Source organism: Diplotaxodon limnothrissa, linkage group LG12 (genome assembly GCF_057381915.1).
Source record: "Diplotaxodon limnothrissa isolate DT_005_m linkage group LG12, D_limnothrissa_male_GT1.1, whole genome shotgun sequence".
Classification (NCBI taxonomy): Eukaryota; Metazoa; Chordata; class Actinopteri; order Cichliformes; family Cichlidae; genus Diplotaxodon; species Diplotaxodon limnothrissa.
In genome coordinates, this window is record NC_140607.1 from 12,421,670 (window position 1) to 12,475,070 (window position 53,401).

Consider the following 53,401-nt stretch of genomic DNA (forward strand, 5'->3'; position numbering starts at 1 on the left):
AAGTCAAAAAAGGTAAAGAGGATTTAAATAAAAAATATATACATATGAAAAATATTTTTCATATTATAGTGCCATAAACATATATATATATATATATATATATATATATATATATATATTTATTTATTTATTTATTTATTTTTTTTTTTTTAAACAGAAGAACTGGTAACATTTTATGTTCCAAGAGTCAGGTGTAAGGTGTACAGTAATTAAATGGATTTTCAGTGTATTTTATTTGAAATTATTATTAAATTATTATTATATTTAGATTTAAATACTTCAAGGTCCACTGATGCACCAAAAAGTATCGCGTATTTGCGATATTAGAAGCAGAAATATTGTTTTTAAGCAGAATTAGCAAAAAATACATTAAAAAAATACATAAAATTACTATTTTCTAAAATTATAGTGTTTCTGAAGAAGAATTGTATTGTGTCATTTTTAGTTGCCAATTTGTAACAATCTTCCAAATCCCTACACGACAATACTTACTGTACATAATACCATTAACTATCCCAAATTTATGCATATTGTTGTCATTGAACTGTGGCTGTAAATTTTCTCCTTAGCCAAACTTGACTAAAAGAGAAATTGTCCATTTGACATCAAATACAAAGGGCTTTTTTTTCCTGGTACTGTTTGCTTGGATTTGGGTCATAAGATGAAAATAAATTAATAAATCGAGGTGCTGTTGCATCAAACATTACAAGCAAACTTAGCAGAAAACAAATTCAGTGAGTTGAAAGCTTTTATTTATATTTTAGATAATAAAACAAGAGCAACATTCACAAAAAAATGTTTTATGCTTATATAAAAAATGAAATGTAGAATCAAAGAAATCTTTCATTTCTTGAATGTCCGGTGTCCATTTTCCCTTTCGGCCACACTCGCCTGAAAGGAAAGGAGAAAATTATTTTGAAAATGAGGTCAGGTCTTTGCCTGCCTTTTGACAGCAATGACAGATGCATCAGTGAATCTAAACATTGAATTATTCAGGAGAAAAACTTACAAGAAGTCCTTTCACTCTGTACATTTTGGCAAAAGGTGATTCCTCTGCACAACCGAAAACACTGCAAGGTGCTTCGACGCGTGGGAACTCTTCAACCATCTTTTGTTGAGGAAAAATGAAGAAACATTGCAGTGAAAAGCAACAGCTGCTAATGTACAGATAAAGAGTTGCTGTTAGACTAATGCTTACATTGCCCAGTGTGTCTGAGAAGTTGTCCAGATCCCTCTTCCCTCCTGGGCTCAGTCCGTATGACCAGTGCTGACAGCAGCCCTGTGGAAACACCGTCCCTGCGAGCAGCAGCCACAGTGCCAAGATTTTTGCAGCCATTCTGAGGATAAAGCTTCACATTTTGCACGTAAGCATGTTAATGATAGAATTTTTCCCCCATTTAACTCCAGATATTGTTTCAGTCCTTATCACATTTCAGATAAGACCTTACCTTCTGTGCATTAGACAAGAACTTCTGATCTCTTCTGCTGTCCTTTGTGAAGTCTGCTGCACATGATTTTCCAAGATTTATATAACTGTGCTTTGTTTCCTCCAACACTTCACTACAGGGGGTCACAAAGTGGGATTAAGCAACACTTGGCAACTCTGGCAACCCACAGAGCTGTTTGAACAATTGCACCTGATGTGTGATTTTTGCAGTTTCTGATCATTTTATGATGTACTTTGAACTGACTTCACAAGATATATGACAGTTATTCCAGAACTGCTTTGGTATGTTTTTCACCTCATGTGTACCCTGATGTACACAAACATCTTTTTTACAGAGCTGCACGTCTCTGGGCAAAGATGCTATGTTGATGTGAGAGAATGGGCAGGCTGCTTTGAACGGATAGTAAGGCAACAGTAACCGAAATAACCAATTATAACAACCAGGGTATGCAGAAGAACATCTGCAGCAGCTGAAGAACACACCAGGTGCCACTACTGTCAGCTAAGAGGAGGAAACTGAGGCTACAGTTTAAACTGGCTCACCAAAATTGGTCAGCATAAAATTTGCAAAACATTCTGATTCACCAGTCTCAATTTCTGTTGCAACATTTGGATGGTAGGGTCAGAATTTGGTGTAAATAATGAAAGCATGAATGCATCATGCCTTGTATCATGTCCATTGACCGTGTTCATCCCTTTTGACCATAATGTACCAGCAGGATTATGCGCTAAAATCTCCTGAAAGTGGTTTCTTTAAGATGAAAGTGAGCCACTGGGGTTAAATGGTCTCCACAGTTCTTTGTTTTGTCCCTAGCTGGCGGTCAGCAGGGGAGGTCGAAGTAAATACGTCGCTGTGGGTGCCGTAGGGTTTCCATCTTGGTCAACAATGCACTTCCAGTCATTTCGATCTGTGTCCTTGACCTTTGCTTGCTTGATGGTTGTTTAAGATAGTCTTCAATTTGCTTGATCCAAGTCGTCTTGGGTGCATCACACTCGATTCTCCAGTGGGCGGTGCACTGCTGCAGCAGAAGGCGATATGGTAGGTGATGGTTGCTCATGCAGCAGACATGGCCAAACCATTGCAGTCGTCACTTCAGGGTCAGCTCTTCCATTTAGGGCTGCTGGTGACATTGACTACGTGTCACGCTGTTGCTGAGGCGGTCATGGAGGGACACTCGGAGAATCTGACGCAAACGGCCCATTTGGGAGACCTCGAGCTTGTTGAGGTTGTGTTTGAGGGTGACCCAGGGCTCGGATCAGTAGAGAAGAATGGGCAATACCAGTGAGCAGTACAGGCGGATTTTGGTGATGAGGGTGACGTTTGTCTTTTTCCAGATACACCATCGTAAGGAGGGGAATGCCGCCGCCGCTTGACCGATTCTTGAGTACATTTCCGCTGTAGATGCCACTTTTCTTGCATCAGAGAGCCGAGGTCTTTGAATTCCCGCAGTTGTTCGATTTGCACGGTGGCTGCATAAGGTCTTCTCAGTTACCAGCTTTCAATCTAACAGAGCATCTTTGGGATGTAGCAGAATGGGAGATTAACATCATAAATGTGTAGCCGACAAATCTGCAACAGTGCGACACTACCACCCTGGTGCTAATAAGGTGTAACTAATAAAGTGTCCAGCGAGTGTATGTTTTCCTAATACTCACAACATAGACCTTTAGTCTTTCCAGCTGTTGGTTGTCAGATGTTGTATTTCAAAACATATTCCAAGTGTGTAGAACTATTCGGCCGATAGGAACATTATCCATTTTGCTCATAAAGACAAGTGCAACTAATGACAGCTCAAGCTGTAGACAGCTGTGCTGAGTCATAGGCCAAAATGTCTAAAAACATTTGCAAATTTTAACAAAGAATGACAAATGCTCATTCAAATGAGCACAAGCAGCAGTTCTGAAGGATGTGACATGTTGTTTAGATGACTGTCATTCGAGAACTGAGCCAAAGCAACCGAGAAAGAAAAACAGATGACAAAGACTTTTTCTTCATAGCAGTTTATTTATAACAGTCATTTATGGAAACATATTTCCATGGTCGAGTGCAATATTCATAGACAGGGATAACTACACAACTCCCTGCCTCAAACAAATCAACCCCAGCCCCATATTGCATTCAGTGAGATGTATTAAAATAAATAACCATAGCTCTTCCATTGGTTTTCACACTCAGGGTGAAATACACATTATGATTGCCTTCATCATTCATTCTCACAGGCCGGGTACCTTCCACTTCATTGAGTGAATAATATTGCATCATTGGTGCAGCTTCGAGCTACAGCTAGAGAAACTTCACTGGTCAAAGACACAGCTTTCCCCCTCCCCCCTCACATGCAAACGGACACTGTGGAACAAGAACTGAAGTTAGATCCTTCAGAAAACAGCTGACAACACCTCTGTCTACTCTAAGAATTACTTTTTGGGGAAGTTTTGGAAGCACTGGATTTGCTTTACACAACATTACATAAGAAAAGCACCAAACCTTTTTGGTGAAAGGATATACCACGTTACACGTTAACATATACATGTGCAAACAAGTTTAAAGCATGATTAAGTGACATACATAAATACACGAAGCACGTTTCCAGGCAAACCCCACTTTAACAACATGAAAATGGACTCTCCTGCCGTACTGGGGATCGGATAAATAACGGATGATGTGCATGAACATTACGATAAGCTTTGCCACATCCGAATGCATGCAGTTGTGGATCACTCACACCTCGGGTTAATAAGAGGTAGATTCACAGAGCACAAAACCAGGGAAAGCTTTTTTTGTTTTGTTTTTTAGGAGACAGAAAAACATCAAACTAGAAAAACAAACCTCACAGCTATACATCTTGTATTGCATACTCGAGCTGTGTTTAAAACGAGCCTGTAGCATAGTTTTATGTTGCTCTAACAGCACTTTTAGCCTGTTAGACTGTGCTAGTGTATGGCTTTGGCTTGCATTATTTCTTTTATAATAATATGTTGTATATCCAGCAATATTAAGTTACATACTTAAAGAAGAATATATATATTGACACAGTTATTGGTAATTAACCCTCTTCCATTTCTGCTACAGCAGCATGCAGTGAAGCTCAATGCTCTGAGCTTTACTGCTCAAAGGTAAGCTGACTTTGATTCCTATTAACATGTCAAGTAATATGAAATAAAAGTATGAAACTAAATGAGTATAGTCACTTGATTACATCCAGACACATCTACACAAACTAGGAACCTTTTACTTTTTTGGTGATAAACGCAGCTGAACATTCTCAAAACACCCTACTATACAAACATACATAAGACAACCCTGGATAAATTCTAGTGCAATATATTTAAAGCTAACATAATATTGGTGGAATGCCAGGGGTGTGCATACATATACCTGTACTGCACTGATAGGTATAGAGAGATTGAAAAGGAGCGACTTGGGGAAAGCTGTGGCCCGCATTGGACTTGCAGGTGTGGTGTTGAGTTATCTAACACTCTGTGACATGTGCAGAGGGGTCAGCATCTCTTCAAAAATGGCTCCCTTGACATTGGACCCTCTCAGGTTAGCTTCTTGTAGATCGCAGCCAGATAGATCACAGTTCTGGACAGGAGAAAAAAAACAAAACAAAAAAAAACCCAATGAAAATTCCTAAGTAATGAGGCGAGCCTTGCCGTCTTTGGCCTGTGCTGTTAACACTGTGTGGATTGTGACAGATCGACCGGCTTCTTGTAAGTTTAGTGAAGCTTTTAATCATTTACAAATGTGCTTCAGGTCAGTGTCTATTTGCTCCACAATCATTCGAAAAGCACAAAGTTTGAGATCTTCAAGTTAAAATGAACATAAAATGGAGAAAGAGCGATAAATTAAACCTGTTTTTGCATGTCATCTAGTTTTAAGATTTCAGGAAACATAAAAAACAAACAAACAAACAAACAAACAAACAAACAAAAACGTGGGACTTTGCTTTTCGCGAGCTGCATCACATATTGGGAATTTTATTCAGATTCGCAGTGTCATTATTTCTGCTCCTGATTTTGATGTCATAAACAAAACCTGCCACCTGAGCCCACTTTATTCTGTGCTTTTAAAGATAATCCTTGACTCACCTCGAGATCTGTCCCTGCTAAAGTAGCTCCCCGCAGATTACAGTTCTTCAGCTTTGCATTTTTGAGAGTGGCCACACGCAAGTTGATACCGGTCATTTGGCTTCCTTCCATGTCGACTCCTTTCAGGTTAGCGCCTGATTTAAAGAAAAAAATAAAAATGATAATAATAAAAATCGTACAGTTAAAACAAAAACAAAAAATAAAAACGAAATTAAAGCTGCCTCCTTTTTCATCAGAAAAGCTTTTAAAGATTACCTTCCAGGTTGGCCTTCAGTCCAGATGGATCTTCAAAATTGCATCCTTTGAGAGAAGCTCCCTCAGCATTGGAACACAGCATCTTCACCCCTTGTAAGTTAGCACCCTGCAACCAGCAGAGCAAAGAGCAAAAGTTTTTATGATAGTCTGACCTAACCTCTACAAATTATTAATGAAAAGATTATGGAGAAAAAAAGTGCCGTTTTTTTTTTTTAAATAAGCTGAATGTGAGAGGAAGATTTGTAGCAGTATCTTTAAGATATTAAAGAACAGAGTAGTCCTTTTTTCTACACAAGTGAGGGGGCAGCAGATAGAGACCAAAAATCCTAAGACAAGTACATTTTTGCATCACCACAAGGCCAACATTTAAAAAAAACATAACAAACAAAAAAATAGCACATTAAGATACACGGAAGGAGGAAGCATTTACAGACGTGAATGGATATGTATAAGATTTAGCCTGAACAACACCAGAGCCGCCACGCTTACATCCAGGTTGGCTCCAGAGAGATCAGCCCGCTCCAGATTGGAGCAGCACAGGTTGGCATGTGTCAGATTGCAGCGGCTGAGGTTAGCCATCTTGAAATTGATGTAGCGCAGGTCAAGTCGGGACAGATCGGCGCCACTGAAATTGAGTCCCTAGAAACATTAAGAGCAATAGGGTCAAGTATAAATTTGATCAGATGATATGAGAGTGAATTAAAACGGTTTCATCTAACCGTACCTGACAGCGGAGCTCTGACTTGGTCGGTGTTGCCAAAAGAAAACGGACAAACTCTTTGCGGGAAATAGGAGAGTGGTCCTCGGGTGGCTGCGAGTTCTGTTTAAAAAGAAAGCATGCAAGGGAGAGATCACATTTTTAACAACCATGTTTCCAAAGAAGCAGAGGTGATATGTAAAAATCAAAATTCTCAGTTAAATTTGGGCTTTCAGTGAGTTCCAAATGACTCCATACTTTCTGCATTTACAAAGACAGGTTATAATTCTGATAATAAAATATTAATGTTAAAACAAATTTTTTTTTATAAATAATTGAAAAATATATTCCGATATTTAATTTCCCAAAAAACTGTGGGGGGGGAAAAAGCAATCACGTGGCAGATCATAATATCAAAAAAAGTTAATTGACAACAGCTCATTAGCATAAATGGGTATTTATCCATTCCACTGCACACAATGGACAAGACCAAAAACTTGTATTGTTGTGTTTTAGTAACACAGACATGGACTCAGGAACACGTCTGAAAACAAATGACGGTAAACTGTTTCCAGGTGCACCCATAAATGGAGCGTCAATACGGAGAGAAATAATAGGATTAGCCGGCTTATTAAGAGCACAGCTCAAAGTCAGCATGTGTGGTGGAGGTGCATTAATGCACATGGCATGGGTAACTAGCACATTTGTGAACGCACCATTTAAGATGAATGGTATACACAATTTGACGTGACATATTCTACTTCCCAGTTGATTTGTTTCCTTTTCAAGGAAAGCCTCTACACCATTCATGTAAGACAATGCCAACCACATTCTATGGCAGCTGTGACTCAGGAGGTAGAGCAGGTCGTATATCAGTCGGAGCAGTGGTCCCAAACCTTTTTTGCACCACGGACCAGTTTAATGTCAGACAATATTTTCACAGACCGGCCTTTAAGGTGTCGCAGATAAATACAACAAAATAAAATGATACAGACAAAAACTGTGGCATTATGTAAATATAATAGTAAATTCAGCTGTGTAATTGTGTAACTTTATTAGCAGCATCCTCCTGAAATGCGCCAACAACATTGAGAGTAACATCCTCCTCTCTGCTTCTTGATGCTCTCTGGTTGCTATAGTAACACGTAAATATTTCCTTCAAAATAAGACACACGACTACAACACGGGAAAAGACCCAGGGAAACCGACTTAACGATAAAAACCATACATTTCACACCCGAGCCTCAACTCTCGCGGCACGGTACCAAACGACTCACGGACCGCTACTGGGCCACGGACCGCTACCGGTCCGTGGCCCGGGTGTTGGGGACGGCTGAGTCAGAGGATTGATTCCCCAGCCGGGGGTAGTTGGGCAAGATACTCAACCTCGATTTGCTCCTAATGCAACCATTGGTGTGAGTATAAATGCTAGACAAAACGCTTGGGTGTAAGAAGAAAAAAAAGAAGTGGTTTTATAGATATATGTGTAACGGGTGAATGTGGCTTGTAGTTATAAGCACTCTGCATGCTCAGTTACAGTTTACCAGCTTCACATATCAACATGGCTGCATAATAAAAAGCATCTGAATGTGAAGCAGGCATGGACTGAAAGACTAAAAACAAAAACATGCACAAAAAGTACAACAATTGCTTTCCCAGAGTGTTGTTTCTTTAAAAAAAAGAAAAAAATAACATTACAGTCATCAAATTCAAAATGAGTATGCAATTTTAATACTTCTTGTTTTTTTTTCTTCTTTGTACTGTTCTCTATCAAATATCGGGTTTAACTGGTTTACAAATTACTTCAGTTTGTTTTTATTAACATTTTTAACAGCATAAAACGTGATTTTATTGTAAACTAGCTTTTTGACTTCCGCATTAAAAACTACCTTGATCGCTACTTCAAGCTGTTCAGCAAGCTGCTCAATTCCAAAGAAGCGAGCCTCCTCGAGGACACCTGGAAAACATTCAGGAGATTGCTACATATCCCTCCATTTTTTTTAACATTTTAGACATTAGATCACTTGCATGCAGGTAGACCTCATCATTTAGGAATAACATTTTTAAAAGAAGGAAAAAAAAGAAAAAGAAGAAAGGTTACCTCGTATATTTATGCCTTCATTGATAATGAGCTGACCGTGTCTCAAGTAGTTGAGAATAGGCTCAAAGTACTCAGGGCTGCGGTCAATGAGGTAAGCCCCATGCTCGTCCTGTTTGTTTCCCCACACATCTGAAAACAGACACAACACAGAGCTTGACGAAACTTACTCAATAACATGGCTGAATAAGAACTGAAATGCTCATTGATCAGCTGGTCTCAGTACCCTTCTCTCGAAACATGTGAGCGAGCATACTCTCCGGCTCCTTGCTGACCAAGGTGCTCCTGATTATAAAAGAAGATGCATTCAGCAACCAGAGAACAGAGAAACAACGAATGAGATATGGCATGAAAGCTGAATTTAAAGCGCAAATACCTGGTGGTGGTGAAAAGACGGCCACCAATGTTAAGGGTTAGCCAGTCAGTGTGAGCTGCCAGCGGATCTGATGTAATCTTGGCTTCATTTTGAGGGTCTGTGATAATAAAGTGAAGGAAGACAACAGAGACATTGAAACCTTTGGACACTCTGACAGTGGATGAGACTCCAGCAGCAGACATGCCAGCACTCACCAATAAATGGATCTCCTTCTGACACATACAGCACGTCGTCATCTCTGGGAGAGGCACAGACGCACATGTCAGAAACATAATGTAGAGAGGAGACCTTCAAATTTGTTGTCACAGCTGAGCTTACCTTATAAGGGCAATGTCATCAATGAGACCACCCTTTCCATTGTACAAACAGGAGGCTTTGATTCCTAACTTATTGCTTGCTACAGATAGTAAGTCAGACAAGGTTCCGTATACTGCTACAACCTAAAGAGAGGGGGGAAAAACGATGGATTAAGGACTGAAAGCAAAAGGGTCACTCCAGCCTAACATACACATGACATAAATGACTCACGGTGGAAATGGTGATTGACCTTAAAGTTCAACGGTAGTTTATTTGTGGAAAAAAAATGTAATAAAGTCAGAGATTAACCCTGTCATCATATGAGTACATGATGTGGCGTTTGAGTATCAGCAGTTAGCAGTGCATCCTGAAACACCTTAGGTACGTACAGTGGAAAAAGCCAGTCATTCTGCGGCCCAAGCTCTCACACTATTACCCACCTTGCCATTTTTACATGTCCCGTTAACAAATAACGTGACTCTTCTCATTCTTCACGCGCTATGGCTGAAGGTCTAGTAAGGCTAAAATAATAGGACAATGACGTATCCTTTCCCAGCTACTCTCCTTTTCGTGTGCCGAAACAAATGAAGCTGACTAGCTTGCTGCATCAGACAACAACACGAGACAAAAGATGCCTTCACAGCTGTCGGGAAAACTAGATATTTTTTGCAAGTGTAACTTGGAGGAATACTTATAGGCACAGCTGAACTTGGGAGTGTTATTATTATATTTAAAAAGCTCAATGTGTTTTCTATTGAGTCAACTGTATTAATTTATTGGATCTGTGCTGTTGTCAAGCATTAAATAGAGCTGATGGTGTGATATGTATAAGTTTCAAACAGCATACGTAATTTTTGATGCTTATAAAATGATAGTGCAAGCGTGAGCAGTTGCAGTCGCTGTAGAAGTGCATCACTGATAATAATTATGTCACCGCAGGTCAAAGTTAACCGCGGCCGCTAATTTGCCTAAACAAATCCATTAATGTAACGCTACCAAATCTGAGAGCATCTGAAGGGGCCTGTAAACAGCTCTGTAATTGGCTGAGAGGCTTCTACGTAAGCACGTTTCGTGCGTAAGTTATTTGTAGCGCTAGCGTTTAGCCATCCTGAAGGTTTTCGTTTCGTGTGAAGAAAAGCGCCACTCATTCGCATCGCATCAGCCTTTATCTTATTTCAAATGTAACATCTCAACTTGTCATCGGGCCAAACATTCATTGGTTCACTAACAGCATTTTTGCGGCTTGTTTGTTGCGACGTAGTCCTGTTGGTGGTGGTAATGCGCCACAGAGCAGCCCAACAATAGCAGTAGAAGAAGAACAGTGTTACTGTCAACAGAGTAATCTTTGACAGCATTTCTGTAACTATAAACTTGCGTTCACCTTCAGGTTTGAATGTTTTCATTTATCGCGTTTTTAAGAAATGTCTGACAGACAGCATTGTTTGTGCTGCTCTCATCCCGTCTCCTCTGCTGGTGTTTACCAGACGCTGTACGAAATGGATTTTGAACGAGGTTTGCATTCACCTTTCAGGCATGTGGTGACTGAGTTAAACCGCACTGCTATCAAATATGTAGACTAGGCCAAGCAATACTATTTTGTTCTGATTTGAAAGATGTGTCAGTGAAGTAGGGTGCTGTGCGTCCTGTGCAGGTATCTGGTCTGCTGCAATGAATGGAGACTTGGAGCGGGTAAAGTACTTAGTGCAGAAGGGGACAGACCCTAATTTGAGAGACTCAGCTGGATACACCGCTCTGGTCAGTTTACAGAAGACACGTTTGGCTGCACAGCATGAGCTCATGTACCTAATGTACCCATGTACCTAAACTTGTAATTTACTAATGCTGTTTTCCTTTTTAGCACTATGGAAGCCGCAGTGGTCATCTCTGTGTGTGCAAGTTTCTTCTTGAGAACGGTGCCTGTGCGTCTCCGCAGACGCCAGGCGGGGCCACGCCGCTCCATCGATCATCTTACTGCGGTCATCTGAATGTGGTAAGACTCCTTCTGCAACACAGAGCAGATCCAGCACTCTGTGATGATGATGGCATGTCCCCTTTACACAAGGTACAGAATTTCCAGCAATAACACAGCCATTCTGCTGAGATATAATCATTTAACTTGTGTCTGCATCTTTTACTCTCTTACATGGTTGAGCAGGCTGCAGAAGGGGGCCACGAAGAGGTCTGTCAGCTCCTTGTTGAGCACTGCCCAGCACTCCGCAGCCAGATGAACAAGAGGCTCCAGCTACCCTACCAGCTGGCACAGCAGGGACACCTGCAGGAGCTCTTAAAACCCCCCTGTTGATGGCAGATGCACTGAACCTGAGGCATGCTGTGTTACTAAGATCACACGAATGATCGCCCACATTTTCCTTAGCAAGCATCAGCATTCATGTTTGGAAGAGAAAGTTACAGCTGTTGATGAGAACTGAGACATGGTGAGGAAATGGATTCGGAAGTGGGAAGAATCAATCGAACACGCCCACCTTTTGAGCTGAAGTGCTCTTGGTGGCTTAATGTTAAGATAACTGGTGGTGCATTATAAGCTTTGATGTGTATTTGTGGAATTAAGTTTGTATCCAGACTCCTACGTTTGGTACAAGACCCAAAACAGTCACACAACTTAGCAACAGCAAGACAAGGACAACATGCCAGTGCAGAGTACAGAGATCATTTGAAAGGTGCAATGATGTCACAGAACTTGAACACGGAGTGCAGCTTTTAAAAGCTCACAGAGGAAACCCCTTGTGAGTGTTACACAATAGTACGAGTCACCTGTTACAGTCACAATATCAGTTTTTATAATTGGCTCTGTTGAGCATATGGCATGTGTTTCTATTAAAACTGTACGCCAACTTCTCGTCTGTTTTTGGGTCGCTTTTATCTAAAAGTGATCCTTGTTGAACTTTTAAACTCTTAACAGTAGGGGGAGCTGTTGTCCTAAAAGGGCTGGACACTTTCCCTGGGACACCATCTGAATTAGATGGCAACAAGCACAAAGTGACCTCATTCAATCCTCCCAGCACATTGCTGGAGAACTAAACAGCGTAACTGTGAGAAAGAGGGAAATCTGTTACAGCTGATAGCAAGACATCACAGAAGGACTCTAGTGTCCAGGCAGTTTATGTTTATGCAGCTGTACTGCTGATATATTAGTGAACTAATTCCAACAGGTTTTTTTCTGGTTTCTGGTCATTTAAAAAACAAAACATGGGCCAGCTTAAAAAGGGTAAATGGACTGGTACGTATGTCACACTTTTTTACCCAAACTGTGCCTTCAGAGTGTTGTTCACAACAAGCCACATTCACCCATTCCTACAGCACTTTATTCTGTGTATTTAAGTGCTTTCTAACTATAAGGCTCACAATGGATGGCAATTTGGGTTTCGGTATGTTTCCAGGGATAATTTAACACATGAGCTGGAGGTGCTGGGACTCGAACCACAGAACCAATTGGCCGACTTGACCTCCTGAGCCACAGTGGGATGTTCGTTGTTTCTACTTTACTAGTTTTACGACTGTATTTGAGGAAGCTTGTGGAACCTTCTGCTTCTGGTGCAAAGCATTAACACTTTTCTGCACCGAGATGTTGTTAGTTGTGAGTCTCAGGATTTCAGAATTAAGTTAAACCATATGAGTGTCTCACATTCTTAACGGTCTGCTGATTTTTAGCATGTAACTTTTAACAAAAAAATAGCAATTATTAGCTGTTTTTGTTTGTTTTGTACTGAGATTACTTGTTCATTTTTAAGTAATCAGACACAGGTCACATGACTGAAGGAGGCCCGGAGGTGAAAAACCTATGGAAGTATTTCCTTATACTGAAACAGATGGAAATACTTGTGTGACCATTATCTCACATACTTACTTATTCAAAGCATGTACAATAAGTAACACATGCACATAGGAGAGATACATTTTCCTCTCAGCCTCCTACAGATGTGTGGGTATTAGTGCGGTCTGCACAGATACAAACCCATGACAGAAACCTCTCTCTGCAGTCTGAGGAACTTTCATTGGGTCCGCTGGTGGGTGGTGTTTCCAAACTACCTTCAAACCACATCCATGCCGTGACTGGAGGGGTGCCAGGCCACATCTGGAGCTGATTGCAGCTGACGCCACACAGCACAGGGAGATAGGGTGTTGAGGGGTAGATGGGGTAGGATTGGGGGTATTTTAACTCCGAGAGCTAAGCCAAGAGAGCTGTTTATGCTCAGTGACAAGTTCCTCCTTGCACACAGCTGAGGAACTGTATCTGGGATAACCCGCTTTGATTGCCACATGTCTATAATAGCAGGGTGGTTGGCTCGCCTTTTTTCCCCCCTTTTTTCTTTCTTGTCTGAATGGCATTATGGAGGGGGAAAAAGCACATTCTGCTCTTTGAGTTGAACCAGTAATTTTGACTGGCACACAGACTGTCGGACCCACCCACAGCACCCTGTGATTGCTCCCCTGCCAGGCTGTATGGAACACAATCAGAGTTGATGGTGATGCAGATTTGGTAGCAGTGAGTGAGCTAATGAAAACCCTCTGTGTCACTTGATAAAACTGGAGGAAACCTTAAGGGCCTTGGTCTTTAATTTTTCATGACCTGGTTTGAGTTTGAGAGTTGTTTATGTGAGAAAAAATCTGGCCTGCATGAGTGAAAATCAAATGCTTGGTCAAGAAAGACCCATTTTTTGCCACACACTTTAAAAATCTCTTTGAAGCATCTGTGCTGCTTCATTTTTCTCAGATTTTTTATGTTAAAGCAAAGGAAGAATGCAGCATGATTTTAACGGCTGTTTTCTGAGAGGCTTCGCATAGTGTGAGGACTTGGGAAGGACTCCACAAGATGAGGAATTTGGACTGCAGCTCTGTTTAGCGAGATTTATTTGGAAAGCAATGAAACTTCCTGGCCCTGGAACCCACTTCCACCATAATGAGCCCAAGTTAAACCAGGACTGGATGTTATTTTCCTCAGAAATAGAAGGTGGTCTGTGTGAAGGATTTAAAGTTGGTGTTGGGAACTTTTTAGTCTAAGTATTGAGAGCAAATACTCCTCTGTGTATTTTTCTACAGATTGAGAATAATGTTAAAGCTGTAAAAAGTAGTGGTTTCAGTGGTTATATAAATATTATTTTTAATGTTTTTATTTAGATTTCTGTTTTCACAGATAAAAAAGGTCATCTAGTCCTTATCTTTCCTGTGTTCAGCTGAACAAAAATAATGCTATTCTCTTGCCTCGCAGCTGCCCTGGCAGAGCCGGACCTGTCTGAGCTATCCCAAAGTAATCAGGTAAATGGCTGGCAGATGGGCACACATTAGGAGGTGCAGTACCAGAGTCTGGCATGGAAGACAGCTCCATGTTATCTGTTGTGTGTCGCGGAGGTAGGCGTGTGGATGTTGGTTCAGGGGGCGTGTGTAATCAAATATATGGGAGCTGTTCCTCTGAGATGCTGCATAATCCAATTTAGGTCCACTCCCACTTCAAAGAAGCATGTTGTCTGCTGGTTGATGTGATGTTGCAGATCCTACGCTTTCACTTTCCAGGTCAGCGGGTGATCAGATCCATGAGTCCAGAGGCTGCAGCTTAGCTCTTCCAGGCAGTCAGCTCAGTGACCATGGGAAATGTCAGGGTTATCAGGTGATCACCATGTGACACATGCTTGCTAGCTTTTTATTTCTATCTGCAGGCCAGGTTTTTTCAACCACATCATAGATCAGATAGTCATTTTAACATAGGACATGTTAGCAGTGTTTTGGACTAAAATGGAGCTCTCACATCTGGACAATGTCAAAACTTCCTTGAGTAATTGTGTGCAGTGAACTGTGATTTTTGTGTTATTGTCTGATTTTTTTTCTTCTTTTTTATTCCCGGATGTTTTTTCTTTTGACTCTGGGATGGATGGTTAAATTTCTTTTTATTGATTATGGAGATGTAATCTTCTCAAAAGCATGGCCAGTGAAACAACCCTTAAGCTGTTTCCATATGAGTCAGAGGACAATTAATGAAGCTTGTTGGATCATATATCAAGGTTCTATCATAGCAGACTGTTTTGGGAAACCATATTGTAGTATATCACCTGCCAAATCTACAAATGAGCTCTGTGAATATGCGGTATATGATTTTTTTTCCCTTTCCAGCATGTTCTTCATTTGCACATGTTGGCTTGCTGTTGGCTCAGTGGAGGTCTATTTTCCATTATTTTTTTTCAGTTATGTTCAGTTTTATTTTTATAGTGCCAAATCACAACGACAGTCACTTCAAGGTGCTTTATATTGTAAAGCTTTGAGTAAGCATTTGGCAACAGTGGGAAGGAAAAACTCCCTTTTAACAGGAAGAGACTTCTGGCAGAACCAGACTTATGGTGTAAGTCATCTGCTGAGACCAGTTGGAGGTGAGGTGAGGGAGACGGGACAGAAGGAACACTGTCAAAAAAGAGACAGAGTTTCAAAGCTCATTAAACTATTTAAGTTTTAAGCCTAATCTTAAAAATAGAGGGTGTCTGTCTCCCAAATCCAAACTGGGCACAGAAGAGGGGCCTGAAAGTTGAAGGCTGCCTCCCATTCTACTTTTAAATATCTTAGGAAGAACGAGTAAGCATGCAGTCATAGAGCAAAGTGCTCTTATGGGGTGATATGGTACGATGAGGTCTTTAACATAAGACAAGGCCTGATTATTCAAGACCTTGAATGTGAAAAGAAAGATTTTAAAATTGATTATGGATTTACCAGGGAGCCAATGAAGAGAAGCAAATACAGGAGAAAAATGCTCTCTGTGTCAAGTCCCTGTCAGTACTCTCGTTGCAGCATTTTGGGTCAACTGAAGGCTTTTCAGGGAGTTTTTAAGACATCCTGGTAATAACGAATTGTAGTAGTCCAGCCTAGAAGTAATAAATGCATAATGTAGTTTTTCAATATCACTTTGAGACAGAATGTTTCTTATTTTAGAGATACTGAGTCAATGCAATAAGACATAGTTGTATAATATGTACACTGTAAAATAAATCCTGATCCAAAATGACTCCAATATTCCTCACGGTGTTACAGGAGGCCAAGGTAATGCCCTCCACTGGTTAGAAACCATGTTTCTAAGGTTTTTAGGGGCAAGTACAACAACCTCAATTTTACCTGAATTTAGAAGCAGGAAACTAGTGGTTATCTATGTGTTTTAAGACATTGCTGTAGTTGAAATAATTGGTTTGTGTCACAGTGGAATGGCATATGGCATGGCCTTCTGATGCTGTTGATTATCTCCTTCTTGGTTCATTGTGTTGCTCAGAGATGCTCTTCTGCATACCTTGGTTGCAATGAGTGGTTGATTGATTTACTGTTGTTTTCCTATCAGCTCAAAGCACTCTGCTCCTTTGACTTCTGGCATCAGCAAGGCAGTTTCATCTTGGGAACTGCCACTCACGGGATATTTTCTGTTTTGGACCATTCTATGTAAACCCTAGAGATAGTTGAGTGTAAAAATCCTGGTAAATCAGCAGTTTCTGAAATACTTAGCCCAACCTGTCTGGCACCAGCAGCCATAGCACACTCAAAATCACTTAAAAAAATTATTATAATTTCTTTAAGTAAATTTCCATGGAAATTATGTTTACTATCCTTTCAAATGAGGAACTTTATTCATAATTAAGCAGCATTGCTAATTATAGAAGCCCTTAGAGGACTTAATTAAAATTATAATGAGATCTGAAAAAAATGACAAGGTTAACTCTACAATAGAGCTACAGTTTCCCACATATGTTGTGGATTAACCTTTCAGTTTTCAAGTTTACATTATTATTTTAATTAAGTTCCTTGTAAACCCTATTTTTATGTAAATCAGTTCAGAACAGAAGAGCAGAGGCAAATGGCTGTGTTTAGTGGGGATCATCAGTCACAGCTAAAGCAATGGAACTGGCACATCATTTATTAAGCACCTCTCTACAATACCAAACAGCAAAAAAAGGAGTCCCAGTGGTGGTGACAACACTTCCTTTCAGTGTGAATGACCAGGGAACGCAACACCGAGCTGCACGTGTAATTGAACAAGATGGTTACGCTGATGAACTAAGACTCACAGAGGCACGCCGTTCCTCTGTCAGCAGGTGCCCTCCACACACTAACCCATTCATATGTGCATTCCTGTCTCTCTGCTCGCAGCCCAGCAGGTTCCTCCTGGCCACTCAGGACAGGGGCTGACACACACAAAGGGTCTTCAATCTGCCTCAGACAACAGCCAACATAAAGGCCCGGAAAGCCACAACAGCATTATGTCAAAGAGCTGGCTGGGGGTGGTGAGTATGAGCTTGGGGGGCCCTGTGTAGAACAGGGGCAATGCTGACGGATGGATGAGGGCTGGACACAAGGCGCTGTAGTGGAAGGCCCGGCTGAGGTTTTTGTGCATAAAGGAGGATATTTGTACTCGCCCGGTAACAATGGAATGCAAACACAAAAAGCGAGGACAATAAAGCCCCACTTTGGGGGCGATGAAGAAGCTGCTAGGCAAATCATCATGCAAAGCACTGATATTATTCACTCGGAGGATTGCATGACTCTGTGTTTGTCCACATGCTGATGTGCGGCTTAGCCTGCCTTCAGTTTGCTTTTGCATAGGGTATTCCCGGCTTTAACAGTGTCCAGAACATTTCCTTACGCTGAAAAGAATTGAGGAGTGATCAGAAATGCCCCACCTCATCTCGGAACAAACTGTGTTTGGTCTGAGCTTTTGTCAGCTGCATCTAGGATCAACTGACTTCAAAACACACACAGTCCTGGCCCTACCTCAGATAATAACTAATTTACATTATCTCCTCCTTTGTGAACAGCTTGTGAGAATTTCCTCATAGATTAAAAAAAACTGAGATGTGTAAATCTTAATAAAAAAATAAAAAACCCATCATAAAGGATATGTCGTCATTTTATGGCATGTGTGTGTTTAATCTGGATGGTGAGCTCGCCTATATTTATTGGGCTACTGTGGCATGTACACAACACTGAGACTCGTTAATGATTAACGAGGCTTCTTTCAAATCAGCCCCACGTAAGAGTTCTGCTTTCATTCTTTTATGTGGTGCAGGGAGGTATATAGACAGAAAGCCTCTCCTACAGTGCTGTAAACAATCAAACACCATCTTTTATTAGTTTCTAGTTCTATTTCCATTTTTGTCTCCTCCAAACCACCTCAGCTCACCCTGGGCTCGGCGTTTTCAACTCCTCTCCTCTAGTGAGTGGAAAAGAATAAAAGCAACCAAATGCATAAATGCTCACCATATGCTATGAATTCTGCCGAGGCCGTCCTGTCCCGTGTTAAACTTATTTTTCTTTAAATCACTCACAGCCTTGTGTACATCTCAGGGGAATTCTTTATCAGCGACACAAAAACCAATGCCTATAAACTATCTGCTTCCAGACTGCTGTTGCATCAAAGATCTTCTGGCTCGTGTTTTGATGCTGAAATCCTAAGATGTGGTCTGATGGCAGCACGTGCATGTCTAACTCTCACTATTAGTTACTCTCATAAACATGCTCGGTGTTTCTCTGGTATGTAATGCAGTCGTCAGACTTACGCTCCATCTGTTTTATAGTTAGCAGATCTCTTTGAAGTCGGAAGCTAATTTGAGCTCAAAGTGCATTTGTCAAAAGAATTTTAAAAAAGTTTAGAAATAATAAAAGTAAGAGTGTCTGCTGGTAATATGAAGCTGCTGTGTCTCTTTTGATATTAAAGTCAGTCACTGTTACTTAAAGGAACAGTTGCTTTCATGAGAAGATGGAAACAACTCTGATGCCCGTATAGCTACAACCTAGCAGGTACACTCCTAAAGATCTCGTTTTTCCTTTGTATAAATTACCAAGGTGTGAAAATATTTGATTACTGATTGTTTTGATTATTCCAAACACATTAAGTCTGCTAAATGGCCTCCAGTCCCCTGATTGATGCCACTTATCAAACTCAACCCAGTTTGTTATGGAGACAGGCTGCATTCAAATGTTGCACATGTGGATTAAAGCTCCTGCGATCCTCCACACAGACTGTGATGTGTGACATCAAAAGACAGTTCATGAAAACGGAACATTTCAAACTAATCTTTTCACAAGTGACAAACATTGGGTTAACACCAACAATGAGGTGTACTGTCTGGATATTGGATTGAGATCTGGTGACTGTGGAGGCCATTTGAGTACACTGAACTCATTTTCATGTTTAAGACACAGGTTTGAGATAATCAAAGTTTTGTGACATAGTGTTGCTGGAAGCAGAAGATGGGTACACATCTTATTTGCACGTAATTCTGACCCTACCATCCAAATGTTGCAGCAGAAATAGAGATTCATCAGACCTGGAAATGTTTTCCAATCTTTTGTTGCCTCATTGTGGTGAGCCTGTATGAACTGTAGCCTCAGTTTCCACCTGGTGCGCTATTTTGCTGCTGTAGTCTATCTGATTCACTTTACATGTCTGTAGTTGTGATCTCTTCTTGCACCTTCTGTCCTTCACCTAAAATTTGAACTGTAATAACAGACTCAAGAAAGAAAGCCTACATCCTTTAAAACCATGCCAAGATCCTCCTCAGTGTTACAATCAGTCCAACGGCTATAAGATAATGTTTGCTTTAACTCCAGAGCATAGGTAGTAAAATAGCAGAGAAGCAGAAGTACAGAGCCTTTGTATGAGGTGGGTTTTTTTTGTTTGTTTTTTAGCACTGAAATTGAAAAACAGATCTTAGGTCTCAAAGAAAAGATTAATTATAAAGTCATTAATTTCTTTTTAAAATGCCCTTAAACTGAAACAAGAATAACATTGCATGTAAGAGGCTAGCACATGTTGAAACACAAATCTGTTTCTTTGTCATCCCATTCTTTAATCTAGCTACGAAGCTGGGCTTCATGTGTCTCAGCAGCTTTAGTCGTCAATCATTTGTCAATTGTGATGTGAAATCAAAGACCACATGAGCTCTTTGGATATGAACTATGTGTTTGATCGGGGAGAACAAACTTTGCGTTTGTGCTGAGTTAGCAGACACATTTGAAATTCTGATGCTCTTTGAAATTCTGCCAAAGCATATGATCCCAGCACAATAAAGCTATTTTATAGTTTCCCCGAACAGGAAGTTGATGAAAGTGCTTGTTTTCTCTTGCTGAATTAGTATTCATGCTTGTTGTGTGAAATCCTGCAAGTTCTCTGTTCAAGAGCTCATGCTAAAGCCCACATTCAGCCAGCGAAAAACTGAGTAACCTTTCCCATTCCACCTCTACAATACAACTTGTGCTGGTGTGGTGTCACCACAGATTTTGTTATGCTTTTCAAGTACATTTAATTTTAAGGTGTACACCAAGTGCTCAGCCTTTTACACTGTTAATGTCACATGGGAAGCGTAGTGCTAAAGTACAGTCAGTGTACAATCAATGCAAAGTCTCTCGTGGCTGTCAACCGGGCGTTTTTCATACATATTTCTAATAATATTTAATGTTTGTCATGTATTATTATATTGTTGGAATTAACTCTTTATTTTATTTAATCAATTGAGGTACTTAAACTGCAACACAGAAGTACTGTAGACGGTGTATCGCTTGTGTCTTGTCTCCAGCTGTGCAATGCAAAGAGCGCAGTATGAGAGTTGGTGCTGCTGTGGAAGGCAGCGAGAGCCGGGAATCGACCAGACCTAATTGTCCTGCATCAAGATGAAAAGTAACTACCGGAATTCCGTCTATTTGACTTTCAAAATTAAAGTTGAATGACGTTTTTGGGAGGCTTTTTAATGCGCAGAAACCTAGCATAAACGTTGAACGAAGATATGTAGAGAATATAAGCTGAACATGTCATGTGAAAAAAGTGAATGACTCAATAAAATCCACAATTTTTCCAGGTGAAGACAAGGTGCCCCCCCACACACACACACACACAAATGCATTGAAGCTCAGCTAAAAGTCTAGGTATAAGCGTAGTCAAAGCTATGCATAGTACCTGCCCTGAACATAACAACGTGACGTTTGCTCCCCGCTGTTGCTGCACTAGCACCCCGCTCCCAACTCCTCTTTTTATCATTTCTAAGAGGTCTCAAAGGGGGTCTTAGTCGACCTTCCTGGGTAATAACCAGCAGTAATAACGATCCCTGTTTAGTGTAGTCCAGTAAATGTACCCAGCACATCTTTTTGATACCAGTACCAAGCAACCGCATCTACTTTATGTGAAACGTTGCCGCTTTGGGCTTTTAGTTTCTCAACAGCAGACCGGAAGTTCTTAGTGTACTGTGTGCAGTTTTGACAATGTTCCGGAGGATACGCATATTCTCTGATTTAAGGGGGGAGGTGTGGAACTGCTCGGACTCTCGTTGTTTAGCCGTACCTCTCCGCCGGGAACGGTCGAAATACTTTCTAGGATTGATTTAAGCGCCGTTCTTTTGTATAAAAATAAATATATGTATAAGAATGGAGGATATTTCGTGTTCGGATATTGTGTTAGAGCGAGTTGAACAACTTTAGGACAGTTTTCTGAAGTGGGGAGACTGAATTTCATCGCAAGCGAAGCCTTTTGGGATAAAGGGACTGCTGGAAACTGCTGCATAGCCTGCGCTCTCGTAGTTTCTTCGGACGTGTTTACCCAGGTAAGAAAGGGAGAAAAGACGTTAGAAGTTAAAACTTCACAATTTAACACCATTTAAGAAGTTTTTCCGCTCAATTGATTATCTTTCTCTCTCTCTTTCTTCTTTTTTTTAGTTGAACTTTTTTCCCCTTCTTCTGTCGGAAAGTTTGTTTAAAAGAAGAAGAAGGGCGCAAAATATGCGCAAACCTGTTAGCTAAACGTCGAGCTTCGTTAGTGGGATAAGTCTGGATAAACAGTTTTCGGGGAGGTTTTCCTCCATCCAATCTCAGCTCATGAGTCTTCCTTATCTCACCGAGGCTGGCTGTTTCACGGCTCCCCGCCAGTAAGGTGAGCTGGTCGTTTTATTCCTTCACTCCTTGATTTAGCTTCATTTTACTACTTGTTTACGTGCTAAAAGGGGGCTTAGCTGTTGTTTGCTATTGCGCTGTTTTAACGTTATTGGAGGACCCTGAGTGGAAGTTAATTAAAGAACTGGGCAAGCAGACATTTAACCACATGTTACACTTGAGTAAATGGTCTTTGGGCAATAATTTAGTGTTTTGTGTTTTGTTTTTTGTAGGCATGTTTCTCTTTGGTTTTCATGGGGTGCGACACCCACAATCTCCAACCATGCTTTAAAATATGAGAGTACAAGCGTTAAAAGAGCCAAAACGTTGCCTAGAGGCCTGCTAAAACTGGTTTGGGTTTCTGTCTACAGCCACAGCAGGCGCCTTTAATCACATTAGATAAGTTTCTTGGATAAATTCTAACTACATCAAGGAGAACCCTTAAAAAAACAACAACAGCAAATGCTCAAACTACATGTGATGCTATTATTCCTATTTAACGCGTCGAGTTTGGTTTAGCGGATACATCATAACACTTCAGTGTAATCTCCAACATTTGTTTGTTTCTTTCCTTTATTGAAAAAAGGTGACTTATTTAGAAATGTTGTTTGATTACTTTTTATTGTTTTATTTCATTTTTTTTTTAATTTTAAGGTTTTGCCCGTCATTACTTTTTCTGTCATGAAGGCTGGATCTGAAGGGGCCAATTAGATGCAGCGTGGTGCTCGAAATGTTATAAAAGCAGAGGGAGAAGATGGATGGTTTAGTCCACAGGGACTTCACCAGGGTGGAAAAGTTTTTTTTGTTTTTTTTTTCCAGAGCCCTTTAATTTACTAGGCTGCTGCTCTCCCTGGCAGAATTATTGTCACCTGAGCTGTATGTTTGTATTTGCCATAAATAAATTTGGTTGAGGGATTGCAGTGTTTACCTTGAAACATTTTTTTTAAACAGTGACTTGCTCAACATCTTGTGTGGAATCTGTTGTACTCATGCTGCCATGGTTAGGAGTTTTGTTTCTTAAAATGTGTGTATGTGGAGGGGGTGGCAGAGAAGATAAACAGTCACACATACTGAGCAGCCCTGAGAAGCAGTTTGGGTTAAAGTGTTAACCAAATGGCAGTGTCAGATTCAAATGGTCTTTACTTTTGACTGTAATCTCGTGACACCTGATCTCTCGCCATGGTGGAGAACCTGTGAGTCAGATTGCATGGCTGCACAGAAAATGACGACGACGACAACAACAACAACAACAACAACAACAACAACAACAACAACAACAACAGCAGCAAAAAAAAGGCAGTCTGTGTTTTTGTGAAAACGGTAGCTTTAGGGTAATGGTCTGATGCTCGTCTTCCCCTGAATTTGCGACCATGTGCAGACTGGCCTGCTGCTGACTGGAAGTGCACACTAAACTGGAAGGGGGGCTACAGAATTTGGGAGCTGAGGAATTTTCTGCATGGATGGACAGTGAAATGTAATTATGGTGTGGGTCATGTTTTTAGGTTTGCCTGAAACCTTTGTCTTAATATAATGAGAAAAGCTGTCTCGTGTGTGTTTTTAATTTGTTTAGTGTAAGTTCTCTCTGCGCTGCCAGTGTTCAGGGAAATGCTTTTATCTTTTAAGAGTGGATAAATCAGTTGGTGAACAAACATTTGGATATGTGCCTTTTCTGTAATGCCAGTTCTCTGGCTGTATTTATTTCCCAAGCAGTCCTTGTTTACAAGCTAAATGTCTTTCTGCACTCCTTTTGAATTTTGGCCTCAAAAGGTATAAAAACTGGTTATTGAATTAAAAGGACCTATGTAAAACCAAATTATTAGACAAGTACTGGTCTTTGCGTGTCAGTTAAATGCTGCTACTACCAAAGAGTGGAGATTTGCATTTCAATCTTGATGTAAGATTTTAAAAAGATGTTTTATACACTTTCATCCACCCCAACTATTAGGCGAGTTTTAGTTGCAACAGTACAGGACTTTAGTGTTTGAGAGTTAGTTATTTGATAGGTGTTTTCTTCATTTAGCCCATTGTGCCATCATTAAGACAGAGTTCTTCATTTTTATTTATTAAATGGGGGAATAATTGACATGAATACACTCAATGTGTTCAAATCAACTTTATTTTTACCTGGAAATGATAATTTCTTCATTTTCAAATGTAAATGACATGGGCTGCTTTTTTCTTTTTTTTTTCTTTGTAGACAAATGTCATGTTTTTCATTCTAGTGTGCACTCTAATATGTAACTAGCTCTTTTAAAATATTCACATACCAGATACAAAGTTTATTATTTGTGCTATTTATAAAATATAGTACCAGATGAATTGAAAAAGCACAAAATTGATGGATGAAATTTTTCAAAGGAGGAAAAAAAAATGAGGTGGCATATTTTCCTATTGAGTAATAAACTGAAAATGGTGACTTTGAGTCATTATTGTCAGGCTGCCAGTGTGTGGTTCAGTCTCAAATCGCAAGTTCAAGACCAGCATGCCTTCGGTGTGCGTCGTAAGACAGTGCATGTCTGACTAGTGCTCCCAAGGGCGCGGACTATGACAAAGTGTCCTGTCACACTTTAAAAAAGCGATTTCCTCCTCCTTCCAAATATTGTCGTAGTGACGAGGGGGCTGGGGAACATGGTCGGCTGCTTGTTGCGGTTCCTTCTGTCCGGCAGCAGAAGCATTTTCTTGGAGGCATCCCAAACACTGACTCACAGCTTGGAGTAGAGATGACCAAGCTTCTTTATCCCTCTTGGACCCCCCCTGACCCAGCTCAGCTGCTGGAACACTAGGCCATTCTTGGAAAGTGAAATTGAATTGGTTTTAGGAGAACACAATGACTGCTTCAGTCAGGGAACACTCATACAAGTGATTACCCCTTAAAGAAAATCACAGCTGCTTCTGTGCTGGACTTTGTGAAAATATTAACCAAGCTTCTTTTTCTCTTTTTTCATCTCTTTGTGTTTTTACAGAACGATTGGTTTTTAAAGTTGGCAAAGTCTGTCATCCAAGTCTTGTCTTTGACACTTATTAGCAGGTTATGCGAGCAAATTGCTGTAGCGGGTGTCATTCCGGGTTTGGGAAATAAAACCAACTGTTGGGTGATAGATCTTCTGTTTCCCTCTCTGGAAATGATGGCCTGACAGTCTTTCTCAATAAGGGTGTCACATAACAGGCTGTAGTATGTTGGATCTTTTTTTTTTCTTCTCCCTTTTGTCTTTAACAAATTCTGTGAAGCAGATTATGAGCAAGTGTTAATCTGTGTGGCCAGATGCTGCAGAGGCAATGATTTAAGCAGATGTGCATAAAGGGGGTACAATACAAGCACCTAAAATGACAAACCTTGCTATGGTGTTGTCGGGGTGCAATGACAATCTTTAAGATTTCAAGACTTAAATTGCTACTTCGAATTGAAAACATCAAAGGCATTACATTCCTGTGAACTGAGCATGACACATCCAACATTTAAGTTATCAGTGGGAGTCTGGAGCACTGCAGTTTCTTATCATGGTTTTCTGCAAGCAGGCCTAAATACTGAATTATCTACCTCAAACCTCTTAAACATACAGAATATTCTCTACTTTTTTTTTTTTTTTTTTCTTTGTGGTCATGGAAATTCCTTGTCAACAAACATTTAATGTGTTAGTTTATTTTGCTGTTCTCACATCAGGTTTTGCTAGTTCAGTTTAGCTTCCTGAATTGTTTTACACTGAAATATCTTGGACAATGAACTGATTTTGATACATTTAAAATAAATAAATATTATTACTGAGAACAAACTTGTGAAGAGTTAAAGCTTGATAATGTCATAAATTTATATATGTATTTAATTATTATTAATTTTATTTTTTTAAGCTGTGGACTGTGGATGCACTGCTGCTGATGTCCCAAACACCTGAATGGAGTTCCAGTCGCACAAAAGCCAACAGTCGTAGCTCCCTCAGCAGGATGCTGATGAGGCCAAGTATACTTCTGTTTCTGGCTTTATTTGCTCAAGTTTTAAGGACCCAGTGCCGGCCTGCCAGCACTGATGAAGGTAAGATGCCTTACTAAATTAAAGCTAGTTAGTCTTGGGTTTTCTGAAGTTCTGGGTGTAGTATTATTAAAGATTGTGTAACTGTTTGAACTTTATAAACTTATTAAGTGTGACTTTTCCTGACTCTTGGCTTGAGAAGCAGTTCATTGATAAGCCAAAGCTTTGTTCTTTGTACAGGAATGTAATCCTAACACACTCCAGACTTTTGTGAAGCCTGTCCTTTACAGCGTCAGTGCTCCCTCACCACCCCCGTTTGCCTGAGTTTGAGTTGTTTAATCGCTCTCTACTGCGTCATGTGTAATACAACTGTTTCTTACTAATTTATTACTAATGCCTTTTTCTGCCTATTCAAACCAGTTCCTTCAATGTTTTTAGAAGTGGATTCACAAAAAAAAATCTTACACACCACACTTAAAATGGCACACACAAAAACAATCTAAACTGGAAACTATTACCATGAGACTTTCTGTGAAGAATTTAGCCCAGTCTTGCGGTTACACAAGCTCTGTTCTGAAAAGGGGAAAGAGGCACTGAAATCAAATCCTTAAAAATGTGTTTCTTGGACACAGTCCAGCGGTGTAATAGCTGCCTCGACTTGTGGGTAAATGGGTTTGGATGTTTACACTCTGAAGTCGGAAGTAGAGAGCAGCAAAAGAATATGATAAAGCCTAGCATTATAATGGAAGTAATTACGCACAAGGGTCTCTTTGGGGTTTTAAGCCCTAAAATAAACCTGGTGTTTCTATGTTTAAGCTAGCAATGGGACAGTGAGGACTAAATGACTTCCATCTGTATTCCAAGGGCAGCTCTACTACCTAGCAGTCCTCCTTTGTAATGAAAAGGTATTTGTTGTCACTGAAAGAGGAGTTAACTGCCAGGGAACTATAAATTAGCCTGTTTTTGAAAAAAGATGCTATGCTACATGAAACCCTTAAGGATGGGCTTTTGGGGAGCATGTTTTTCTTCCAAGGTGAGCCATAAATTTCCACCAGGGTGTGGAGGGTTTGTCTTTCATTTACACTCCACCCATTCTTGATCACCAAATGGGCAGGTACTATCTATGCACCGCATTGCTTCTCCTCTTGCTCACCCACTGACTTTTGCTTGGGTTTGCCCCCCCCCCCCCCCCCGTTTCCCTGCTGGGTTAGGGATGGCTTCAGCTGTCGACGAACAATCACAGCAGAGGCATTTGGTTGCATTCCTTTTGTCTGGGGTGGAGAAACAAAATAGTTATATGGAAATGTTCTGTTTTTTTTTTTTTTTATTTGTTTTGTTTTTTTTAAATGTATGCTCCATTGTTTGTCTTATTGTGTTTTGCTGGGTGTTGTTCACATAAGAATAGAGTATTCCCTGAACAAACTAAGTTCCTTGAATTTCTCAGGAGGTCATGTGAAGGACTTAAACTTTCCTTCATTTTGAGCACTTGAAGCAACTTTTACTGTTTTGTTTATGTTTTTACACCATCTTTAAAATCATTTGGATCTTATGTTTGTTTAATTGCTCTCTTTCTGACAGTTCACTGTCTGGAAGTTATGTCTTTCTCTGTGGATTTGTTTGACTCCATCTTGTGCTGTCTGTCAGAGTAGAAAAGCACTGACTCTTTAGCTTTTATAAACCAGAGCTGCCACAGTCTTGAGTAAGACTCTTTTCAGACAGAAATGAAAGCCCAGAGGAGCAAAGCTCTGCTGACGCTAAAGTAAGACTAAAGACCAGTTTTCGTGTGAAGTCGCTTTGCATTCATATCAGACTTTTTAGGTATTCTGTTGAGACTGCTGTTCACACAGGAAGTTTAAGGCTACTTCCACACTTGGCACCATTTTCAGTTGAATGTGTATATTTTGTTTGTTAAATAAAGAGCACTTGTACTGTTTCAGAAATGATCTGGCTCCATACTAAGAAGCCTCAAAAAGATCACGTGGTTGTTCATGTACATGCCTCTTGCTCATATAGACAATAGTAGCATGGTCAAATGCTGGATTTAAACAGCACAACAGCCACTAGCATACACTAATCCTGCCAGGCTTTGCCATCCATGTGTCATTAACCAATTTAGGTTGGTTTAGAAACTTGCCAATTACAACTAACATCAATAAAGCTGTGTTGGAAAAAATTAAACCTGTACTAACATTTACAAAATGTTCTGACTAAAAGTATACCTTCATTCAGCTTTCTTCCATAGAGCACTGCTGTGTGTAATGCAGATAAATTTAGGATGGTGTGATTTACCGGGGAAAATAACTATGTAGGGCTGCTCAATTAATCGAATTTTAATCACGATTACGATCTGGGCTTTCAACGATCATTAGAAATGACTGAGCCGATTATTAGCCCCTCCCTCATTTATCCGCGACACCTTAAAGGCCGGTCCGTGAAAATATTGTCGGGCATAAACCGGTCCGTGGCGCAAAAAAGGTTGGAGACCGCTGATTAAGAGGACCCGAGGGAAGCTCGGAAAGCTAAGCAGAAGTTATTTGGAGAGGAGAGTGACTGCCGTTGGCTGAAAAGAGAGGTAAAAAAAAACTTCAGTGGTGTTGCACACTATTTTATATAATTTTTTAAAGTCATTGTTAACCCTTTAAAGCCGGTCAGAGCAGCACGCTCCGTTTTGTGTAACTATTTTTAAATCCCTGTAGAACCTGAACCGTGTAAGCTAGCGCAATAATTTGTTTTGCATATGAAACCGGAGGAGTTGTACTTACATCTTATGCCATCAGCTTGTCCTCGGCCACGGTTTCCTTCCACATAAAGCTTTGCAAATATTGCATAAAAAGTGCTTGCAGGAACAAAAACATAATATTCCAGAAACACGCTTTGCCGATCCGATCAGCTGTTTGTAGCACTTCCCACAGTGAAACAGACGTCAGCACGAACTATCACATGTCTGCAATTTGCTGGCCGAAACCGGAAGTGACTCATTTTCACGGAAATGTAGTTTTTTACTTGTAGGCCTTAAAAACCTATACTGGTCATGTTTGACTTTTCTGAATAGTTGCTGGGATGCTTAGAACTCGAATTGCACTGCTGGAAATAGTTTATTTTGATGCACCTGCTGTTTTCTTTGCAAATTTGCATCATATGATTTTTTTTTTTTTTTTTTTTTTTTCCTGCAGTGTATATAAAAATTGGTGTATCTCCTCCAAAATAAAACTATGAAGACACTCAAAATAAATTTCCTGTTGTTGTAAACTATTTTTTGCAACTTTTTTGTATTTAAAGTTTTGAGGGATAAACCTCTTAAATTTCTCCAAGTAGAAATATATGTTAAAAAAACAAAAACGATTTTAAATTGTTTTGTAGTTTATTGCACTTTTTTGCAATTAATGTAGTTACTATGGACTTAATGCATACATATTATTAAAATATGGGCTATAACAGTTGTATAGCAACTTGAAATGCTCCCACAAATGGCACTACAACATGTAAAAAAAAAATATAAGCTCTGGCGGACTTGGTTCTATGGTACGTCTTAAAGGGTTAAATAAATATCGTCAAACAATCGAGATCTCAATTTCAGTGAAAATAATCGTGATTATCATTTTTGCCATAATCGAGCAGCCCTATAACTATGTAACTAAATAACTGGACTTAAAATTGGCACCACTCAGTTTGTTTTATACAGTTGGATTTGGTAACTGGAATTTCAATGTAAAATGAGAAAAATGGATAAAAGCATGATCTTATTTCTATGTAAAGATGGTAACTGTTAAATAGCCCAGTCCAACTTACCCTAATAAACCTCACATAAGAAATGTTTGTGGCCTTCAATACTTGACTGAAGTGTAATAAATAATTTTTCTATTCAGTATTGTATCTTGATCTGCTTGTTTGGGTTTTGTTTTTCTCTCTCCCAGTTGGGATTTAAAAAACTTGAGCTTTCTTATTACATGAAGTTGGGGAAAATGCCAGGGCAGTTAAGTTCACATGCAGCATCTACTGGAAACCCTAAAAGTTGATTCTTTTCATCTGGACGTAGCATTTTCAGTGGATGAGTGACGAAACGTTTCTCCCACTGAAAATGCTACGTCCAGACAGTAATTTTGGGAATACTTACCTGGATTAAGCATGCATCAAGACATCTACTGGAAATACTAGAATTATAGTTTAGGAGAGGGTACTGACTGTGTAGCACGCGCAGTGGCTGTCCACTCACTAGCAGTGAATTTTTCAGATTGTCAGCTGTGCTATAGATGGACATCACACACACTGGGGAGCTGACAGGTTAAACAATGTCTGAGCTTAATGTCAGACATTACCTCTGTAGGGTAATGTCTGAGGAAAGCAGTGATTCTGTGAGATTGCTTTTGACCTGTGTAAATTCATAGTGTTTTTTGTTTGGTTTTGTTTTTCCTACCAAGAGGAATTTTTGCTTCCCCCAAAAAGGCTTCAGCCACCCCCATTTTCTGACACAAATTATTCGTTGAGAATATAAAATAAGCCAGTCATATCCTCTCCAGCAGTTTATCAAGCAAGTACTGAGCATATAAAACACTGACACAAATAAAAAAATTTTGACTTCTAGCAGTAAGTTCCCCCTCTCATCCACAGCTACTATATTTTAGCCACAAGATATGATATACTTGATAAGCTGCATTATTTTCTCAAGGCCTGAACTGTGAAGTTGGCGCCTGTGGAGTCTTTTATAATCCAACGTGAGGCAGTGCTGGAATTTCCCTGCGGTTTCAAAGGCAATCTCTTAATTGTAGTTTTCTTTCTGAGCTAAAACATTTGACTTCTTTGCTGATGTTTGGTGATAATGGTTTTGGATTAGATGCTAAAACAACAATGTCAGTCTTTTAGTCTCTTTTGCCTGCATGTACCCCCAATCCTGTTTTATCATGTAGAACTTGTGTAGTCTAGTTAATCAGTCAAGCATGAAAGGAAAATGAATAGATCTCTCCAATGGGGGGGGGAGAGAAAAGTTATGAAACCAGGGCTGAGTTGTTTTCTTTTTTTCTTTTTTCTTTTTCTTTTTTTAAAGGAAAATGGTTAAATCCAAACCACTGATAAAAGACAGAACTGTGATATAGGAGAAAAGTAATACTCCTACAAATGGGGGAACACAGCCTCCTTGCGTTTACTGTACATGGACTAATCATGCTCACTTGTTTTGCATGGTCACCCCCCAAAAGGCCCCTTTTAGAGCTATGGAAAGCCCCGCAAAATCTTTCAACACCAATAGTAAAACACAGAACATAGCTAGGTTCTTTTGAGATCTTGGGTTTTTGTGTTTTTCTCCTTTAAAGACGATATGAGGCTAAATGTAGCTGAACTAATTTGAATGACACTGCACCAACTTTGCTTTGCACACAGTAACCCTTGTAGCCCCCCACCGTCAATCCATGCTGATTGCCAATGGTTCATTTAAGAATGAAGAGGTCCTCCACTGGAGTGCTTTAAGGAAGGACACTCACTCTTTGGGAGCTTGCTAATGGGCATTGTCCTATTCTTTTGCTTCCTGCCAGAGCTACTATTGTCTCTTATCAGTTCCCTCTCTACATCACCCACCCTTTCGCTCTGGTGTGGTCAAATCAGCAAAGGAAACTTACATAGCCATTTCTGTCTGCCACTGCAGAACCTCAACTAGTCTGACTTTCCTGCATTCAACCATCACTTCAGTGAGAGCAGGAAATCCCAGAAGTCATTCACGCGGCATATTGCTTCCTATGTTGTAGTCAGAGAAAGTTCCACAGACTGGCGCCAACTCGCCCCTTTTAGTTAGTTTTGCATGTTCGGGCTAGTGAGCTTTCCGCCCCTTGTTTAAACGCCTCTCACTATGTTCTTCTTGACCAGAATTCCTTTCATAATTTGTGTAATTAGGCTGATTTTAAATGATGTCAGTCAATTTTTCCAGTTGGGTAAAAGAACCCATGGATGTCTTTTCCAGGTGGGTTGCTTTCTGAAACTATGGCGCTTGATCCTTTTTAATCCAATCATAGTTGCAGGCAGATTAACTGAGATGAAACATCTGCAAATCCAGAGGTACTTACCTCTGCATGAAGAATTGAAACAATATTTTGTGATAGAAGTTCAGCTATGTGGCAGCAAGGCATTTACACAGGAAAATAATGTTGGCTCTGACTTTATTTTTAGAAAACGATTGGGTTCGTTTGCTAAAAACGCGTTTACATGATTAGTTTTGAGATGGTTGGCAAAGAAGCACACACTGTCCTGACCGTGCCCTACAATAAAACGAGTAAATTTTACAGCTTTATGGGTGTTTTACGATGTCTGCAGTCACATTAACAACTGGGATGTTGACAGTCTTATCAGTGGCATCTCCGTTTGGAGGGCAGGGACAGAAACGTCACTGTGCAGAAACATTATGTCCATGTGCAAAGCTATAGCTGGTCACTATCACTGTGTCCATATCAAACAGTTTCCTCAGCTTTAATCTTTTATGCAACCTAAACATCAAAATCTGTCTGTTTACAACACTGAATATTTTTCAAACATCAAAGACAACTTTCTGCCTGTTTCTTGGTGCACGAGCATACACATAACGTTCATTTAAACTGACTGGGACACGGCATCTAGAGATGCTTTTCTTTTTCTCTCGCCATTTTAGATTTATAGAAGGTAAACAGCTGGTGCCAATAACCTGGATTATAAAATCTGTATTGCATCAGTACTGTAGTGTCCTAACATGTCATGTTTCTGGTCTGTAATCTGGCTTTATACTTTTTCAGAAAAATGTGATCAAATTTGTTTGTAAAACCCAGGACTGTGGTTGAAAAGCAGAGGAGCACACTTAACATAGGTGCAGTGGACTCTTGGCAGAGTAATGCACTGTGTGATGTTGGGTCTCAGACAGGCATTAGATAATGACAGTGGTAAAGCGTAGCTGCACACATATTTGTGTTGGTTTTTATCAGGCAACCTCCCAATTATGAAATGATTATGTTAGCTGTGCCCTAATACATACTTGCTATGATGCAGTTTAAGATAAGGAGTGCTATTTGTCCATGTTCAGTTTTGTCACTATAGAGAGGAGTCTCTACAGATCAACCTCAAATCACTTAAGGCAGGGCTCCAGCACATGAAAACGTGCATAAACGTGCTTCTTTCCAATGTTGCAGTTGCTGAGTTTTCAGTAAGTTAGACATGTGACTTTCTTGTGTATAGATGGCTGAAAACAAGATGGTTTATAACCAGATGTTGTTTAGCTAATATTATGCAACACTTGCCAGCGGAAAAGTTCTGGAAATCCTCAAGTCTCCTTAGTGTTTCTGTCATTTTTGAGTGAGCTTTATTTCATTGATTTGTCTCCTTTCACAAAGTTTTACAGTCTCCTTCAGAATAAGTAGTTGTGGACGCCTGACATCTTCCGGCGCCCCCCATGTGCGGCAGCCTGTTACAGCAGCTCTGCTCAATCTGAGTTTCTTTCTTTCTTATCTTTTCTTCTTGTAATTTTTTATAACTAACGTATCAGTAATTAGACTCTGCAACCATGTTCTACCGTTTTGTGCTAGTTCTGGTCGTTTTTCTTAGTTTATTTCTACTTTTTTCACGCGTGTCTGGGGACCCAGAGCAGGGATCCTTTGTTTACAGTAAGGATTAGCTGTTAGCGCTGCGTCCCGCAGCGGTACTGCCGGCGGACAGACCCGACATTCCCAGCGAGCTGAGGAGGAAAAGACGGGGGTGTCGTGCTGGGAAGGAGCGCCGTCGCCCGAGAAGGAGACGTTATCGACCATCTCTTCCTTCTGTAATCATTGGAAACGTAAGATCTTTGCCCAATAAGATGGATGAGCTCACGTCGCTAACCTGGTCACAGAGGGAGTACCGGCAATGTAGCATCATGATGCTAACGGAGTCGTGGCTAACACCGCTAACTCCGGACACAAGCGTGACACTACCGGGATTTCAGATGCTGCGAGCGGACAGGACGAGAGAGAGCGGTAAGAGGAAAGGAGGGGGACTGGCAGTTTTTGTGAACGACAGATGGTGTAACCCTGGGCACATCACTGTGAAAGAACAACTCTGCAGCAGAGACATTGAGCTGTTAGCCGTTAGCATGCGTCCGTACTATCTGCCCCGGGAATTCTCGCATGTTATCGCAATAACAGCGTATGTCCCCCCCTCGGCCAACGCGGATGCAGCCTGTGACACTCTCCACTCAGTGGTCAGCAGACTGCAAACACAATCTCCGAGAGCCCTTCTCATAATATCAGGGGACTTCAATCATGCCTCTTTGGACTCCACACTGCCCACCTTCACCCAGTATGTGACCTGCTCAACCAGAGACAATAAAACACTGGACTTACTGTATGCCAATGCTGAAGAGGCATACAGTTCATCACCTCTCCCTCCACTGGGCAAATCTGACCACAACCTGGTGCACCTTGTCCCTGTGTATGAGCCCTTAGTGCGCAGGGTGCCACCAGCCACCCGCACAGTGCAGAGATGGTCAGAGGAGAGCGAGGAGGCTCTTAAGGACTGTTTTGAGTCGACTGTGTGGGAGGTGATCTGTGACGACCATGGAGAGGACATCGACAGCCTTACTACATGCATTACTGACTATATTAATTTCTGTGTGGATAACACCGTACCTACCAGGACTGTACGGTGTTTCTCCAACAACAAACCTTGGATTACCCCAGAAATTAAAGCTGTCCTCAAGCAGAAGAGGAGGGCCTTCAAATCCAAAGACAAAGAGGAGTTGAAAAGGGTGCAGAGAGAGTTGAGGGGACTGATAAGGAATGGGAAGGACAGCTACAGGCAGAAGATGGAGAACCAGCTTCAGCAAAACAACGTTGGTGAAGTCTGGAGAGGCCTCAGAACCATCTCAGGCCACAAACAGCAGAACTCTCTGCCTGGGAGGGATGTGAGGTGGGCAAATGAACTGAATCATTTCTTCAACAGATTTGATTCAACCATGAGACAGTCTACAACATCGGCTGCAGACTCACCCACCCCCACTGCTGCTGTTCCACCTCTGACACCTCAGACACTTCACACCTCCTCTATTCACCCTGCTCACTCCCCCCCACCCCCAACAACAGCATCCAATACACACTCAACACAAGGCTCCAGCCTGTCTCTCTCAACCACCCAGGTTAGGAGGGAACTGAGGAGGATTAATGGCAAGAAGGCAGCGGGCCCAGATGGCATCAGCTCGAGGGTCGTCAGGTCCTGCGCGGACCAACTGTGTGGGGTGATGGAGCACCTCTTCAACCTGAGCCTGAGGTTGGGAAGAGTCCCACAGCTCTGGAAAACCTCCTGTGTTGTACCAGTGCCAAAGACTTCACGCCCCAAGGACCTCAACAGCTACAGGCCGGTGGCTCTGACATCCCACCTGATGAAGACCCTGGAGCGGTTGGTCCTGGCTCAGCTTCGGCGCCTAACAAGCTCATCACTGGACCCACTTCAGTTTGCCTACCAGCCTGGCATTGGCGCGGATGATGCCGTCATTCACCTCCTACATCGTTCCCTCGCTCACCTGGAGACCGCTGGAATCATGTTCTTTGATTTCTCCAGTGCCTTCAACACTATTCTTCCCTCGGTTCTGAAGGACAAGCTGGAGAACTCTGGAGTGGACCATCACCTCACTACCTGGATTTTGGACTACCTCACCGACCGACCACAGTATGTGAGGACTCAGGGCTGTGTGTCGGACAGGGTCGTCTGCAGTACGGGGGCCCCACAGGGAACGGTTCTGGCTCCGTTCCTCTTCACCATCTACACTGCAGACTTCTCCCACAATTCCACCCAGTGCTTCCTGCAGAAGTTCTCTGATGACTCTGCAATAGTCGGCCTCATCACTGATGGGGACGACAAGGAGTACAGAGGACTGACTCAAGACTTTGTGGACTGGTGCCAGCTGAACTACCTCCAGATCAACGCCAGTAAAACCAAGGAGCTGGTGGTAGACTTCCGCAGGCACAAGCATTCTCCACTGCAACCACTGAACATCCAGGGTATGGACATTGAGGCTGTGGACAGCTACAGGTACCTTGGTGTTCATCTGAACAACAGACTGGACTGGACTCATAACTCAGACGCCCTCTACAGGAAAGGGCAGAGCAGGCTGTACCTGCTGCGGAGACTCAGGTCGTTTGGGGTGGAGGGCCCACTCCTGAAGACCTTCTATGACTCTGTGGTGGCTTCTGCTATCTTTTATGGTGTGGTCTGCTGGGGCGGCAGCATCTCTGCTGGGGACAGGAAGAGACTGAACAGGGTGATCCGAAGGGCCAGCTCTGTTCTAGGATGCCCTCTGAACCCAGTGGAGGTGGTGAGTGACAGGAGAATGGCGGCTAAGCTGTCATCCCTGTTGGACAACGTCTCCCACCCCATGCAGCAGACTGTGACAGCACTGAGCAGCTCCTTCAGTGGGAGACTGCGGCACCCACGGTGTGGGACGGAGAGATTTCGCAGGTCTTTCCTCCCCACTGCTGTCAGACTCCACAACAAAGACTTTAACTGAACAAACACACACATCCACACATGTGCAATAACACTAAGTGCAATAATCTTTTCTGGCATCGTTGTATTTTTACTCAGTTGTATATAGCATTCGTATTCTATTTTTATCTTATTGTATATTTTTATTCTATTTTATTCTACTGTATATAGTATATTATTTTATTCTATTCTGTACAGCTGTGTACTGTATTTATTCTTATTGTATTCTAATTTTTGCGTCATAACTTTTGCACTGTCCACTTCCTGCTGTGACAAAACAAATTTCCCACGTGTGGGACTAATAAAGGTTATCTTATCTTATCTTACACCCAGCATTATGAGCTAAATGGTGATCTGACAGCCTATCCTCAATAGATGAATGCTGGTTAACATATTTTTATTCCTGATTTATTGCTAAATGTCTTTGTTAAAATATACTGTGTACACAAACTAGTTATGGTGTAAAGAGGGTTAAAGGTCATTTTCTAAACTAGGCAGTTTATGAAGAAGAAAAAGTTAGCTACTTTGGGGTCGTTCACATGACTCGTTGAGTGCGTGCCACCATTGACTAGCCAGTTGGTGGCATAAAGTCTGGCGTTAAATTTTCAGATGATCTCAGCTAGCTTGGAACCTCGGCCGAGCAGGTACTTGATAAGTAACTGATACCAGGAACTACCCCTAATAGAAAATGCTAAAAGTTGAGTCAAGCTGAACCGAGTAGGTACCAGTGGAAAAGAGGCATAATTCCTCTAAATCAGGGACAAGCAGTACATTAAAAAAAAGATCAAATATTCATCTCACTGCTACTTTCATAAATGACATCACAGTAATTTGCCACATATGACCAAATAAGCAGAAACTATCTTTGTTCTCTCTACTAGCGTTTTGCTCTCTGAGATCTACACTTACATTAACTTGCATCGTTTTTTGTTTGCTCAATCGGATTATGGTCAAAGCTGCACTTATGTCACTGTGAGAGTCTAGATCCCACAATGCAGTGGAAACTGGCTGAAGCAGCTACATCGTTACTGTAGGGGAAATGCGACTAATGTGAAAGCTAATAGTTCTCACATGAAAACAGCATTTTCAGATTTAGCACGAGCTTAATGTGGACGTAATCTAAATTTCTCCTCTGCTTTCCCCACTTCAGTTTTGTTTTTGAGGAGAAAGTTGATCCTACCCCCTGGCCCCTTTTCCTGCTGGGATTAAGAGCCTGTCAGACATATGTGATCCAGGAAATACCTTAACTAGGCCCAAGTGGGGTCACCATAGCAACTGGCACTAGAACCTGCCATTGCAGGCCCTCTCTTGCTCGCTCCTGTGCACATGCTCACTAGCCTGCTCTCTCTGCTCCCTCTTCCCCTTTATTGTTTGGAGTCTTTTGTTATGCTGGGAGGGATTAGTCAGGTTAGCTGATGTTGTCCTGAGGTTATTTTGTGTAGATGTGCTTCCTGTTTTGATCAGTAGGTAGTGTTTATAAAACAGTGTGCATTGAGAGGTGTAGAATAATCACGTCTTGAGGCGGGGGTCTTTCACCACTCTGGGATAATTCAGTTTCTGTCATAATGCAGAAGGGACTATGTAGAAAATGGAGAAGCAGGACAAGCATGATTACTGTTGTTTAAGCTTTTATTCTTCCTTAGATGGAAGGAGATGCTAATTAGAGATGCAGTGATTGGTCAGTTGTTCGATTAGTCAATTTACATGAATTTAAAAGTATTTAAATAACTTAATGATTTTAATTTGTTTCACATAAAGAAAGATGGTAAGATATCATTTTAGGCTTTGAAAAACTGGTATTTACTGACACTGACTCTGTGGATGTGAGAGGCTCAAATAATAAAGTTAACCATTTCACTTAGATAATTTTGCTAGTGTACCTTTTGGCCAGGAAGTGTGATTCTAAAGTACGTTGGTCAGTGACGAGCTTTACCGCTATAACTAGACGGACAACACCACATGATGGACAACATGTCAGCATAATTGGGTTACCTCCCTCCTCCTTGTGTACTATGTAGTCATTTAGAACAGGGGGGCTCAGGTGCCTTGCTTCATGACACCTCCCCTCCCTTCATTCCTCTAATTGAATTTCACCTTCCTCTTCCCAAGTAGCTCCTTGCCTGCCTCAAGATAGGGCCTTGACTGGGATGCAATTTAATTTGGGAGAGCAGTTGCGGAGATGCTATGATGGAAGAAAATCAACTGGTTGTATTTCTGAAGTTTACAGTACAGAGATGGTCCTTTTTTTTTTTTTTTTTTCTTTCTTTTTTTTTTTCTCCCCAATCGAAATAAACCATTGTTTTTGATTGGTTTTAGGGGTTTCAGGTGACAGTTTTATTTGTTTTTCCCTCTTTTCCCCTCTGTTCATGAATCTGTATGATTGAATGACTGAAAGCATAAAGTCACAGTGTTGTATAGCTGCTAAGTAGAACTTCCTTCATTCCTCTGTAGTATCTGTGGAAACGCAAGCCGAGCTGTACACCCTTTCCATTGGGGATCGTCTCGATCTCAGTTGCTCTGCCAAGGACTACCTCCATGCTGTCAACTGGACCAAAGACCATGTGGCTGTAGTGGATGGAGAACATACACGTATCCGCAATGGCCAGCTGGAGATCGAGTCTGTGGAGCTTACTGACTCCGGCCTGTACATATGCACCACCTTTGGCAACCACAGCATCTACTTCAACGTGACAGGTAAGGTTACCATTGTTCTGTGCAGAACGATGGAATAAATGCCCCCTTGGTATGATAGTACTTTGGTGGCTATGTCACAACAGCTAAATGACCAGCAGCAAGCAATTAATCTGTTTTTGCAATATTTTGTTTCAAGAGTTTTGTGCTGTTACATTTTACTACAGTGTAACATGTAGTGTTGAGTCACAGAGCAACAAAGCCAGGTTTCATTTGCTATGACTAGCAGATGTGTGACTTATGTCTTCATTAGGAACCCCTGGTGTTTATTCGGCATATGGCACTTTCACATGCTTTTACAATGTATGATATTAATACTATATATTAAAATTACAATCAAATCACAAGAAAGAACTGATTTTATAACAAAGTGAAGTGTTGTACCACTTACTGATGCTACTTGGCATATGCTTTGTTTAGTGTAAACTGTACCCATCATTCCCTCGGTCTGTTAATTCATAAATGTGACATTTTTGAAAAATGTTTTAAATGTTTAATTGCTGCTGAAGTGTTGTGATTAAGAATAAATTGAGTTGTTCTTAAATTACTTCCTGTTTAATAGTTCATATCTCGGCTTCATCTGAGGACGATGACGATGGTGAAGAGTCCTCATCGGAGGAAAACAAACTGCTGGGCAGTCAAAAGCTGATGCGTAAGTGTGCTGAGCTCTTTAGGTGAATCAGCAGTGACCATTTGTTGCAGCAGCATTAGCTACATAAAGTCACAAGCGTATGAGTAATCACCTGAAATGGTCAGTGATTTGAGAGCTTTAAAATTCAATTATCGTACCGCCATGTGTGTGGGTCACATCTGGGCAAATGATTTCACTCTGAATCAGAGGGTTTTTACTACCTCAGTGACAGCTTTTACACAAAAAATAGTCTCTGGTGACTAATCTTGGTTAACCTCAGATGTCCTCCAATTTGTCTATAGAGTAATTAAGACACTCTGGCTTCATTTTTTTGCTGCTGCTGCTTGCTCTGCCCACAAAGAATGCAGCAGCCTCGAAGCGTGACAAGCATGCTGACCTTATTTTGTACTCTTGTCTCCAAGAGCTTTATCTCCCAATGCAATTTGCACATTGTGGTGTAACAGAGGCAAGAAAAATCATTTAGGATTAAGAGTATCAAGACTATTTTTAGATAATTTTTCAAATAATACAATTCCTGCTAACTTTTTTCTCCTCCTTTTTTGTCTTAGCAATGGCTCCACAATGGGCTCATCCAGAAAAAATGGAAAAGAAGCTTCATGCTGTTCCAGCCAGCAAAACTGTAAAGTTTAAATGCCAGGCCAGTGGCAACCCAACTCCAACTTTGAAATGGTACAAGAATGGGAAGGAGTTCAAAAGGGACCATCGTATTGGAGGGTTCAAGGTTAGTAATTAAAGAATTTGGTGAATAGCTATTTCATGTCGATACTGCTCTACACAGTCCTTAATATTTCTTAATTTCTGCATACTCACTCAATACAAATGGAGGTTTCTTTAATTTTTTTTTTTCCAGTGATATCATCTTCACATTAGATCACCACCCTGTCCCTTGTACTTAAGCTTTTTCTGCTAGTAAAAAGGAGAGACAGGTTTTCATATCTTGACCCGAGAAACAATACAGGATGAAACCTTATGCTACAATAGGAACTTTTTGTCATAGCAATACTTGGTGGGGAATCCTAGACACCCGTTAGGATATAGGAAAACATTGCCTGTCCTAATTCTGGGTATCATGATCTCAGACTGGCAAAAAAAAAAGTTCTTCTTATAAAACATCACTGAAAATAGTTTTAATTACAAACTATGGTATTATTTAATTACATGTCTTGCCTGATATGATTTCATTTTAAATATTTTCATGGTAAATTGTAATTTTATGGGATTACAGTTCCTTTTTAGATTACAGTGTTGGATTCTCTGTGAATAACTGCATTCAGTGGCAGTTTCCCTCACAGGTGTGGAATGTGTGCATGTTCAGACACTAAGAAACAGCCCTCCTCCTGTCCTACATCTGCTCTTCCCATCAAGGTGTGGGCTAGTCCAGCCTTGTCTTGTGCTTCCCTTGCACATCTCCCTCTCCAGCTGGGGCACATTTAGGAGTTTCCTCTCAGCTGCCTGCTGCCATGGTCAGCCCCACCCCAAGTCCCCCACCTAGCCAAGCAGCACATTTAACCATAGGACTGCCATGCTGGGTTTTTTTTGTGTGTTTTGGGTTTTTTTTGTTTCCCCCCCCCCCCCTCCTTTCTTCCTTTTCAGTCAAGGTGCAAAGGTCTGCATCTGCGATTGGGGACGTCTACCATATCTCCCACACTTCTTAATTTTATGGTCGGGCTTCTATTGTTCATATCGTCTGCATGGCGACGTGCAGGAGGGAGGAAATAATGTAGACCACATGTGTATGAACCCAAGCACAACACATCTGGCAGCAGGCAGCTGGACTCCCTCACCACTTTTTTTTTTTTTTTTTTTGCTAAATAGGGGAAACCGTCTGTATACATGCATGTTTGATGTTGCCATTGCCTTAGAGGTTTGTTGGCTAATCACACACTGCCGGTCTTGGCAGATTTATGTAGGGAAAAATTATAACACGTCTAAGGAAAAAAAGGAGCCAGACATCATTTGGCGCTAATAAGACATGTTGGGGCAAAAATATACACACAACCATTTCCAATGGCAGCTGTTGGGTAGGACAAAGATCTGCTGCATTAAAACTTTGTCACAGGAAGAGGGTGTAGTGTTATCTTATTATCATCACATCACACCTCATTATTAGCTATTGCTTTAAAATGAAAAAAAAAAAAAGTGATTTATGATCATTCATATTGGGAGAGAACAGATGGGGATTCAGATGAATGTTTTCCTGATCAACATCTCTGTTGCCTCATTTGTAATAACATTTTATTGAATATTTGAGTTTTGAAGTCACATCTTAGAAATTGTGGGATATCACATTATTTTAAGGTATTTTATGGTGGGCTGAAACTAAATCAAGCATTTACTGCAAATTAGAGAATCGCCACCCAGATCTAATGTTTCAGTTACTGACTCATAAAGTTACTACTTCCTTCAGATTTACATTTTAGCCATCAAGTGCTATTTTATAGACATTAAACTAACTTCTTTTTTTCTCTAAATCACTTTTAGGTCCGTGACCATATGTGGACCATCATCATGGAATCTGTAGTGCCCTCTGACAAGGGAAACTATACCTGTGTGGTGGAAAACAAGTATGGCAGCATTAATCACACCTATCAGCTAGATGTAGTCGGTAAGATTCGTAGAAATTGTTAATTGTATGTAACTTTCCAGTAAAACTGCAATTGTTGTTTTAGTCACCTGTTGAACATTTGTGAATCTCAAGTTGGTGAGCACTTAGTTTTCTAACTACTTATCTGGACCGTATTCCACTTGACATTGGGTGTTCCCTGGACTCGTTGCCCAGTCCGTCAAACCACCAGGCACAAGGAGATCATGCAAACTTAACAATTGTTGTCTCAATATAAAAAAAAAAAAAAAAAATCATAGGACTCATGAATGGCAGCAGGGTCTACAAATATTCCCTGCAGAAGTCTAAAACAGGCATTACTTGTGGCAGAAGTGATGGGTACAAGTAGAAGAGAGAAGTGATTACTCCTCTAGGGCCTACTCTTTGACTCGCTCTTGCACCATTGGGCTTTATAAATCATGGTTCCACTTCCTCCACCACTGGTGTCCCCTGGGCTTTTCCTAGCCTCAGGCATCTGAGCCTGATGAACATTAAGATTGTTCTACAGTGTGGAGAAAGCACTGTCACAAGTGCTTTCAAAGTCCCCCATGGATGTCTCGGTAAGGAAATCCTCCACAGCTGATATCCTGCCAGGTTCTTGGCCTGCAAGTTTACTTTGGAGAGTTATTAGTCATCAAAATGGGTCTGCAAGAACATTTCACTTCACCGTAACTGCACCAGAGGAGGCATTTAACTTGCTTTCCTGCCTGATAACTCTTAATAATTACACAACCAGCATATAGCTGAGGATGCACTCACATTAAATCTCCATTATGGTGTGTAATTTAGAAAGTGTAGCCTGAAAATACAGCGTCAAACCAAATGAGTGAGCCTTCAGTCCCAGTCATTTTCCAGTAATAAAGCAGGTGACAGTAGTTATCAGCTTTTGTTTGAAAATCAGTCACATTTTTGTACACACAGCTTTTTTATATTATGCGCTTGCTTTACTGATGACCAAATGTCAAAGTAACATTTGTCTGTTTTTTCCGGTTTTGTTGCAGAGCGCTCTCCACACAGGCCCATCCTGCAGGCTGGCCTGCCAGCTAATCGCACTGCAGTAGTAGGAAGTGATGTGGAGTTTGAGTGCAAGGTGTTCAGCGACCCTCAGCCCCACATTCAGTGGTTAAAACACATCGAGGTCAATGGGAGCCGTACTGGTCCAGATGGGTTACCTTACGTCCGCGTCCTCAAGGTAGGAGATTAGTCTGTCATCCTGAAGCAACAGGCCAAATTCATCACTTAAAAAATAAAAAGTGAAGTTCCTTAGCGTGGAGTAATTTGTATGTTACTTTCTGTAATACTTTTTTATTTCCTCCAGTCGTTTTCTATAACTGTTAAGAACTGTCTGTGAAGTTTTATTGTTTGCCATTTTAACTGTGAAATAACCCACACAAACCCCTCAGATATCCTGTGTCGACCTCCTTTTATTCTGTGTTGCACATAACTTGTTTTTGTTTCCAGCATTCTGGGGTCAATAGCTCGGACGCTCAGGTGCTGACCCTCTACAATGTGACAGAGGAGGAGAGCGGAGAGTATATATGTAAAGTGTCCAATTATATAGGAGGGGTCAGTCAGTCGGCCTGGCTGACTGTCATCAGATATGAACCCACAGGTAACCACCACGCTGTAGCACAGGACGACACAGTGGAGACGCTTCTAGGACCACCTGGAAAAACTAGACCCGCATAACTTGAGACAACCTCAGCTGTTTCTCTCCTCCCTCCCTTCCTCTATCCTTGGTGCTCCTGACTGTAAATGACGCTATGGAAAATTCCCAGCAGAACAGTTGAAAGTGTTTAGTCTCAGGTTTATGTTGGACCAATTCTCATTCCTGCCCCAATCCTGTGCTATGCCCTCCTAATAAGGGCCTCTCTTGCCATCTTCCATTACTCTCGCTCCCTTGCCCTTCAAAGTCCTCCGTACATGGTTCACCCCCTCCCCACCCCACCCCCAAATGTTTATAGTTTGTGTGACTGTGAATTTGTAGCTTGATTTATAGTCCTCTTTTAAATCTACGCTGTCTCTGCAGTGTAGTAGAAAACCATATTGTTATCCTGCAGGCACTGCCACATAATGTAACTACATGTTGGGGTAATGTAGTTCATAATATCTGTGATTGGTATGCTTGGCAGCAATGCACTTTGTAAACACAGCGTATTGATCTGCAACAAGATACTGCTGTGAAGCAGACTATATGTAATGGGCTGTAGCTATATCTGGCAATCAGTTCTGATGACTTTTCCGTACTGCAGTAATTTCAGTTAAAGTACCATTGTTATTTTTATTAGTGCCAAATTGAGCACTAGTTTTGGCAGTTGTAGAGTAAAGCAGTCACACCAGTCAGCAGGTGTATATATTCCCACAATGTTGCTGCAGCGAAGTAAACTATAACATAACATGGATTCAACACAGGGCTATAAATACATTGTAAGTGTGGTCTGTTCTGCTGTGGAGTTTCCATGCCCATCTCTTGCATGTAGAGATGAGACTAAGGTATTTGATGTGGTGATGGTGTGGCCCTGTGTGGGGTTCCACAGTACAAACTTAACATAACTGTCTTTCCACTAACCGATACAGGAGGGCTCTCTCTGAGCAGTCCTCTGCAGGGGCTTTAGGTGTTACCTTTTTGGGCAGATGGTGTTGGATCAAGGAGGAGAACGCTCCTCCATCCACTTTCGCTTTCAGAATCCTTTACTCGTGGTCCCTTTTTCCTTCTTGGGCCTCTTATTGGGTGTGCTTCCTTTGTTATTTTCTAGACCGCTGGCGTTAACACCACGGACAAGGAAATGGAAGTCCTTCAACTGAGAAATGTGTCTTTTGATGACGCTGGGGAGTATACCTGCTTGGCAGGCAATTCTATCGGGTTCTCTCATCACTCTGCATGGTTGACCGTTTTTGAAGGTACCAGTGGTTCTGTCTCTCCTCTATATTCCCATTCCTTCCCTTTTTCAACGCAAGCCTGGCTGTCCACCTTCACATTTTTACCAGTTCTGGTAAAAGTGTAAGGGGAAGCCAGGGCACATTACAAATACTAAAAAAAAAAAAAAACTTTGCTCTCTCTCTGTGCTCAGCATGGTTCCTGCTCCATCTAAATTCTTTAGATGGGCGAATATGAATCATGCTCTGTTTCTTAAATGATATCAGAACATGCCAAACAATCAAAGCACTGTCCAGGGCCAAAGGTTTTTTGTTTTTTCGTCTTCCAGGCAGGAATACATTTAATGATCACTTTTTTTTTTTTTTTTTTTTTAAGAAGGGTTGTTTGGCAGCTCTGATGAGATTTCACTTCAAACTGTCTCTTCCGTTCTTCCCTTTAATTGGTGTTTGCATTTGGTTTGCTGTTAAGCTGATTTTCTTTGACAAGCTCTACAAATGACATGTTTTGCTGATGTCATTTCCTGCTGTGAGCGCAGCAGCTGGTTTTGATAATTGGCTGTAGTGGATGGTCTCATTCCTAAGGACTGGAATGGACATTTGTCCAATTATCAAGCTGCTTGTCAGTCAACTTCTTCACACAAGTGTAGCTCTCTTGTGTTGCTGGTGTTGGCTAGGGATGTAACTGTACACTTCAGTCGGTATGGCATCTTTGGTTTGAGATGTACGGTTTAACATATGGCGCAGATTATTTGGAGTGGGGTTTTTTTGTTTTGTTTTCCCCTCCTCCTAGCTAGGCAGGAGGAGACATTTTTCATAGGTAATTCTTAACTTATCCGAATATAAATATTCATCTAAAATACAAAATTAAGCAATTTGGGTAGACGATGGGAAACTAGAGTAAGTCTTTCATGAATTTATATCCACTATGAGCAAGCTCTTATTTTGAAAAAATAAAATCTGACATTAAATTGGCCCTTATTTTTATATTTATATTTCTGTTCTTTTATTCTACTAGAGCAACTTTTCGTGCTGTAGCCCCTGAGTTCATCCTCTGCCTTAATCAAGCTATTTTAGCTTTCCCTTTAAAGGCCACCACTATTTTAAGCCAGCTGTATTTTGATTGGCTGTCCTCTGCAAATATCAGCCAACGCTGCATGCCTGAGGTGACCATAGTAAGGATATCCCTCAAATATAAAGAGCCAAAGCAGTTTGAAGCGCAGGTTTTGGCTCCTAGAATTTTCTCCTATAAGAAAAACAAACTCTGAACAAATATCCCTAATGTCCAGCTCCTAACTATAAAGCTACATTCCAAACCAATGTATGATCAAACCGTTTTTTTCTCCTACTAAAACTGGAATCCATTACACCCCTATTTACTGGTATGACTAAAAGTTGGTGTTTTCACAGTTTGGGAGGAAAAAAACAAGATCTGAACCATAAAATTTGTTTAGGTTTTGCCTTTTATCTATTTATTTGCAATGTTTTTCTTTTCTTTTTTTCTGTAAAAAAGTTGTCACAAATACATTTTGTATCGATCAAGTGAAGCAGTTAAATTACCGCACTGAGCTCATGCTTTGTGGTTTGCTGCTTTAAGCCTACAAATAGAAACAGACTTTTTGATGTCGAAATGATGGGCAGTTCTGAAACATTATGTGTGAAGTGCTCTACTCTGTGTGAAAGTCCGAGTCTTTGTCACCGTTACTCTTACATAGTCATTAATACAAAATGGTTCCCAGCTAAATTTCTGCACTGCAATTTATGGTATATCCTCAATACACAAAGTATTTAAAGTAACACCCTGAGTTTGGGGGCGTTCAATTCCCATATGCCTTGGTGTGTAAGGCTCTGACTTTTAGACATAGACGTGTGGGTGGGTGGGTGCGTGTTTGAGTAGACTGTTTTTAATTTGTGATAAATGGGTGTGTTTGAGTATGCAGTCAGTTTATTGATGACAGCTGACCTTTTCCCTCCCTGCTCCTTGTCACCCTGCCCCCTTAAACCTAGCGCCCCCACATTACTCTCCAGCCAGCCACACCTACCTGGAGGTGGTCATCTACTGTGTGGGCTTCTTTTTCATAGCCGTTATGATTGCAATTGCAATTATTGTCAAGATTCGCACCACCTCCTCAAAGAAGAGTGACTTCAACAGTCAGCTAGCCGTCCACAAGCTGGCCAAAAGCATCCCTCTGCGCAGACAGGTAACAGAAAGTAGATAGGGGGTTTGGAATATTTATACTTAGCCACTGTGTGTGTGTGTGTGTGTGTGTGTGTGTGTGTGTATATATATATATCTCAGTACCAGCCTAACACTTAATGTATTTATGGAGCTTTCAGGCTCATTGTAGATCCTTGACTTCCTGTACATCAGGTAAGTTTATTTATTTAAGGAGTGCTTAGACTCTGGACCTGGCATGGTACACAATGCCTGGACCACAAGGGTGGTTTTTACATGGTACCTTTTATTGTTTGTTTGTGTTTTTTATCCTGTTCTCTGCTATACAAACTCCTAAAAGTGTTGGTTCCACTGTGAGAGGAGTAATGTCTCTGTTTCTTACCTCAGGTGTCTGTGGACTCAAGTTCTTCCATCCACTCTGGAGTGATGCTAGTCCGTCCCTCCCGCCTCTCTTCCAGTGGCTCTCCGATGTTGTCTGGAGTGTCCGAGTGTGAGCTGCCGCAAGATCCTCGCTGGGAGCTTCCTCGGGACAGGTACGTCTAGGGCTAAACATTCAAAGATCAGGAACATGGAGTAAAGTTGCAGCATTCACATGGATAGGGATGGGTACCGGTGTTCTGACATAAACGGTAGTAACCAGACCGAAAAGCAGCGCACATTTCGGTGCTTTATTTCGGTGCTTTTTTTTCCTGAGCTGTGATAGACTTCTAGCCAATCATTTTACGTTTCCCAGGATAGTAGGCGGGGCCAGGTACGTACGTTCAGTTAGAGCAGAGCTACAGATTAAAAATGCCCAAGGCGAAGCGGTCAAAAGTCTGGTTGTACTTCACAGCAAAATATGCAAACTCAGCAGCCTGCAACAAGTGCTTTAAGCTGATACTGTGATACTGTCAAAGGAGGTAACACCTCGAAACTGATGAAACACCTGGCGACGCATAGCGTTTTTTTTAAAAGCCGAGAAATGCGTTGTATTTGATAGCTTGCTGCGAGACCTCACACTGTGCACGTTGGGTGGGTTGCCAGTTATCGGACCCGGAGCAACATCCCCCAAAAACCCGAAGAATAGAGTCCTGGCCCCTAGCCCTGCCAGTGTAGCAGAAATGATGAGGATGATGATGCAGCAGCAGCCGTTCTTCTCTGCGTGAGTCGCTTAATGTTGTTCGAGTGTAATTTACGTTGAGTAGGCTAAACACGTTATTACATTAATGCATGTAAGGTGAACTAGCAAACATCATCATAGCTACATGCGGCTATCTTCTTGTTTGATGGCAGATACTCCCTTCACCCTGGCCAAAAAGGCTAAAATGACCAAAGAAAAAGTGGGAAACAGCTGAACATGAGAGGTTTTTGGACAAAGTTTGTGGGTTTTTTTTTGGTTTTTTTTCCATTGTTTAAGCACTGCTTCCAGCCAAGAGTGATACCATATATGCCCCATAGCTGCAGAAAAGGCTAACATTGTTATCTTTTTACAAAAACAAAACAAAAACAGCTGAACATGAGAGGTTTTTGGACAAAGTTTGTGTTCTCCATTCTTTAAGCACCGGTTCGAGCACCGGCACCGTTTCAAAAGTACCGATTTGGCACCGGTATCGGATAAAACCTAAACGATACCCATCCCTACACATGGACAAAAAAAAGTTGCTGTCAAGGTAATCTTATGCAACACACTTAAACTGCAGGCCTCAGTTGAGGCAAGAGTTTATCTCACACACAGTCGATTTGGAGGCAAACTGCACTGTGTGTGAAAAACTGTCTGGTGCCTCTTCTCCCCGTAGACTTGTTCTTGGGAAGCCACTGGGAGAAGGATGCTTTGGCCAGGTGGTAATGGGGGAAGCGGTTGGTCTGGACAAAGAAAAGCCAAACCGTGTTACCAAGGTTGCAGTCAAAATGTTGAAAGGTAAGTAAATTGTTCTTCAGTGGGTACACAGTAGCTTGAGGAGAGTGATTTGCTCAACTGGAATAAGTTCTTCACTGTAGAGTTATCAATTTAACTCAAGTCCAGGCAACAGGAATGAGAAGGCTTGAACAAAGTGATTAACAGATTCTGCCACTGGATTCCAGCCATTGTACAAATTGGAAAGTGAAGTAAAAAATTTATTAGGACCCTTGACATCCTATATAAAATAGTGTGAAGATTCAGAGAAAGTATTGTTTATTCTCTCGCACTTTAAGTGCTTTTCCCCAGGGAGTGTTTCACAGGCGGCAGCCAACTCCTTACGAGCTCCAGTGTTGGTGTATATACTTTGCAAGGTGATTATTGTGAGGCCTTTTTGGCCTTTTCGCAAACAGAACATGGACTAATCATTGAAATTTATTTCCCTCATCTTACAGCTGATGCAACAGAGAAAGATTTGTCAGACCTTATTTCAGAGATGGAGATGATGAAGATCATTGGGAAGCACAAGAACATCATTAATCTGCTGGGAGCCTGCACACAGGATGGTAGGTCCAGTTAGGGGGCTGCAGCCAACCTGCCCTGTTCTGCTCACACTCACCCCTCAGATAACAATGTTGCTGTGAACCTTACTCTGAGGGATGTGTAGAAAAGCATGCATAAATGATTCTGACACCAGCTTCCGAGCTCACAGTTTGAATCGACCGCAGCTGCTGTCATTTCTGTCCAATCATCCCTGACGAAAAACTAAAGGAAACTAGTCTCTAATGACCATGCTGTGCACATCGCTCTGTTGCCTTCACACTGCTACACAAAGCTCTTTGTTCATTTTACTCAACTTATCTCATGCTATAAATACACACTCTTGCGCATGTAGTTTATATTGTCCTTACTGCCCTTGCTGTCGTTAGTGTCGCTATAATTTCTGTTGTGAAATCTTCATCTATAATTGAATAATGCATGGCATCGTTTTATGAATTTAATGATTATGTTTCCTTGTACAGGGAAGCTGTATGAACTGACCCTGCATAAAATCTGACTTGCGCTTGGATTTCTTCCAATCATTTTAGGTCCTCTATATGTGATAGTTGAATATGCATCCAAGGGCAACTTGCGTGAGTATCTACGAGCTCGCCGCCCGCCGGGTATGGAGTACTGCTACAACCCTGACCAAGTTCCTGTGGAGAATGTGTCTATCAAAGATCTGGTGTCCTTTGCTTACCAAGTGGCCCGGGGCATGGAGTATTTGGCTTCCAAAAAGGTAACCACAACTATTAATGCTCACCTCTTCAGAAATGAATAAATCTATTTAAAAATATTTATTGTCTACTTTTATCATTGCAGTGCATCCACAGAGACCTTGCAGCTCGCAATGTTTTGGTAACTGATGACAATGTGATGAAAATAGCTGACTTTGGCCTAGCAAGAGATATCCACCACATCGACTATTATAAGAAGACCACCAATGTGAGTGGCCTTATTTGTTTCATGTTATATGCACATTACTTTGCCATTTACAAAAACAAAAGGTTCATATGTGAATGTTTCCTAAAGGGTCGTTTGCCAGTGAAGTGGATGGCTCCAGAGGCTCTGTTTGACCGAATATACACACACCAAAGTGATGTGTGAGTATCTTGTGCCATACTCTGCTAATTCAACCTTGATGGAAAGTGAAGTTAACATTTAGTTGTGCAGAAAACTAAAATGGCCCCGCCTATTTCCTCCTCCAGCTGGTCATTTGGGGTGCTGCTTTGGGAAATCTTCACACTAGGAGGCTCTCCATATCCTGGCGTTCCAGTGGAAGAGCTGTTCAAGCTGCTGAAGGAAGGTCACCGTATGGACAAGCCTTCAACATGTACACATGAGCTGTAAGGAATCACCACACACAGAAAACCAGAATGTTCTGCAGACTTTTCTAGCATTTTCATATTTGAAAAGGTAAACCAAACAGGGAAATGTGAAATGGCACATTTATTTTATTTTCTTTAAATTAATAAATCTAAACTATAAAAATCACTACCTTCTTCCAGATTATAGCCCATAAATGTAACAAGGATCTGAGCTACGCTGTATCTGATCAATGTTATTCATGTATCAGTAGCGTAGCGACTGAGGACTGTGGGTTGTTTGCATTGCATTTTGTCCAATTTGCTTTGTCATTTAAAAGTCAAAGCCACTGATAAGTAATGCCTTTTAGTACAGGAAGGTGGGTGTTTAACATGTCTCTCTCACAGCGACTATACCTGCCACAGTCGCCCAAGTGCATTTTGCAGTTTTTATTTTTATCCACATTAAATAATAATAATAATAATTTAATAAACTAGTGGATGATTCCCTCACTCTTATTTTGAAATTTCAGTCATAGCTAACCAGCCAGCACTGGCCCTTCCCATCTCATGTTTCCCTACCGGTGGATGCATTTAGTACCCAATTAGACTCTCTCCCCACGATCGAACAGAAAACCCCAACATTGTAAGCTACTGTTGGTCACAATAGTCTACATTCTGCTTTTCTAGAACCCACAGAACGTGGAACTGATTCATAGCAGAAAGAATGCTGTTTGGTATTTGGTAAAGTGGCGCAAAAGTGCCGCCTTTTGCATGTAAGTAACAGTGCATATAAATGGACAAGTGTAGTGTAATTGTGTGGGAAATGATGTTTAAAATAAACACCCTCTAACACTTTCCATGCTTGGTTTAAACAGTTAGGATTTATATTTACATTACCCACATTTTTGTATATCGGAAAAATCCTGGCGTGCCGTTTGCAATGATGCTTTGTGACTTTTTATTTATTCTTTTGCTGTGCTGGTGAAATGAAACTCTTAAACACTGAATTATCTCCAGCTAAAACATGTTGTCCAGCTGCGATGGACTGTCAGCTGCAGCTGAGTTTCAGTTAAATTGAATGAATTTTCAGTCCTTAAAGGTTTAAAATTCAATCTCTGATTTGGAGTTTAAGAATGTAAGGAGAAATGACAGACGGCTAGAACGATAAAACCAAGCGGTGTCATTTTTAAAATGTATATATTTTGCTGATTTCCACAGGTATATGATGATGAGGGATTGCTGGCATGCTGTGCCTTCTCAGAGACCCACATTCAAACAACTAGTAGAGGACCTGGATCGTGCTCTAGCTATGACATCCAACCAGGTCAGTAGTGGTCCTCCCCTCAGCAAGCACAGAAGCAGCAGATATGTCTGGGGGGGGGAGTGCAATGCTTAATTTTTTTTATTTTTTTCCTCCCTCTTACTGCAGGAGTATTTGGAGCTTTCAGTACCTTTGGACCAATATTCGCCCAGCTACCCGGACACCCGGAGCTCCACCTGCTCGTCTGGAGAGGACTCGGTTTTCTCGCATGATGCCGGAGTGGAGGAGCCATGCCTGCCCAAGTTCCCTCCTCACTCCAATGGGGCAGCCATCAAGAAACGCTGATACCTCCTGTTCTTTCAGACCAACACTGACACTTTCTCCACTCCCTGCCTCACGGGGTTGGACTCCTCCCCATATTCCCAGAGATGAAGCTAAAAAGAAAAGAAATAATTTTTTTTTTTTTTTTTTTTTTTTTTTTTTTTTTTTAAACCCACTGGTGCTTTGCGGAGAGGGAGTTCGGAGACACCTTGTTGAACTTGCTTGGATCACATGAACTGCAGATTGCAGCCATTTCCCACTTCTTGTTGGTGACTGTGTTCATGAGCACTTTGTATTACTGGCTCACAGCACCAGAAAAGAGACTGACTTTTCTCATCACTCTGGGCATTCTGAAGTCGGGCAGGAGGATTGAAGGGACCGATTATGTTGGGGTTTTATATGTTTGGGTTTATTTGTTTGTCAATGTGTGTTTGATCAGAGGTGAAGGGCAGCACTCTGCTTTTCAGACCAAATCAGAGAAGATGCTACAGAGAGATGTGCAGCACCGTGGTCCACTGCA

General features: G+C 41.2%; 4 protein-coding genes across 6 annotated transcripts; 2 read left to right on the forward strand and 2 right to left on the reverse strand.

Annotated features, from left to right (window-relative positions):
- Positions 1–843: 843 nt before the first annotated feature.
- On the reverse strand, positions 844–1,459 carry LOC146620920 (progonadoliberin-1). Of its 2 annotated transcripts, none has more exons than XM_085367968.1 (4): positions 1,449–1,459; positions 1,199–1,337; positions 1,010–1,108; positions 844–891 (listed from the first exon to the last, which is right to left on the reverse strand). In XM_085367968.1, the coding sequence occupies exons 1-4, from the start codon at positions 1,457–1,459 to the stop codon at positions 844–846; spliced, it is 297 nt and encodes a 98-aa protein (XP_085224094.1). The 2 variants fall into 2 exon arrangements, with proteins under 2 accessions (XP_085224094.1, XP_085224093.1); XM_085367967.1 differs by having other exon boundaries at positions 1,199–1,349.
- Positions 1,460–4,846: 3,387 nt separating this feature from the next.
- kctd9a (potassium channel tetramerization domain containing 9a) lies at positions 4,847–9,829 on the reverse strand. The gene is made up of 12 exons (XM_085367969.1): positions 9,700–9,829; positions 9,281–9,402; positions 9,157–9,200; positions 8,963–9,059; positions 8,813–8,871; positions 8,590–8,718; positions 8,378–8,445; positions 6,516–6,611; positions 6,281–6,430; positions 5,792–5,897; positions 5,537–5,670; positions 4,847–5,030 (listed from the first exon to the last, which is right to left on the reverse strand). The coding sequence occupies exons 1-12, from the start codon at positions 9,745–9,747 to the stop codon at positions 4,914–4,916; spliced, it is 1,170 nt and encodes a 389-aa protein (XP_085224095.1). The 5' UTR covers positions 9,748–9,829; the 3' UTR covers positions 4,847–4,913.
- An 851-nt stretch (positions 9,830–10,680) lies between these two features.
- On the forward strand, positions 10,681–11,602 carry ankrd39 (ankyrin repeat domain 39). The gene is made up of 4 exons (XM_085367970.1): positions 10,681–10,771; positions 10,911–11,014; positions 11,118–11,321; positions 11,415–11,602. The coding sequence occupies exons 1-4, from the start codon at positions 10,681–10,683 to the stop codon at positions 11,559–11,561; spliced, it is 546 nt and encodes a 181-aa protein (XP_085224096.1). The 3' UTR covers positions 11,562–11,602.
- Positions 11,603–21,541: 9,939 nt separating this feature from the next.
- On the forward strand, positions 21,542–53,004 carry fgfr1a (fibroblast growth factor receptor 1a). Of its 2 annotated transcripts, XM_085367131.1 has the most exons (19): positions 21,542–21,831; positions 21,944–22,157; positions 26,003–26,183; positions 39,033–39,275; positions 39,835–39,924; positions 40,473–40,645; positions 42,406–42,529; positions 43,528–43,718; positions 45,283–45,427; positions 47,408–47,601; positions 47,964–48,109; positions 49,352–49,473; positions 49,908–50,018; positions 50,541–50,731; positions 50,815–50,937; positions 51,025–51,095; positions 51,201–51,338; positions 52,518–52,623; positions 52,729–53,004. In XM_085367131.1, the coding sequence occupies exons 3-19, from the start codon at positions 26,030–26,032 to the stop codon at positions 52,903–52,905; spliced, it is 2,499 nt and encodes an 832-aa protein (XP_085223257.1). In that variant the 5' UTR covers positions 21,542–21,831; positions 21,944–22,157; positions 26,003–26,029; the 3' UTR covers positions 52,906–53,004. The 2 variants fall into 2 exon arrangements, with proteins under 2 accessions (XP_085223257.1, XP_085223258.1); XM_085367132.1 differs by lacking the exon at positions 21,944–22,157 and having other exon boundaries at positions 21,704–21,831.
- The last annotated feature ends 397 nt before the right edge of the window (positions 53,005–53,401 follow it).

Bases quoted from the DNA above. Each gene is read 5' to 3' on its own strand.
- LOC146620920 (XM_085367967.1), bottom strand. The intron at 1,109-1,198 runs GTAAGCATTAGT...CCTCAACAAAAG, and splicing joins TCTCAGACACACTGGGCAAT to ATGGTTGAAGAGTTCCCACG. The intron at 892-1,009 runs GTAAGTTTTTCT...CTTTCCTTTCAG, and splicing joins ACAGAGTGAAAGGACTTCTT to GCGAGTGTGGCCGAAAGGGA.
- kctd9a (XM_085367969.1), bottom strand. From the start codon at position 9,747: ATGAGAAGAGTCACGTTATTTGTTAACGGGACATGTAAAAATGGCAAG. The intron at 8,719-8,812 runs GTACTGAGACCA...GTCTGTTTTCAG, and splicing joins TCACATGTTTCGAGAGAAGG to ATGTGTGGGGAAACAAACAG. The intron at 5,031-5,536 runs GTGAGTCAAGGA...TCTCCTGTCCAG, and splicing joins TAGCAGGGACAGATCTCGAG to AACTGTGATCTATCTGGCTG.
- ankrd39 (XM_085367970.1), top strand. From the start codon at position 10,681: ATGTCTGACAGACAGCATTGTTTGTGCTGCTCTCATCCCGTCTCCTCT. The intron at 10,772-10,910 runs GTTTGCATTCAC...CGTCCTGTGCAG, and splicing joins CGAAATGGATTTTGAACGAG to GTATCTGGTCTGCTGCAATG. The intron at 11,322-11,414 runs GTACAGAATTTC...ATGGTTGAGCAG, and splicing joins GCATGTCCCCTTTACACAAG to GCTGCAGAAGGGGGCCACGA.
- fgfr1a (XM_085367131.1), top strand. From the start codon at position 26,030: ATGTCCCAAACACCTGAATGGAGTTCCAGTCGCACAAAAGCCAACAGT. The intron at 49,474-49,907 runs GTAAGTAAATTG...CTCATCTTACAG, and splicing joins TGCAGTCAAAATGTTGAAAG to CTGATGCAACAGAGAAAGAT. The intron at 51,339-52,517 runs GTAAGGAATCAC...TGATTTCCACAG, and splicing joins TCAACATGTACACATGAGCT to GTATATGATGATGAGGGATT.